The 72,089-nt window shown below is 40.1% G+C and overlaps 1 protein-coding gene across 1 annotated transcript; it reads left to right on the top strand.

Moving 5' to 3' along the window:
- Positions 1-34,938: 34,938 nt before the first annotated feature.
- On the top strand, positions 34,939-66,805 carry oprl1 (opioid related nociceptin receptor 1). Its single transcript, XM_003220715.3, has 4 exons — positions 34,939-35,677; positions 36,313-36,569; positions 59,328-59,683; positions 61,813-66,805. Exons 2-4 carry the CDS (start codon positions 36,349-36,351, stop codon positions 62,334-62,336), a joined length of 1,101 nt encoding a protein of 366 aa, XP_003220763.1. The 5' UTR covers positions 34,939-35,677; positions 36,313-36,348; the 3' UTR covers positions 62,337-66,805.
- The last annotated feature ends 5,284 nt before the right edge of the window (positions 66,806-72,089 follow it).

Below are 72,089 nucleotides of genomic sequence, written 5' to 3'. Positions count from 1 at the left end.
TCTCCAAATCTGTCTATCCTTAGTCCTTTTATGTTTGTCTTGCAGGGTTTCTATTTCTTTTATTCTCTTATCCTGTTCATTCCTCCATCTTCTTCTAAGATTTACCTCTAAACTTATACAGTGACCCCTTATCACTGCCTTACTTGCATCCCAAATTATATCTTTAGTTACTTGTCCATTGTCATTGGTCTCAAAATACTTATTTATTTCTTTCCTAATTGTTTCATATTCTTCCTCTCTACTGTTTAAAACTGTGTTATATCTCCAGGTTCTTTCTTTTCTTTCTATTTCTAATTTTACTTTTACTCTTAATGGTGCATGATCCGATAAATGTATTGGAAGTGTTTTTGCTTCTAGAATCACTGATTGGTTTGTATTTTTCCCCAGAATATAATCTATTTTGCTATATGTGTCATGTCTTCCCGAGTAATATGTCCATCTATTATTCTCTGGTTCCCCTTCTAATAAATCATTCATGTTGTATTCCCTTATATTTAACTTTCTATTACTATTTTGCCTTGTTGTTACCAATTCCAGGTTATAATCTCCTGCACAATACACTTCTCCTTGTGCAAACTTATCAATTTCCCCAAATAGCTTTTTTAAATACTTTTTTTGATTTTTGTTTGGGGCATATATACACACTAAAGTGATTCTAATTTTTTCAATTTTCCCTTTAATCATTACCCATCTCCCATCTGAATCCCTTTTTACCATTTCCACTTGGAAGTCTATTGTATTTTTAATTAAAATTGCCACACCCCGTGCTCTATTTGAACCTCTCGATTCATACACCTGTCCCCAAATCCTATCATTAAATAATGGAGTATGGTCCTTTCTCTTATGACATTCTTGTAAAAGCAGAATGCCAACTTTATAATCCTTTACCATTTTCATAACTTTTGCCCTTCTTTGTGGAGTTGATAAACCATTAACATTATGAGACATTATTACTACTTCACCCATAACCAGGTATTATTTGCATTTACCCTCCTGTAGTTTCTTTCCCCTGTCTGCTTGTCTTCCCATCCTCCCCCATGCCCCCCAGAGTCCAGACCTCTCCCTCCTCCCATCAGAGGGAGACCTGAAAGAGTTTTCCCTTTGTTCTCTTCCATTCCCAGACTCCCTCCCACCGGTGACTGCGTTGCCATCCACTGCTCTCCCCTCCTGCATCATCTTTTACCCCTTTAACCCCATTTGTCCAAATTTCATTATTCCACAAATGTTAGGCTGTTCATTCTTAAGTCTCTGTACTAGATCTCGTTTCAATTCTTCTATTCTCCTCTCTAATTTTCTGTTTTTTAAGATCTCTTAATTGTTTTTCTATAGATTTAATTTGTTCTAAATCCAGGTCCTTCAAATTCCTTAAAGTTCTCTTTTCTTCCCTGTCCTTTGGATCTCCCATTGCAAATAGACTCTGAAGTAAGTCTGTCTCTGTTGGTCCGCCTCTCTCTGCATTCTCCAGCTCCCTCGATGCTTCTTGTCCAGTCGGCTTGTCCTTGGTCTTATCTGATTCCTCCTCCAGACCGTCTGTTTCTTTTCCGTCTGTATCCAGTTTTAACTGTTTAAGCATTTTCCTCCCACTTTCCAAGTCGGAAGCTTTATATAATTTATTGTCTTTATATACAATTAGGGTGGCTGGAAAAGCCCAGGTATAACGTTGTCCTTTCCTTTCCAAAGTTCCTGTAATTTCCCTCATTTCTGCTCTCTTTCCCAATGTCTCTGAAGATAAATCCAGGAGTGGCCATACTTTACTGCCAGCCAAGGTCAGGTTCTTCATTTTCCTCAATTTTCGATAAACAATGTCCCTTTCAGCCTCCCTTGTGAACCGTATCAAAATATCCTTGGGTTTCCTGCCTCCTCTGAAAGCCCAATGTATCCTCTCGATTCCTTGCGATGGGACCTGAGCATTTGTTGCAAGCCACTCAGCTATAACTCCCTTCAGATTCTCCTTTATCTGAAGACTCTCTCCTGCTGCTCTCAAACGCAGATTGGCTCTTCGGGATCTGTCCTCGAGGTCAGCAACTTTATCTAGAAGTTTTCTATTAATGTCTCTCAGAGTGATTAATTCACCTTTTTGTCTTCTGATCTCCGCTGCTGCCTCCTTAAACTTTTCTTGGCATTCTTCCACTTTATTCTCTATCAGCCCGAGTTTGCTATTAATTTGTGTGATTTGCTCTCTTGTCTGCTCATTTCCCTGTCTTAAAATCTCCATGTTTAATTTAAGATGTTCCAATGTAGTTATAATTTTGTTCAATTTTTCTTCCTCCCCTTCCTTCTCCTTTCTGTCCGCCATACTCACAGTTGTCCGAACTTCTGTTTGGATTCTGAGATTTATGGCTTCAGTCACCTTTGATTGTGACCTCCCAGCCTTCTCTCTTTTCTCCTTTGATCCGGACTCCAGTTAAGGAGAGATTTATGACCCTTTATGGGCTTTTTGAGGCTTTAATTGCCTTTATAGTTAGGAGAGCAATTAGGCACGTCTACTCTCGTTGACGCATGCGCAGCTCCCCCACATTTGCATGTTGTTGAACTGCTAGGTTGGCAGAAGCTGGAACTAACAGTGGGCACTCAGTCCGCTCCCCGGATTCGAACCTGTGACCTTTCGGTTTGCAAGTTCAGCAGTTCAGTGCTTTAACACGCCGTGCCACTGGGGGCTCAAGGGATGCTTACTCTGTATTAAAACACAGTCAATGCATGCATACAGACAAAAGATGTAAAAATCAACTAGATTAAAACAGGCAGCTGATATTTTCTAATCATTTTGCCAAACACAAAGGAATTGCATAATTGCATCCTGGAAGATTTGCAGAGTTCGTACTTTGGATGCTTCTACATCGGGCAGGTTGACCTGGCATGAATCTTCCCTTAGAGCATGCCTGGATTCAAGACTTACATATTGGATCTGTAGCCATTTGTTTGGCTCCATTGGGCTGTTATTTCCTCTATGTTGCTGCTGCTCATAGCCAAAGAGCTCCGTCTCAAGCTCCTGGCTGCAGCAGCACCTTTGATAAGGTCAGAGAGACCTGCCCACAAAACCAACAACCAGTTCCATCTCCCCTCCTTCTTGCTGTTGATGCAGGCTCCCTATTCTGAAATCAGCAGAAGTGTTCACAGTGGCCAAGCACTTGGATGGAGTTTTATGGCAAGCTGCCTAGAAGTGATGGCAGCAGCCACATGGGCACAATCCATCTTCTTTCACAGCATTGATCACCACAGGAGAAAAGTGATAGTGGCAGCATACATTTGGACAGCAGATCTGGCTGAAGTGGACCCGATTTAGCTGTCCAGACTGCCCTGAAGCTCCAGGATATTCCAGAGCTTCAAACCAATTCCAGCATATCCCTTAAATTAGCCAAATGCAGAGCAAGGGCAGTTTAAAGCAAGCAAGCAAACAAATAAACAAATCTACAAGAAAAGAGCAATACTTACTGGAAGCTGCTGTATCGTGAAGACTATCAGCAATCCATTTATGGTAAGTACAGTTTTTGGGACCACAGTAAACAAGCCCTCTGCTTTTAGCAGCTACTTTGCTCCAGGGAAAGCCCTACTGTGAGTATTACAATAGTTCACTCCCAAAATTGTGCCCTATTTCTTTTGGATATAATCAGAGGCAAAGTTAGTTCCCCACATGGGCTTACAATTGATTTTGCTTTATAGTGCCATTAAATGCAGTGCTGCTTCTGCAGCATTTTTCTCTTCTGGTACCATGCAGGAGACATTCACATGGCCCTAAATCCAATTGCTTGTCTTCGATCAGAGGAGGCTCATTAAATCAACTGGAATTAAATGAATGTTGACTTACTATTGCTGAGATCCAGTTGTGGACTCCGGGGTACTTGGAACAAGGCTTATGGACTTATAGAATGGAATGGAAGAAATAATTGTTTGGTTCTTATATAGCACACCTATTTTTTGTTGAAAGCGACAGAAGAGATTTCTCAAGTCTTTTTTGGATCCTGGAATGAGCAAAAACACAGATAAACTGTTGAAAAGGTTGACCCTACCAGACAAGGGAACAGTATGGGGAAGCGCTCAAATTCATATTTGGGATGTAAAACATATTTTTCCATGTGAAATTGCCTGCCCCACCATCCCATAGGCATTTTTGGAGATGACACAGAAGACGGCCTTCTCAGTGGCTCTCCCTTTTAAGAGAAACTTTTTTTTTCGTGTCAGGAGCAACCTGAGTTGCTTCTGGAGTGAGAGAATTGGCCGTCTGCAAGGACGTTGCCCAGGGGACGCCCGGATGTTTTGATGTTTTTACCATCCTTGTGGGAGGCTTCTCTCATGTCCCTGCATGGAGCTGGAGCTGATAGAGGGAGCTCATCCGCGCTCTCCCCGGGTGGGATTCGAACCTGGCAGCTTTCAGGTCAGCAACCCAACCTTCAAGTCACTAGGCTTTTATCCCCTAGGCCATCGGAGGCTCCTTAAGAGAAACTAAACAGGTGCTTTCTATACTGTCTTTCTGGAGGCTTCCTTTGATACAAGTATTATTCTGCTTGTATCTAGATGCACAAACTGCTGAGTCTAAAGCTTGAATTCCTGGTGGGAGATCGGTACTGAAGTCACACTGGTTACTCTGCTTAATTTCACACAATACAGAGATAATCCAACCACGCCAAGGTGTACAGTTGACCATCCGGATTCACAAATTCTGTGTTTGGTTGAATCTCTCCATGGATTCAACCAAACACAGCTCAAAAGTATTTTAAGAATTATTTTAAGAATTTTAAGAAAAGCTAGCTTGATTTTACCATGCATCAAGCATTATACTGATGTGCAGGCATGCCTTGCTCTAGCCTTCCACCATTTCAGAGATCCACAATTTTTCTCTGGCACTCCATTGAGTAGTTGGCCATTTTATATAAGGGACACTGTTTTCTTTATGTCATTCTATATGGAACTGAGCATCCATGCATTTTGATATCAACGGGAAGTCCTAGAACAAAATCCAGGTAGATACCAAGGACCCTCTATATTCTTTTTATTTTGAAGTTGAATTCTTTTGCCATGGACTGTAGGAGGAGAAGAACATGAGATATTAAATGAGAAGGGCACTTACTTCTCAGAGTGGACACTCCATTTCTCCCAGCCTCAATCTATTTCTCACCATCCTGATCATGGAGCAAGGGGAAAACAGTGCTAATGGGGACTAAAGAAGTTAGGAGGAGAATTGGGGGCCACACTGATTCTAATCATTTTTAGCAACACTCAATAGGGCTCATTTCTGACAGTTATACTCCACTTTTTCCTGTGGTGTTAATTTGCCAATCCCTATGCACAGCTCTTGTTTTTAGGTTTTAGCAGCTAAAGTATATGGATTTAGTAGGCCTTTCTCAAACGTATGTGTAGGGTGGCAACTATGCCAAGGTATCTTGGGTTCCTTTCCAACTTTTCCTTTGCCTCGTTAAACTTGCTAAACTTCATCCCGCTCTCGGCATTTTAACATTGCTAAGTACCAGTGACCTCAATAAATCCTAAATATCTCTCTGCATTACTTGGTTTTGACATCTTTGACAGCAGCTGCCTTATGGAACTTAACAGAAATAAAATACTGACAATTTCTCTGACTTTTCTTTACCATCACAAAGTGGAAGTAAGTCTGGAGTCCTCCTTCTATCCCTTCCCCATCTCTGGATGCATTTGTACAAGCATGATGGGGATTTGTTAACTTAAGTCTCAGCATTTTAACGTCCTGAATTCCATTGACTGGAATAAATCCTGCAGATCTATGTCTGTTACTGGAGTGGGCTTTGAGTGCATTTGCATTGTAAAATGAGTGCAGCTTTATGCCACTTTAACTGCCATGGCTATGGAAGCCTGGGATTTTTAGTTTGGTAAGGCATCAATTCTTTTTGGAAAATGAGGCTAAAGACCTTGTAAAACTGCAACCCTCATGATTCCATAGCACTGGACCATGGCAGCCAAAGTGGTGCCAAGCTGCATGCATTCTGCAGTATAGATGCACCCAAGGGCATTTTTGACAGGAGGGTGCAGGAACAAGGGGACCCTATGCAAGATCACTGACTTATCAGTTCTTAGATCTCTGTGATTTTGTGATTCACACAACAGAATTATAAGGCTCCTTTCCATAGTCCTTTTCCATGGAATCCTGGGATTTGTTGTGGAGCAAAAGGCATTTAGAAATCTCAGCCAAAGAGCTCTACTACTACAAGCTCTGGGATTCCACAGGTTGGAACGGTGGAATTATAGTGTTACAATTGTGTTGTGTGAATGGATTTGTAGCAGAGACCCTGAGTTCTTTTTGTATGGCAGCACTGTAATGAGAAAGTAGAACTTCCTGATGTTGTGTCTCTCACCCCCTTCCAAGGCATACGCTTGGAGGAAAAACAAAATTTCAGCAGCAAAGTACACTTTGCTTCTGTACTTTGCCTTGCAGTCTTTTCCTTACATGGTATTGCTATAAAATTCAGTCTGCTAAACTCAGCCACAGATCTCCTCTGCATAAAATCTTCCCATAAGCAGCATCGTTTCCACAGTTGCCTACATAATCCACATAGTTTCTCTGACATCCGTTCTACATAGTTTGATCCCTGGATTGTTAAAAAAATAAACAAGCAAGTGTTTGTTCATTCTCATGACTTTTGTGGGAAATATGAGAGAGAGACTACTTAATTCTATTTCCTCAACTCCTAAGTCCATTTATGTAAGTGCCTTACTGAATCCAATCTCTGCATAATCATAACAATAGCTCTCAAGATGGCTATCAAACATCACTAAAACAAAATAAACCAGATATCCATTCATATTATCACCGCTTGAAAGGATGTTTCCAGTTGCAGTAGGGTGGGAAGACCGTTCTGGCTTGTACAGTAGTCTGAAATTTAATGGAGCTCTCCAAGGTGCTGAACCTATATGGGAGACAGAGCCTAGCACCTTGGATAGCTGATTGAAATTTCAGAGTAAAGCCAGAAATAAGTTGATCATGCTATGGAAACCACCAGTTGCCTAAGGATGTGTCTTCTTCATGCACTGCTTAAAGTTGAAATTGCTCATAATTCAGGGAAGTGTAATGCATTTCATAGTCTGGCCCACACCAAAAGAGACGACCATCTCCCATGTCCCAGTGAAGTAGACTTCCACCATCAATAGAGTTCCCAACAAGGTCTTTTCTTGAGATCTTAGCAACCAAAAGAGTTCATAGCAAGATAGGTGATCCATTTAGATGAGTAGTTTGCAATCTGGAGTCCCCAAATGTTTTTGGCCTTCAACTCCCAGAAATCCTAACAGCTGGTAAACTGGCTGCGATTTCTGGGAGTTGTAGTCCAAAAACATCTGAGAACCACTGATTTAAATGGTTTGGATCTCAAGCCATGTAGAGTTTGGAGCAAAACTTTAAATGAGGTCAACATAACCAAGACATGCATTGCCAGTATTTGTTACTTCTGGATTTGTCTGTGTGGCTTAGACACATGTCCATGAGCCAAATCATTCTTTTTTAAAGGTCAAACAATGCAATGTCAGCCAATCTGGAACATTTAAAATACTAGGCTGGCAAGAAAATTGAGAGCAGACAAATCTTTAATTTATTCATTAAGCTAGGAATTTAAAACCAGAATGGAATTGGCAAGCTTTACCTAAGGCTTTTGTTCTCTATTTGATTTGAGATAAAAAAGCAAGCTTCAGGGGCTTCTTATAGAACAAAATAACAACAACGCTAGTTAAATAAACAACAACATAATAAAAAGAGCCTCTTGAAACCTAGATTATGTACAGGGTGAAAAACAGTGTTTATGAACAGAGTCATGTTGGTCATTAAAATGACCGAAGATGTTAATACTGAAAAATAATTGGCCGCACTGTCAGGACAAGAGCATCAAATGCATTTTGTTCATTTCCACAATTATCTGTGTATACTGTTGAGCACAAGGATGCTTTAATTACGGAACAAGACAAAGATGCCTTTCAAATCAAATGTAGATTATTCATTACTGAATTACTTGTTTCCATTTAGAGGATGCATGTATAGATTTTTGCTGGGCTTTGCTCGTTCTATTCACTTGATGGGCAAAAAACCCTCAACTATGATTCACTAAGCCACAAATAGACTGCAGCATAGTTCTCCCATGCTCAGTAAAATAATAAAGCAAAAAATTGCAACTTCTACTGCAATCAGGAGTGTGTGTGTGTGTTTGTGTGTGTGTGTGAGTAGTGATCAGGTGCTGCAGAGGATTTGGAGAGTCCACATTCTAGCCAACAATGAGCCATGAAATGGGTTGGATATCCATAGGGCAGTCGTGAGGATAAATAGGAGAAGGGCAACCATGGCTAGAGACACGTATCAGCAGAGTATCATCATCATCATCATCATCATCATCATCATCATCATCATCATCATTATCATCATCATCATTTCTAGATACTATTCCCCGACTGTGGAATTCACTGCCCACTGAGATCAGGCAAGCCCCCACCTTGTTAGCCTTTAAGAAAGATCTAAAAACATGGCTTTTCCGATGTGCCTTTGGGGAGTAAATGTTATATACCTCTTTGGTTATTCCCCTTGGATTCTATCCTTTAGACTGCTCCACCATTTTATATCCCTGTTCCCTTCATTCGTATGCCTCTCTCTCCCGAGTTTTTAATTAAGTGTTCATGTGGCCCGCCCTGTTTTTTACTGTTTTCTCTGATTTGTGCTGTAATGTATATGATTATTTTTGCACTGTTATATTGTGTTATGATATGTTGTTTTATTTTTTTATATTGTATGGTGTCTGGGCATGGCCCCATGTAAGCCGCCCCGAGTCCCCGTTGGGGAGATGGTGGCGGGGTATAAATAAAGTTTTTTTATTATTATTATTATTATTATTATTATTATATCCCACTTTTCTCCCCATGGGGACTCAAGGCAGCTTACCATGTCTGTTAGGCAGGGTTACACATGCTCAATATGATTCAGCTCCCTAGTTGATAATCTGGTCAAATTAAGATGGTTTTTATAAACCACAGCTATCTCAACCCCTGCCCACTTTCACTCATCTGCTCACTTATGCAGCATAATCCAGTTCAAATCAGATAATCTAGATTATCTAAGACCTTGGTGACTTCCCCTACACTCTCACTTTTTAAAAAGACCCCAATGTACCTTTTAGGGACTATGGGGGAGATGTTCATCATTTGCTTGTGTCTCCATGAATCTCCTTGTAAAAAAATGGGGTATTATTATTATTATTATTATTATTATTATTATTATTATTAAGCAGAGGCATAATACTGTTGCTCAGATAATCTACTGGAACTTGTGTCACAAATACCATCTGCCTATAACAAAGAACTGGTGGGATTACAAACCTGAAAAAGTCCAGACTACTCTGGGACTTCTGAATTCAGACTGACAGTTTTGGAGCACAATACTCCTGATCTCACAATCATGGGAAAAAAACAAAGTATGGATTGTCGATGTTGCAATTCCAGATGACAGTAGAATCAATGAGAAGCACCTAGAAAAGCTTACACGATACGAGGATTTAAAGATCAAACTGCAAAGACTCTGGCACAAGCCAGTCAAGGTGGTCCCAGTGGTGATGAGCACAGTACCTAAAGACCTTGGCCTGCACTTGAAAACCATTGGTGCTGACAAAATCACCATTTGTCAGCTGCAAAAGGCCACCCTACCCAGATCTCCACGCATTATTCACCGATACATCACATAGTCCTTAATACTTGGGAAGTGTCCAACGTGTGATCCAATCCAAAAGCCAGCATTGTGATCTTCTTTGCTGGGCACTAATCTTGTTGTGTGTCAAATAATAATAATAATAATAATAATAATAATAATAATAATAATAATAATAATAATAATAGTGTGTTGTGTGCTTTTTGGGCTGTATGGTTGTGTTCTAGCTGCATTTTCTCCTGATGTTTCACAGGCATCTGTGGCTGGCATCTTCAGAGGATAATAATAATATCATTTCAGGTTCTTTTCTCAAAGCTGGGACTGGAATTTATTCTGGTTTACTTCCAGGCCTTTTCTGGGACTAAAACAGCCCAAGGAGTCTCACAAATAATGGTTAGTGGTCATTTGGGGTCTCAAGGACTACAAAAACATCACCGTACTTCATGAGTAACACATTTTTCATCCTTGCGCTATTGGATATTTCAGAGATGCAAGAGAATAAATACTTGGCCAATGTTATCTGCTTCTGTGTTCAAGACAACGTAGCATCTGCTAAAGCAGGTTAGCAATATTTTCTCAGTCTCAGATCTTTTCCCAGTTTCAAACATCAAGGCAAGTGCAAAGTGTATCTAATAAGGTCAGATACGGTGCATCTGTGCTATAGGTTTAAAGCTGTTTGACACCATTTTAACTGCCATGGCTCCAGGCTATGGAATCATGGGAGATGTTGTTTGGAGAGGCACCAGCATTATTTAGCTAAATACCTAACTTCTCATGGTGTTTTGCACATATGACTCCAAGGTCTGCCCTCAGTGCCAGAGATTTCAAACTTGGCGGTTCTTCTGCTCTTCTGTTTGAAGGGCTGAAATGTTGGTTTGTTTGTTCCTAAAGAGAAGAATACAAAGATAGAGAAAATGTCAGTGAAATTGGAAGCAAGAAGCCTACAAATTGCCAAGATGATTGACTGAAGTGGAGAAAGGAAGGAGGGAAAGAAGGAAAGGAGTCAGTTGTGGTGTTAAGCCACTACGTTGCCCATTTGTGATAGGCTGTGGCTATCAAATAAATAGTTTGATTGTTTTCTAAGTGTCCCCATTTCAGCAGCTCCATGAGATGCTTACAAGTAGAATAAGAGCAAGGAAGTAGAAAGTGCACAAATGCACATATGTGGCAGACACATTTGAACATCTATCCGATGATTGCACACACAATCCAAAGGGAGAGATGTGAGGAAAAGCAGAAGATATATTTGGATTAGCGCTTCCCGAAGCTCAAGCCAATATGGCCAAAGAGCAGATTAGAATAATAATAGAACTGGAAGAGCTCGTAAGGCCCATTCAGACCAAGCCCATTCTAACATGCAAGAAACAACTGTTCAAGAATTCCTGACAGATGGCCATCCAGGCTCTGTTTAGAAATCTCCAGAGAAGGAGATTCCACCACACTCTGAGGCAGCAGCATATTTCACTGGTGAATAGATCTTACCATCCGGAAGTTTTCCTAAATTTCAGGTGGAATCTTTTTTTCCTATAGTTTAAATCTATTGTTACTGGAGCACCATAAAGCAAGCTGGTTCCATCTTTAATGTAACATCCTTATTTAAACATGGCTGTCATGTCCGCAGAGAGCCCTTGGTGCAAAAGTGAGTTAAACCACTGTTTGCTGAACTTGCTGATTGAAAGGTCAGCAGTTCGAATCCAGGGAGTGGGGTGAGCTCCCACTGTTAGCTCCAGCTCCTGCCAACCTAGCAGTTCGAAAACATGCAAATGTGAGTAGATCAATAGGTACCGCTCTGGTGGGAAGGCAATGGCGCTCCATGCAGTCATGCTGGCCACATGACCTTGGAGGTGTCTATGGACAATGCTGGCTCTTCAGCTTAGAAATGGAAATGAGCACCAACTCCCAGAATCGGACATGACTAGACTTAATGTCATGGAAAAACCTTTACCTATCTTATCATGTCCTCTCCCAACTTTCTTCATTTCAAGATAAACATAACCAGTTTTTAAAGACACTTCTTATAGGGCTTGATTTTCAGACCTTTGATCATTTTGGTGGTCTTTTTCTGGACACTTTCCAGCTTGTTCGTATCTTTCATGGAATTGTGCTCAGAACTAGTCATGGTATTCAAGGTGAGGTCTGACCAAAGCTGAATAGGGTGGAAGTAGTGCATACCCTGATATGGACACTATATTCCTCTTGATGCAGCTCAGAATTGTTTTTTTTTTACAGCCACATTATATGATGTATGTAGAGAAGGGGAGATAAGCTAGAGTTCCAAAGCTGATGTGAATACATATGAGCATAATGACAACAATACCTTCAGTTGCTTTCTCCCAAAACTGGGAATTAAGGAGGCTAACAAAAATAAAACACATATTCATTTAAAACCAACCCAACAACATCATTAAATCATGAAACAAGTTGTTTAAAAATGCAATCAAATGATAGAATTATAGTGATTTGATCATTCAACTGTAACTCTGAAGAAGAAGAAGAAGGTTAGAATCCTATAGCGATCATGAAACTCACTGCGTGATCTTGGGTGAGTCATAATATCTCAGACTCAAAGGAAGACACTGGGAAATCTCTTTTGAACAAATCTTGCCAAGAAAACCCTGTGATGGTATCATCTTATGGTCACAGAAGTAACATGTCTGGAAGGCACACAACAATAACAACTCCACTGCAAAATACATTTAAAATCAAGTGAACAATGTAATCTCCAAAACAACTGCAGTTAATTCTTGTGCCTTGCAGTTCATTCCTCAACCAGCTGGGGTCTCGAGATTATGTGCTTCCAAAGTGACAATAAAACAGCAGTGACATTTCACTCCCCTTAAAAATCTTCTCATAAAATCCTGCAGAGATTTCTAATCGCATATACCTTCAAGGCAGAACAGCATACAATGAAAAGAGGTTACACAGCTGCAGACATGTACGGATCCATGAAAAGGCTTGTAGAGGTTTTTTTATTGGAGATTTTGGGCTGCCCTACTTGGAGTCGAATGGAATGAGTTCAGAAATGTTAAGTTCTCCCGTCTTTAGAAGTCCAACCCCATTCTTCCATACACAATCATAAAAACCTCAAGAGACCACACCTCATGTCAAGGCAACCTGTTCAACTGTTGAACAGCTCCTGCCATCTGGATGTTCTTTCCAATATTCAAGTGGAATCACTTTTTCAATTGCTTCATGTCCTGTTCTCTGGATCTGCAGAAAACAAAGTCTGTACCATCTGCAACATGTCATCTTGTCCTTCTTTTGAGTCCTTTGTTTTTGTGTGCCACAAGTGATCTCTGACATATGGCCATAGGGTTTTCTGGGGCTGAGAGATTTGGGCCGGGCATTAGCACAGCTGGTAAATCAACAGCAGCAATAAGTTCTCCCAACTTAAAGGTTACCAGTTTGAAGCCTGGGTCTGAGTGGCCACCTGATTGTCAGCCCAGCTCACTGTTTACCTAAGCAGTTTGAAAACAGCTTAGAGCTGTAAGTAAAGAAATTAGCCACCGCTAAAAAAAACAGGGGCGGTATTTTAAAACACCATAAAAGAAAAAGACCAGAAAAATGCTGGCGACCAAAAGGAAGGAGGAAGCCCTGATGGCTCTTTGTCATGGAGGATGGAGGGACAGCACCTCCTTGTGGCTAAATTTGAGCACAACCTCCACGGCAGCAAAGGTGGATGTCAACACAACATACCCCCTTTCTGTCTGTTCTGTCCTGTCTGTCCAAACAGCATTGAATGTTTGCCATGTATATGTATTGTGATCCGCCATGAGTCCTCTTGAGGAGATAGAGCAGAATATAAATAAAGTGTTGTTGTTGTTATCACCTAAAGTCATCCGGGAATCAAATCCTGGTCTCTATAGTCATCATTCAACAGTCAAACCATTATGCCATGTTGTCTTAGGAGCAAACTTTAACTGAAGTTCATGGAGTTTAACAACAGACCAAATTTGGAAATTCATTCAGCAAAATAGCACCTGGTGGAATCTGGCTTGGAAGTGATGTAAATCAAGTAAATCAACTTTGTATAGAAGTCTTACAATATCATAAAGAGGCAGTATCTGAGTATCAACAGGCCATGCCAGTCATATGAACTCACCAATGATGAGCAAAATGTATTTCCAAACTATTGCTGAGACTTTGGGTGCATTGATGCTGAAAAATAGATGCAGGTCAAAATTAACTGCCATAGTTCATCATATGGAATCATGAGAACTGAAGTTTTACAAAGTCTTTATCCTTCTCTACCAAAGAGTGTGAATGTCTCACCAAACTACCAGAGGCCATCCAGCCTCTGTTTAAAGCCTCCAAAGAAGGAGCATCCACCACATTCTGAGGCAGAGAGTTCCACTGCTGAACAGTTCTTCTTATGGTCAGGAAGATCTTCCTAATATTCTGGTGGAAACTCCTTTCCTTTAATTTGAACCCATTGCTCTGAGTCCTAATCTCCAGGACAGCAGGAAACAAGACTGCTCCCTCTTCTTTATGACATCCTTATAAATATATAAGCATTGTTATCATGTCTCATCTCAACCTTCTCTTTTGCAGGCGAATTATACCCAGCTCTTTAAGCTGCTCCTCATAGGACATGGTTTCCAGACCTTTGATCATTTTAGTTGTCCTCCTCTGGACACTTCCTGCCTTAGAGTCAATATCTCTTTTAAACTGTGGTGCCCAGGATTGGACAGTGTCACTCCAGGTGAGTTCTGACTAAAGCAGAATAAAGGGGCACCATGACTTACCTTAATCAATAGATTCCACTTGAACATTAGGAAAGAACTTCCTGTGAGAGCTGTTCAGCAGTGGAACTCTCTGCCTAAGAGTGTGGTGGAGGCTCCTTCTTTGAAGGCTTTTAACAGAGGCTGGATGGCCATCTATCGGGGGTGCTTTGAATGTAGTTTTCCTGCTTCTTGGCAGGGGGTTGAAACTGGATGGCCCATGAGGTCTCTTCCAACTCTAGGATTCTACATACTATGACAACAGAAATTTTTAGGGTTTACTTCATTTAAATGAATGTGAACAGTAGCAAGAAGTGTGAGCCAGATGGAAGGAATGTGATATTTAAGAACAACAAACGCTGGTAAGTGCGGTTCAATATGTTGCTGCCTTGGAGTGTGATGGATTCTCACTCTTGGGAGGTTGGATGGTCATTTGTCAGGATTGCCTCAACTGTATCTTCCTGCCTGGCAGAATGGGGTTGGACTGGATGGCCCTTGTGGTCTCTTCCAAATCTAGGAAGAGGAGGAAAACTGAGAGTAGTAAAGTGAATTCAGATTTTGTTGACATGCAACATTATGAGCAAAATCTAGTGAGTGAATTTCTATTTCCCAATTTTGAGCATCAAGACATTTCAGATTAGTCTTGCTCTATATTACTTTCATTCAATAGGACTCGTTTAGCTTAATGCCTTTGGCTCACTTAGTAGATAACAGCTGGAATTCTGCTGGGGAATTATGAATGTGTAAGTGTTGTAGTTACAATCCTATGCCATGAATCTTGCCCTCAGATTCTTGTCATCATTCTGCTGCTTCACAATCAACAGGAGAACACAGTCCTATTGCTTACAGCAGCTGCAGCTTTTCAAACCTTCACAGTCCATATGTAGATACATAGGGATCATGAATATAAAACAGTCACAGGTGTGTAATCCTTGGTTTGTTATTATACATGTGCCTTCAATAGTTTTTAGTGTATGGTAACCTCAGGGTGCATTTCACATATTTCTTCAGAAAGTGTTTTTTTGTCATTGCCTTCCTCTTGAGACTGAGAGTGTGTGACTTGCCAAAGGCCACCCAGTGAGAGTCCATGGCTCAGTGGGATTTCTACCCTGGTCTCTAGAGTTATAGGCCAATCATCAAAACACAGTGCTATGCTTACACATTCATAACTGCCCACCAGTATTCTGGCCACGAGTATTTTTACTCACAAGCACGTTGCTGTGTGGATTAACAAATGATGAGTAGCCATGCATTGTTGTTGTGTGCCTTCAAGTCTTTTCTGATTCATGGCAACTCCAAGGCCACCCTATCATGTCATTTTCTAGAGCTGAGGATATGTGACTTGCCTAAGGTTATCCAGTGGGTATTTTTGGTCTTCAGAGTTGAGGTCCAACACACAAACCAGTACATTACAATGCCTTTATGTCAATTAAACTAGCTCCCTTGCTCTCAGAAATAGAAGTGGGATAGCTAGCTGCTAGCAGTTAGAATCTTCCTGTAAGTCCTTGGGGTGTTTCATCTATTTGGTGGGAGGAATAGAACTTCACCCATTTTTGCTCTATATAAGGTAAAATAAGAAAGTAGGTTAAATAAGCAGCAATAGCAACATAAGAGAAGCAATCAAGTTTCAGCCAGTTTAAAATCTTCTTTCCTTGCCAATGGTTGCGCAGGCAACCTGAAGGCGATGCTGCAGATAAATCTCACCTGAAGAGCTCTGACTGGGCGATGATAATTGTGATTAATAACACCCACTACCAAGGCACAATTAGAATGGTCCAGGTTTTTTTAATTAGGTGTCTCAACCTGGTCTGCAAAGGGATGGCACTGTGGGGGCGGTGACTTTACAGCCTGACCTTTTTTCGGAACACAATGCTGACGTCCAAGGAGCTGTTTTGATAGTTCTTCCATTGCCCTGGCTGGAAAATGACCTTACAAAATCTGTTGATTAAGTGCCCTCCTTTATCAGCCTCTTGATTCAACATCACAGCAAAGGATGCAAAAGGCAGCCAGGGAGGCTGGGGTCTGCTACATCATATTTTTTGCTTTTGCAAAGAAAAACAAAAACAAAAATAAGATTTAAAGGGGGGAAATGTTCACTTTCTTGTTCCACTGTTTCACAAAGCCTGGATGAGCTGGGCTCATTCCAAAAACAAAACACTTCTTTTAGATGGGTGAAATATTTATCTATATATATAAAAGAGTGATGGCATCATGGCGACCCACAAAACAACAAAACTACAGGCCCCCCAACCTCGAAATTTGACAACACTACCCATCATCCACGCCTCTAGGTTGATACAACAAAAAGAAAAGAAAAATAAAGTCCTAATTTGAGAGAGAGGAATAATTGCTTTTATCCAATTGCTGCCAGTTAGAAGGCTAAGCTCCTCCAACTTGGTCTCCTAGCAACCCAATTTTTTTTAATAAAAAACACTAAAAAATTAATACAATAAAATACTATAATAACAGAAAATAACTAAAAATAATACAAGAAAATAATAAAATATAATAAATAAAAATATAACTTACAATAAAATTAATTAAAAAATGCAAATGACATCAAATAAAAATTACACAACAATTTTTAACCAATACCACCACCACTTTTCCACAGCAACGCGTGGCCGGGCACAGCTAGTTCTTTATATAAGGAAAAATACAGTCTCTCTGATATTGTTCAACAGCAGTATAAATAGAGAAATTAAGCAAATATAGAATACTTTTCCTCAATGACCTTATAGTCTGAAAAGAGGGAAACCTCAGGTTCAAGGACCAAAGCCATCCCTCTTGGTTTTTCAGTCTGGCCCTTTGGACTTCTCTGGATGACATCTTTCAAACAACAGTTGCTTTGAGTGTTCTTCCAACATTTGTGCAGCTTTTATACACCAATTCACAAAGCTGGAATGCCTTCCATATGACTCAGAGCACTAAGAGCTTTGAAAAAAATCATGTTGCTAATTATGGCCCCAAACTTTCATAATAGATTGCACCCCCCCCCCATTAGGATAGGACCCTGAAATCTAGTTTGTTTTTTGGGTTAATGGTGGTTTCTCATCCTCTATTGAAAGCTGGATGGCCAAGAGGGAAACCAAAGGGAAGAAAGACAGGGAAGAAGAAAGGATAAAAGGAATGGATGTGACTGTAGTTCTGACTTTGGCATGGCTAGGGACAGAGATTAGGAAAATGGAAAGTTGAAAGACTTAGTGGAATATAGTGGTTTATATGATTGATGCCAGGTTGAGTGTGATGAAGTCCTCAGTCTTCTAAACAACCATTAATAGTACATGAGTCATCTCCAGTTTTCTTTTCTTTGGCAGTCGTGGCCCTCTGTATCCACAGGGGATTTGTTGAAGGACACTATGCATACACACTCACAGAGACCAAAATCCATGGATGTTCAAGTCCCATTATGTTGAATAGTGTAGTAGGATGGTGCCTTTCACATAAAATGACAATAAATTCATACAAGTGCTGGAGAGAGCCTGAAGATTTATGAAGTGGCAGAAAGCTACAGCAGGATAGGCATGCATGTCATTGTATTTATTTACTCTATTTATACTTCACCTTTCTCTATCCTGCAAGGAGGCATGGCACATGGCAAAAAACCCTGACATTGCTTTTGGGACTTCAAAAATATATATTGGGGCTGTGATTGGTTAAAAACCAAGTTGTAAAATTAGCTCCTCTAGTAGGTCCAGTTGAGAATGAAAGTGATTTCATTCTGCAGCCAAGTGAAATATCACTTTTTAATAAATCTCTAGAATTTGCCAGAAATACATGGTGAATATTGTTGTTGTTGCTGTTGTTGTTTGCTTTCATGTTGTTTACAACTCAAGGCAACCCTTCCATAGTATTTTCTAGGCAAGAGGGAGTTTGCCCTTGCCTTTCACTGAGGCCCAGAATGTGTGACTTGCCCTTTTCCAGAGCCTTAATCCAACACTCAAACTGCAATGCCACATTCCCATGGTGAACATCTCTAAACCCTTCTCCCCTTAAGCCAGTGCAGATCACATACATGACAGGTGCATTTCTATCTTTTTATCCACGGAACTTTGGGAAATACATTGAAAAGAACCTGTTGTCAAGCAGCACTACCCCAAGCAGCAGCATCAGAGCTAACTCAGATCCCAATAGGTAATCTCTGTTTCCATTCAGTTTACAGCATCCAGCAGAGCCACTGTTAAACACCCTTTTGTCTAGATAGCATCAAACTGGGGAAAGAAAAAAAGCTTGTGCATTTTCTCATCTTCCATAAAATAAAAGAATGTATTGACACCTTCCAGGAAAAGAAGGAATGGGATGTGATGAGTCTTCAGATTGAGGGCATTTTTCTGGAGAACTTATTTGCTTTGCAACAAATCATATTTTTACACATCAAACATGCAACATGTCTGCACAGGAATTGGTGGACTTTGTGCAAATAGTATATTGTTTCATGTTCAAAAATGTAGCCTTTTATTGTTTTATGTGCAACCCCTTATATGTTCAATTCAAACAAAGCAATAGGTACAAATGGATTTTTCAAGAAAAGTAATAGAGTGAATATAGTTGTTAAAAACTGTAGAGAAGCCATCATTTTCTTATGTAGTGGGGAGAAAACTCTTGGAATTATCCATTCTTTCATCCAAGAATGAAACAATTAGAGAAATAAATCCTTGTACTAAACAACAATATTTGATACAAGTCCTGTATCAAGGATTGCCTCTGAGAACAGATGGGACTATCAAATGAGCTCTAAAGATGCTATTGTTGGGTTTATGTGTCCTCCAGTCAATTCCAAATTACCATGATCCTATCATAGTGTTTTATTTGCAAGATTTATTCAGAGGAGGTTTGTCATTGTCTTCCTTTAAGGCTAAGAAATTATGAGTTGCCCAAAGTAACTCAGTAACTTTCCAGGTTTGAGCTTCATCTCACAGAGTCCTAGGCCCCTTCCGCACAGCTGTATAAAATCCCACATTATCTGCTTTGAACTGGGTTATATGGCAGTGTGGACTCCGATAACCCAGTTCAAAGCCGATATTGTGGATTATCTGCCTTGATGTTCTGGGTTATATGGCTGTGTGGAAGGGCCCTACATTTTTTCTTTAAAGCTGTTCTTGGTGCTGACCATTGGTATGAGGACATCTGGTTGAGCTTCATCCCTTGGCATTTCCACCTAAAAAGGATATCAAGTAACAATCTGTGGAAAGAACTCACAGCGCTGTGTGGGCAAACAAATAATGTGACTTATAGCTTTGGATAATGACTTTTTTGACTGCGTTGTCATTGTTATATGCCCTCAAGTCAGCTTTGTCTTATGACCATTTCAGGAATGTTATAGCTTTTCATGGACTCTAGTCATTACCAAACCTGCTTGTGTTTTGCATTGGTTTCCTTGACAGAGTCCATCCATTTGTGGCATGGTCCTCCTTTTTTCTTAATGGCTTCTGCTTCATGCTATATGGCAGTGCTTTTTTTGGTAATGGAATTACAATTCCCATGATGTTAGAGTTTGTATTTAGGATAGCATTGCTATTGCTGAGGTCTCCAAAGTTAGGCAGACCTTTCTACTGAAAAGTAAGACTAAAGCCGGCATGCTTTTGATTTATTCCAACTAGAAAAAGAGAACATCTTCACTGTAGAATTAATGCAGTTTGAGACCACTTTAACTGCCATGCCTCAGTGCTATGGAATCATGGGACCTGTAGTTTTACAAACTTTCTCTGACAAAGTGTGTTGGTGCGTCATCAAATTACAAATCCTAGGAGTCCATAGCATTAAGCTATAGGAGTTAAAATAATGTGAAACTGTATTAATTCTAAATTGTAGAGCCTGCTTATTCAGTGAGCTGTTGTTATAATGAATCAACATGTAGGTAAATCCTATTGACTGAATGGATCTATTCTAGTGAACACTAACAACAGGATATAGCTATAAGTGTGCCAAATAGAGGCAACAGATAACTAATCAGGACTGTCGCTGCCAAATTGGAACATTCGGAGGGTATGAGTCATAGCTGTATAAAATAAAGAATTGAAGAAAGACAGACAAACAGACAGACAGATAGACAGACAGAAAGAAAATTAATTGAGGCTGTAATCAGGTGGCCTTGGTCTGGATTTGCTTCTACTGTGTGTTCTAGCTATCTGCTTTGACACTGGGCTTCTATTTATCAGATTTAACAGCATGTCAGTCTCAAAAGATGGATGCCTTATTTTCAAAGGATGCCTATTTATGTACAGGAATATAGGGAAGTGGCATCAGTTTCCTACATCTCCTCCTACAGAGTTACATCTCCCCCATCTCTACCCCCAGTTCCAAGAAGACTTGCCTTCTATTTATTTATTTATTTACATCATTTCTATCCCGCCTTTCTCACCAGAGGGGACTCAAGATGACTTACAAATCTGGCAAGATTCAATGCCAATACAATTACAATACAGTAGAGTAAAAACATCAAGCAACCTAATTGTTTTAAATTAGGTATTAAAACACATGAAACAATATACAAAACTTAAGACATATAAAGTGCATGAATCAATTCATCCAAAAACCTTGCAAAAACCTTCTATCTTCTGGAGGTTAAAAGGCCTCGAACCTCTCCACCCTGTATCCTCTCTTTGCATGATCCATGTGCAACCTGTTGTATCTGTACAAATCAAAGCAGACCACCGACACAAAATGGATAACCTTTGTAGCTCTGGATCAACTGCATACATTTGCATAGCATACATAGCCAATGAGGTGGCAGTGTCTATCAAGCCAGGAGGAAGATGAAAAGCATGGAAAGGACACAATCAGTCCTCATTGTCCTACTTCTTCACTTAACCTCTCACTATTTCTGTGATGTTTCTTTCTCTGTTGCATCCTTGGCTGGCTGTGTCTTTCTTGGAAAGTGAACTGCTCAATACGCAAAGACATTGTCAGCCAGTCAACATAAGGATTGGACACAACTGGACTCGGGCAATGTTTTCTAATTTGGATGCAAATATATGCACTCAAATGAGGACAGAGATATGCATGCCAGGAATGGGGAAAGTGTAGCCCCAGGGCTGTTTTAATGCTTAATAAATCCCTCCTTCCATTTTCCCAATTTCTCCCCTATTTCTCAGAAGTTAGGGAGAAATTCCACATTCTTCCCTTCCCAGAATTGAACAGAAAATAGCCTTGAAGAAATCTTGTAAATGCTGACTGTTACCCACCACTAACTTAAACAATAGTGATCGGTGGAGCCCATTTTATTGGGAAGGCAAAATGACTTTGGCTGCTCAGGACAGTATAAGGATCCACATGTTGAGAAAATGTATATCAGCAATACATAGTCTTCTTGCAGAATAGCAACACATACCAGAGACTCCATGAATGTGCAGCCACAGCACGCAAAGTGTATTAAGATACACGGCTAAGTTCCTGTGGGATCGCTACTGTGTGTGTCTTAAGAGAAAAGGACTCACTCTAGTTGATTACAATCCACAGGCTGAATAATTGGAGTAATTAAGGTCAACAAGTTTGGGCCATTCCCAAAGGGGTATAACTGGGGAGAGTTTGTTGTATGTTATGGACTTACTGAATGTTTTCCTCCGAGCTTGCTTGGAGTAAGCTTCTAGCTTGCCGCCTATTTATTTCCTTGCTCGTCTCCATGAGCAAGATATAAAGATTGGGAGAAGACATATTTTCTGGTGGAAATCATTGCATGAATTCATTGCAAGGACCATATGTGCGTTTGATATTCCAGAGGAACTGTGATCATATTACTACTAAAAAGTTTGTGTTGAAGTTGCTGTTTTTTTCCATGAAATTTGCTGCATGAGAGTAAAGTTCTAGTTTTGCATTTTCTTCTACTTGTGTTACTCTTTTTTTTAATATACAAAAGACTAATCTACTGCTGGTCTGCACACACTGTCAAACCATAACAAAGTGCACCTTCTGCTATAGTGCACAAAGTTGCAATATGCATAGCCTGGCTTCAGACACTGTCTGTAAAATATGTCTGTGGCAGTGTGATAAATCATCTACCCCAGGTACATTTTCATTTTCAAATATGAAAATTAACAATAGTACCCCTCTATACAAATTTGAGAGGTAGATTTTAGCACCATGGATAGCTCCCTCAATGTTCAAGTGCATTCCTAACAGGATGCCCACCTCTTGAACATTGAGGGAGTTATCCATGGTGCTGAAATTTATCTCTCAAATTTATATAGAGTACTATTGTTAATTTTCTTATATGAAAATGAAAATGAAAGATGATTGAATAAAGATCTTGCTGCAGTGTTATAGAACTCATCAAATGATCTTTCAATACAAAAATGGACAAATAGAGGGCAGTCTATTGAAATAAATATTTAAAAAGCTAATGCATAAAATGAGATTAGCAAGAGGTGTAATCAAAGAAGATAAATTTGAAGAAATTCAGAAACTCCTTATGACTTTACTTGTGCAAACTCTAGATTTAATCAAACTCTGTTTGGAAAAATGTATTTTGAATATTAAGAACAACACTATGTATAAAATTAAAATTTCCTGTTTAATTGTGTGGAACTTACTTTGAAAGCAGTTGTTATACTCCACAAACTTTGTTTTTTTTTATGACTGAGGGTAGTACTATTATATCTGGGCACTTCGTTTATAATTTTCCTTAATGAAAATAGGCCATTTTAACCTTTCAATGTGCAGATCACAACAAAATTAGGATGTTTTTATAATATAACTAATTAGGAACAAAAATCATGTTACATAGTGTAATATGTAAGCCATTTTTATTCTATGAAGATGTTTACTGATGGACAATGTTATATATTTGGGGGGAAAGGGTAGAGGGAAGTGAATGTTATAACATTTGTATAAGGTGGAAGATTCTTGTGAATCTTCAAAGCCAACATGCAAGAGTAGCCACAATAACGATGTTCAAACTGGGGCTCCTTCTCTGGATGTTACCATTTGGATGTAAGTAAGACTGTTGCATGCACAAAAATTGAATAATTCAATACAGTATCTGTGGAACCCATATCTGCGGTTTCACTAACCCATGCCCAGGGAGTATTGGCTTCTCTAAGAATGTGCTAGATCAGGCATGGGCAAACCCGGGCCCTCCAGGTGTTTTGGACTTCAACTCCCACATTTCCTAACAGCCTACCATGCCTGATCTAGATCCTCTAGATGCTTCTCATGGAAGTTACTAGACTTGTGCAAAAAAATGGGTAGAGTTGGAAATCGTAAGAAAATCAGAAGCCATATTCGAAGTGTTTGCATGGCCCACACCAAATATTTTAGAATCAAAACTTACTCCATACTTTTTTGTTTTAGTTTTGTAAATCTCAGAAGGCTCCCAAAGTCAGGTGCATATTCAATGAAAGACAAGGAAGCAAAGCCAAAGGCTGTCTTAATACCTTTCCATTCCTCTGTGAAATTAATGCAGTATCTGCATTAGCAGTGGGCAAAAGAAGGAGGAGTGCATTTTGGGAACAGCAAAAAACTCTGGGAAATATAGTTTGGGAAGGGAAGAGCTCTATGCCAGAGAATTCAAAAGGCCGTGCCCTAAACTACATTTCCCAGGCTAGATCAGAAAACACCAATCAGGATAGCTGAGAGAGAGGTCTGTCCCTCCCTAAAACTTTGAAATTCACCAAAAATCCATGGATAAGTGAAACATTATGAAATTTGGTGTGCAATGTGTTCTACCATTTTAGCGAGTTTCACCCCACTAGCTTTAAAAATGAGGAAGATAGGAGCCCCTGAAGTTTCTCCAATTATAGTAATTTAGTTATGCACATGTACAATTACTGTAACAAAATAGTCATGAAATTTTGTGACTCTTGTTATAGTAACAACATTTTCACTAAGTATACTTTAGAAACACTTTAGAAACAAAGTGCCAGCTCCCCCCAGTTTTGTAATGACTTTTGAACCATTTTTAAATGAATCTCACATCTCTAGATGTTGCCATAGAGTTGTTTTGGAGGACCTGGCAAATTCCTGGAGAAGAAACCCGCATTTGCATTGTAAGATACAGAAATTCCCAGAAAGGATAAATTTCTCAGAATCCTAAGGTTCTCCAACATCTGGACCAGAGATAAGCTAATTTAATGGTGTTAGGTTAGACCTTTGGTTTCATATAACATGATCTGATTGGGAATGTATACTGGAGCCTTACTGTACTACCTACTAGGCTTGCTCAAATAATTCGTTTTCCCCGTTACCCGTTATTAATTCGTTATTTTCGTTAGTTTTGAAGCAATATTGAACCTTGGTTGTCCACACGCCTGGATATCGCGGTTTCGAACCGCGATTGGCCGTTTTCCGTAATGGCACCTTTTTTTCGTTTTTAAAAAATGCTTTTGCAAATCACCCAAACTTGTTTAATGGCACTGGGGCAACCTAGCGTGTTGTTGCCCTTTCATTGCTCAAATAGGGCAGTCTCTCCGTGGAAGGGTCGCTTCCTGTGTTTCAAAAGCCAACTTTGCCAAAAACAACTGCAGCTCCCATTAGTCCTTGGCAGAACTCAAAAAAATCCTTTTTGGGAAACAAGGGACCCACTTTTGCCCTTTCATTGCTCAAATAGGAAAGTCTCTCCGTGAAAGGGTCGCTTCCTGTGTTTCAAAAGCCAACTTTGCCAAAAAGAACTGCAGCTCCCATTAGTCCTTGGCAGAACTCAAAAAACTCCTTTTTGGGAAAAAAGGGACCCACTTTTGCCCTTTCATTGCTCAAATAGGGCAGTCTCTCCGTGAAAGGGTCGCTTCCTGTGTTTCAAAAGCCAACTTTGCCAAAAACAACTGCAGCTCCCATTAGTCCTTTTCGGGAAGCGTGCCGGCCAACGGTGGCCGGCCCCCCTGGGCAATATTTCAAGGTATGGGCCTTGCCGGCTGTGGCTTTTTCTTTCTTTTCTTTTCTTGCCTCCAGTAAGTTACAACACAATCACACAATAAACACAATCACAACACCAAAAAAAGGCCAAAACCCACAACAGGCAATGTGCCATGCTTTCTATATTTAGTAATATATATAATACAAAATAATAAATACAGCCAGACTTTTGAGCTGCAAGGATATTCAGTGCAATTCAACCAGACCAATAAAAGATTAACCTTCGAAAAAGGCGACCAGGCTTTGAAACAGTGATACTACTCTGAATCTGACCAACCAAAGAATTCCCCTAGATAGCAAGCACCCAGGCTTTGAACCACCGAGGCTATTCATTACAATTCTACCCCCCTAAAAGGCAACTACCTAACCTTCCAAGCAGCAAGCCTATTCCTTTCTATTCCACCTCACCAAACAAGGATTCCCATAAGAAAATGGCCAGGCTTTCAGGCTACAAAGCTATTATTCACTGTTATTCCACCTACCTAACAAAGAATTCCCATACACCACAGCAACGCGTGGCCGGGCACAGTAAACTATAAAATTGTGCAATAAATCTTAGGAAAGGGCAAACGCTCTGCAATTTAGCAAACAAGCAGGGTGGATTGTGTTCTCCCACTGTACCAAATTTGATCAGTATAGCTGAAAAAATGAGAGCAGGAGAGCCCCCGACCCCCCCCCCCCGGGCTGTTTTTGGGCGACCGCGCATGCGCGTCCGCCATTAACGAATTAATTTCGAAAATAACGAATTTTCGTTAATTTCGAAAAATTTTGGGGACAAAATTCGTAAATAGCAACAAAAACGAAAAACTGCCCCCTCTAGTTTTGAAACGAGTTTAGAATCAAATTTTTCATGGATCGATCAAGCCTCCTACCTACTATGAGGAAATGGTTGTTGAAATTGATGGATTCACCAGAAATGGATAAATTATCAATTACATTTATTAAAGACTGAAAATGCCTAATAGACTGTTTGTGAAAAAAAAATACTGGATATCTCTTATTTTGGCAATTTGTAAGACCTTTATTGGAAGAAGACTGAGAAATATGATAATATTTGATGAAACGAAAGTTGGAAGCTACTTTTTTTTCCGTCTGTATTCTTTTCTGTGCCACAGTTCTCTCTTTTTCTCTTTTTCTTTTTTTTAAACATTCTTTTTTTTTTGCATTTTGAAAAACGCTTCATAAAGAGTTTATATAAAAATGAAAGCGTGATCCTGTTTCTTTTTCTCTTACGTAATTGCTTACTTGCTGTCAAGGCTGAAAAGGCACAGTTTGTTTCCTTTTTAAAAAGAAAAGAAAAGGTACTTAGAAAGAAACTCTATCTTGATTGATTTCAGAAATTGCCAGCTCAGAAATTGGAAATGCATTTTCTTTGTGGTATTTGACATTCTGTTGACCAAGAAAGACAAATATTTGGCCTCCGAAGGGCAGACACCTTTCCATCAGTTTGACAGCTGGAAGGGGGAACCTCCCTTATCTTTCCTTTCCTTTCTCTCTGCCTCTGGCGCTTTCTGTCTTTGGAGTGAAAAGGAAGCAGTCCTGGGGCTGTTTGGTGCCATTTTCCAGCCCTTGACATCTCAAAACTCTGCAAACTGCTATTTTATTTGTCAAAAAAGTGGGCATATTGGGTATGTGTGCCAAGTTTGGTCCAGGTCCATTGTTGGTGGGGTCCAGCGTACTCTTTAATTGCAGGTAAATTATAAATCCCAAATGTCGAGGACAATTCCCCCCCAAAACCTACCAGTATTCAAATTGGGCATATCAACTATGCATGCTAAATTTGGTCCAGATCCATTGTTGTTTGGGTTGCTCTCTGGATGTATGCAAATTACAACTCCTAAAAATCAAAGTGAATTCCCCCAAAGCCCTCTATTATATTTTGTTGGCCATGAGGGTTCCTTGCTAAGTTTCTCCATACCTCATAACCTCTGAGGATGCCTGCCATAGATGTGGGTGAAACATCAGGAGAGAATACTTCTAGAACATGGCCATACAGCCCGGAAAACATACAACAACCCCATGAGGGTTCTGTTTGCCAAGTTAGGTCCACGTCCATCATTGGTGGGAATCAGAGTGCTCTTTGATTGCAGATGACCTATACATCCCAGTACTTACAACTCCCATAAATCAAGGTAATTTCCCCCCAAATCTCTCCAGTATGTTCTGTTCATCATGGTGGTTCTGTGTGACAAATGGGGTTCAGGTCCATTGTCAGTGGGGGTCACAGTGCTGTGTCCTGATGCAGGTTGAACTACAACTTCCATCATTTTGAGTCAGTCCTCCAAACTCGTCCAGTATGTTTAGTTGCTGCTCAGTTCTGCTCTTTTTGTTATGCAGACAGAGTTGAAAAGAGTAGGAAAGGGTTAAGGGAGAGGCAGTGGGCGGGATCATGCAAATTATACACCAATGGAGAGAGTAAGGAACTCTGGGATGCCTGTTGTGGAGGAAAAACAGGAAATGTAGGATTAAATTGTCCCCATATGAAAGTCTTCACTTGGGTGGGAGTAATATGTTGTTTGTGGAGGACATTGGCAGAGTTTGAGCTACATGTTAATGGCACTCGCTATAACCTGCAATGTCCTTGGAGAAGGCTTTTGGTGGCTTCTCAGCACTGTGGGTTATAGCTGTTTGTAGAGGCGGGAGCCTGTCTGTGTAAGTGGACACCTCTGCCACATACACACATACAGATTTTTACTTTTATTATGTGTATAGATTTACTATATTTCTATCCCACTCTATCAGAGTGGCTTGATATCACTGCCAGGACAGGACACCAGAAGTCTAATACCAGATGGACCAAGCTATCATTGATTTTAGATGTTCATGGGAACATGAAATGAAATACATCACACTTGGTACCAAGTGTTTTTCTTGCCGATGCTGACAACTTTAATGGTCTCAAGGCTTCTTGCCAGTATAACTTTAAAATGCTTGTGAGGTAGGCAAGTGCTAGAAAGAAAAGCCACTCAATGCAGGACTGGATAGATTCCAAGCTTCTACAATCACAACACAGATATATAGAAATGTGATACGAAATGTAGAGGTCAGCTTTTTAATTCGAGGGAAAACATTCTTTGATCTGCATTCTCCAAAACAATGAAAACCACTAATGGGTTATGATGGAACATAATTGTCTAGAAAAGTGGGAGGAAAGAAAATTATTCTAGACCAGAACTGAGTTCCACCATCACCCATTAGTGGTTTTCTATCTTTAGGATCCTGGAGACCAACACTCCCTCTAACTGCAAAGCTTATCTCTATACCTGATTATCACAGTTCTACATATCTATGTTGTGAGCACTTTTGGTGATAGCAAAAACACATAAAGCAACCCCCTAAATATCCCACGAATAGAAGAAATAATTCCCAGTTGCATGGTAAAGATTTGAATGTTAGATTCGGGTCTTAATGTTCACACTTTTGGGTAGAGAAATAACCAAAGTGCCATTTCAGGGCCTGGCTGTGGTGCAGGCTGGTAAACAGCTGCTGCAATAAATCACTCTGACCATGAGGTCATGAGTTCGAGGCCAGCCCGTGGCGGGGTGAGCACCCGTCAATTAAAAATAAAATATAGCCCCTGCTCGTTGCTGACCTAGCAACCCGAAAGTTAGTTGCATCTATCAAGTAGGAAATAAGGTACCACTTATAAAAAGTGGGGAGGCAAGTTTAACTAATTTACAACATTGGAATGAGGAAGTGCCATCAGAGTGGATGATGAAGCAGCTGCTCCCCCTGTGGCCAGAATCGAACATCCCCTCAGGAGAAGGTTAAATTGCCTCTGCGTCTGTCTGTCTGTTGTCTCTGTCTCTGTCTCGGTTCGATGTGTTCATGGGCATTGAATGTTTGCCCTATATGTATATAATGTGATCCGCCCTGAGTCCCGTTCGGGGTGAGAAGGGCGGAATATAAATACTGTAAATAAAATAAATACATAAATAAATTTCTATCTGTTGGAAGCCTCCTCAGATGCGGAAGGAGAAGATGGGAGCCAAGATAGCAGGCTTGAGACAGAGAAATTGGCAGCCTGGAAGCAGAGTCCAGCCCATCTCATGTAGACCTCAAAGAACAGGAGCCTGAGCTACTTCATACTCCAAACCAGTGGTTCTCCAACTCTGCTCCTTCAGATGTTTTGGGGCCCTTCCACACAGCCCTATATCCCAGATCATCCAGGCACAAAATCACACAATATCTGCTTTGAACGGGACTATTTGAGTCCATACTGCCATATATTCCAGTTCAAAGCAGATGATGTTGGATTTTCTGCCTTGATATTATGGGATATAGGCCTGTGTGGAAGGGCCCTTGGATTTCAGTTATCACAGTCCTTAACAGCTAGTAAACTGGCTGGTATTTCTGGGAGCTGAAGTCCAAAACACCAGGAGCAGCATAGTTTGAGAAACACTGCTTCGGGCCATTGCAGGCTGAAATGGAACAACATAAGTACAGATAGATCTGCCTGGAAGGGAAACACAGAGCTACTTAGGACAGCTGTGTTGAACTACAACTACAGTAGAGTCTCACTTATCCAACATAAATGGGCCAGTACCAGATGAAGTATACAGTACCAGATGAAGGGTTAACTGAAACTGGAGTAAACCTGGGAACCAGTAGTAAACGGATTATGTAAACAGCTTACTTCGGCTCACAGCCAACTACTCTAAAATAACATCTATTTGACCATTTATTGTCAACAAACTGAAGCTACGGCTAATTGACTGCATTTACATCATGAGAAGTCCTACAGAACTGCTCCAAGACTACAGAGACTTTGATTTGTTTTGACTCCAAGCCAGGTTTGAGCCAATTGATTTGCACATTGATATATTTAGTTTTACAGCATATTACATGCATTTGGAGAGACTGAATGTACACATACTGTGTCACTAACAAACTTTGGTTGGAGTCTTGTTGATATATGTTTGATATATGTTTTATACTGAAAACTGCTCTGTGTAGCATTTAAATCTGGATGATTGCAGTCTATAAATCTTTGTAAGTTACGACTGTGTGCCACTACAGCTGACAGAATTTGGTTATCAGTTGTATTATTGTTTGTATTATTGTTAACATTATTATGTATATGATGTTCTAATATACATATTGTGTTCTGTGTTTTGAACCTTTATCGTGGTGTATATTTTTCAGATATGGCTTATATTTGGGTCAGCTTATACTCGAGAATATATGGTATATTTTGTTTCTATTATTATTGGTATTATTACATTTATTATTTTTCTCTATTATTGTTGCTACTATTACATTTATTTTACTCTATTTTTATTATTATTAATAATACATTTATTATTTCACTCTGATATTATTATTATTGCATTTATTATTTTACTCTATTTATTATTACGTGTATTATTTTCCTGTATTTATTATTATTATTACATGTATTATTTTACTCTATTATTATTAAAAGGATACATAAGCACATTTACATTGAAGAAGATGAGAATAAGGATTTGACCAGAGTTGGACAGTCTTATCTTAAATTTGAATTTTATGTAAATATTCAAAAACATTTAACCTACTGATGTCTCAATTAATGTAATTTTATTGGTATCTATTTTTATTTCTGAAATTTACCACTCTCGGCTTATACTGGAGTCAATGTTTTCCTAGTTTTTTGTGGTAAAATTAGGTGTCTCAGCTTATATTCGGGTCAACTTATACTTGAGTATATATGGTAATTACTGCATTTACGAATTTAGCACCAAAACATTGCAATGTATTGAAAACATTGACTACAAAAACATTGGCAAAGCCACTATATATTGTGACCACCAACTTGGTAGTCACAATTCCAACATAGTGAAGACTCTCACTATATTGGAACTCAAGCAACTGGAACTCTCAAACAACCAGAAATCCATTTATAGAATCATAGAATCATAGAGTTGGAAGAGACCTCATTGGCCATCCAGTCCAACCCCCTGCCAAGAAGCAGGAAATCGCATGAAATATTACACTAAGTTTGACTTTTTGTCTTTATTTGCTTTGAATGGCTGTATTTCAATATTAATATTAAGTCAACGCAGAGCTGATGGTATGGTCTGGGCATAGTACTCGTTAGACCTCTTTGTAATAGTAAATGGTAACAGGCTTAGCACACCGGGCAAAACTGCTGCAGAAACATTCTGCCGATTGAAAGATCGACAGTTCAAGTAAAGGTGAGCACCTGCCATTAGCACCAGCTCACCTGTCCATTTAGCAGGTTGAAAGCAGAAATGCGAGTAGATAAATAGGTACCACTTTTAACAGGGAGGTAATAAAAGACATTGATTGGAGGAAAGCTCCTCTGCATGGAAGATGGAGTGACAGCACCACCCATGGTTGGAGTCAAGCACAGCCTCCAAGAAATAAAATGGGAAAAACTTCATTTACCTCTGTTTGTGTCATCTGTCCTTGTTGATTGTATAATTGGCATTGAATGTTTGCCGTATGTGTGTTCTGTAAGCTGCTCTGAGTCCCCTTCGGGGTGAGAAAGGTGCGGTATCAATACTGCAAATAAATAAATTTCAAGCGATCAGAAACTACATTTATCTAGCATTTACCCATCCCCATGGATGCCAGTTAACTGGATGTGTATTGAAACCCATTTATGAAGGTTGGCCACTTTTTCTGGAGTAAAATATCAGCACAGCAATACATTATTTTAATTTTTCCCTCCTTAGAATAATAAAATAATATGAATTTCAATCACTTTCATTCACTTACCCTCGTTCCATAAAAAATACTGACCCCACTTTATTGTACATCCTTTAGCTTGTTGCTTCTTAAACAAACAATGTATAAAAGGTAAAGGTAAAGGTTCCCCCTGATGTTAAGTCCAGTCATGTCTGACTCTGGGGGTTGGTGCTCATCTCCATTTCTATGCCGAAGAGCCGGCATTGTCCGTAGACACCTCCAAGGTCATGTGGCTGGCATGACTGCATGGAGCGCCATTACCTTCCCGTCGGAGCGGTACCTATTGATCTACTCACATTTGCATGTTTTCAAACTGCTAGGTTGGCAGGAGCTGGAGCTAACAGCGGGCGCTCATTCCGCTTCGGGATTTGAACCTGGGACCTTTCGTCTGCAAGTTCAGCAGCTCAGCGTATTTAATGCACTTCGGATGTATACATTTTGTTTATCAAACGTTTATCATCCACACGTCACTGCATCTCAAATTCAGATTTTCTCTTATCAAAATCATATTTTTTCATTTGAAATATTTTTCTATGGGGATACTATTGAAAACTATAATTCTTTACCTTAAACTTATGAGCAAATACCTTTTTAAAATTCTGACAGGCTTTAGAAAACCAGAGTTTAATTAAAGGGTTATTTAAAGGATGCTATAACCTTTTAATTGGTTGTTGTTGTGCCTTTGAATATTGTCTGATTTATTATGATCCTAAGGCAAACCTATCAGAAGGTTTATGAGGCTGAGAGTGTGTGACTCACCCAAAGTCACTTAGTGGATTTCCATGGCTGAACTGAAATTGAACTCCAATGCTATACTACTCTGCCTGTCTTTTAATTGTACTATACTGTTCTAAAAACTGCTTTTAAACATTTTTATGTGCATGGTTAAAACTCCTTTTAATACTTTTAATAGTTCAATTCAATTTTAATGTTGCTGTTTCCCATAAGATGCAGCTATCGCTATTAAATTGGAGTCACAGTGCAATAACTGTGTATAATGAAAGGGCCACTCATCTCATGTGATTTCATAATCCGGTCAAGCTTTACCCAGTTAGTGCTTACAGAGTGTCAAGAGGTAATTTCTTAGCATCTAAACCTGGAGCAGTTTGGAAACCATTCAGATTAATGCACAACCAGGTTGAAAAGGAGGCAATAACATTGCTAGATGTAACTCTGTTGACAGAGCTCCATTGCCCTAATCATGTCTGATGATGCACGATCTGGATTGTATTTATGGGATTGAGGTTATTGACATTAGTTGAAGCTGGAAAAATAGATAAGTCACTTGTAGTGATGGACAAAGAGTATAGTAGGAACCAAAGTAGAACCCATGGGTCTATAGCAGGCTGTTAGGAATTGTGGAAGTTGAAGTCCAAAACACCTGGAGGGCCAAAGTTTGCCCAAGCCTGGACTATAGCCAGGAATTCCTAAATTTCAATCCCAGCATCTCAGATATAAATGTGAAAAACTCTTTTCTGGCACCCAATAAAGTTGCAGCCAGCCTCTCACATTCAACTGCATTTGGAACAATTACAATTGGTACTACATTTCCCATGATTCTTCCCTCTTGCAATGGGGCTCCTGAACAAGACAGCTAGAAAATTCTGGAAGCTTTCATTGTGGAACTTTTCCCATGCTCTAATGTAAGGTAATGTAATGTAAGACTACCTACAGACCTTAAATCAACTTTAATTACCATGGTTCCATCCTGTGGAGTCCTGGCATTTGTACTTTAGAGAGAAATACAAAGAATTCTGAATCAGAGTGTCCTAAAAACTACAAATCCCTGAAATCCCTAACACAAAGCCATGGCAATCAAAGTAGAATCATAATTGTGTGGAGTGAAAAGGTTTCTGGAACCAGAAAGTTTGGGTTGGCATGGCCTGGATATAAAGAGATATAAAGATATTGGCAGGATAAACTATAAGAATGTCAACGACAGCCCCATAACAAGTTAATGATGTGTTCAGGCAAAACAGTCACAGCTTTGGTAGGCTAATGGCTCATTTCCCTTTACTCTAGAAGAGACTACTGAGGTAGTAGGTAAAGATAAAAGTTTTCCCCTGACATTAACTCCAGTTGTGTCCAACTCTGGGTCTTGGTGCTCATCTCCATTTCTAAGTTGAAGAGCCGGCATTATCCATAGTCATCTCCAAGGTCATGTAGCCGGCATAACTGCATGGATTGCTGTTACCTTCCCACTGGTGTGATACCTATTGATCTATTCACATTTGCATGTTTTTGAACTGCTAGGTTGGCAGAAGCTGGGGCTAACAGTGGGAGCTCACCCCACTCCCCAGATTCAAACCACCGACCTTTTGGTTAGCAAGTTCAGAAGCTCAGTGGTTTAACCTGCTGTGCCACTAGGGGCTCCTGAGGTAGTTGACATGACATATCATTCCACCCATCACTCACTCCACTGCCCATGGGTTGGATTTTCTATGTTATTTAATAGCGTTACACTCAGCAGATTATCGGTTCCTTCTGTTTACATTTACATTTATCAGATAACATAGTTATCAGTTTAGTTTGCCCAAATTAGTGATTCTTCCAATGTTTCTGCTGAAATACCAGGATTTTACAAGAACAATAGTGTCTTCCATGGGTTAGTCCACACTACTTGGTGATAGCACTATGATCTCAGTTTAACTGCCTTGGCAACATCCTGCAGAAACCTGTGATGTGTACTTTGCTAACGCTGGCTGTGAATTTTAAATCCCATTCCGTAACCTGCAAATGCCACATTCCATAGGATGATTATAGAGTGATGAAACTTTACCTTAAAAGAGCTAGTGGATAAGAATCAGCACCTTGGAGAACATCTTTATAGTTCAGGTGTGCACTCTCCCGCTGATGTAGATGTCTGGACTAAAGCCAAGTTAAGGTTGTGTTAAAAAATTAAATGAGCGATTTCAACCCATCTACTTGTCGTTGAACTGTTCAGTGAACATGTCTATACAGTTCTGGCTTGAAGGTCTCTGGCTTCCTGGAACAAAGAAGCATTGGCATGCTGCAAAAGAAGAGCATGTGTTTGTGAGCATGGCACCATTACAAGTATTGCAGAGGCTGACTAGTCAATAAGAGATTACATCTTCTCTCCAGCTCCTCCTCTTCTATCCCACCCAAGAAATACTTCCCCAACTTTGCTCTGCTGTGTAAACTGTTCAAAGATGATGTCATAGCTACTCCACTTCTCAAAGGGGCCAGGGCACGGAAACCAAGGCGCAGGAGGGGAAGAGAGCAACAGAAAAGCTCTCCCCTTTGTCACAATTCTTGCCTTCCCATTCCCCACAGGTGTTTGATGCTTCAGACAAATTGGGCTGGCTTGGAACGGCAGTTCAAACTACCTGCGCCGAAAGAGCACTTTGCATTGTATCTGATTTTTTTTTATGACTAGCAAGTAGCAAGCTCAGCTTCCCTATGCTCTTCCCCCTCCTCCACTCCCACTTAGGTTAAGAGCATACGTGTGTGTGAGTGTATGCAGTGCGTGTGTTCCTCTTCTTGGCATACCCCCACCCCCTTTCTCCCCTGCAAGTTGGAATTTTCTTCTTCCGCATCACATCCAAATCTCTGCTAAAGCATTGGTTCCTCAGAGCCAGAGAAAAGCAGCCAGAGAGAGAGAGAGAGCAAGAGAGACGGAGAGAAAAAAAAACCCACTCTCCTTTTGATGTGCTTTGTCTTGGTCGGTTCTCAGCTGCTGGACATCATGCGTGGACCACGGCATTGCTGAAAAGACTGTCAGAGGACCTGCAATTTCCAACGAGAAACCTACATCCAGGTAAGGAGGTGGCACATCCTTTTTAAGTTCACCCTGAGCTCCTTTATTTGTGTGTGTGTGTGTATGATGGGGGGGATCAGACTGACTGCAGTTTTAGCAGGAAATGCATGATTCTTTCCAAGGAAGGCTGGCTATTAATATCTCCCCTCACTCTGCATTCCTTCTCCCCTCCCCATGCACACACCTCTCTCAATCCTGCATTGGAGCTAATTTACCTGCCAGCATTGAAGGGTTTGTTTGCAAAGGTCTCTTTGCAACAGGAAACAAAGATTGGTGATAGATATTCAAGTCGTGCACAGAAGGGTCTTGCTAATGAACCAGTCCAGCAAGGATCCCAGCTCCCCAGAGATATATTTGCAATCTCATTCTTTATGCAAAGGGGCGTGAAAACGACTGCATTGTGTTCAGCTTGCAAGTACCTTCAGAAAAGTCTCAGCCCATCCAAAGCTGTCCCTCTTGCCTGTCTTTCTTGAAGTGGGTGTAGAAAATGTGTATTCCCATTAGCAAGCACGTATGTTCATATGGTGTGGATGTTGCATGCCTTTTCCAAAACCTTGACCCCTGGGTGTAACTGTGCCAGAAAACTGTGTTATCTGAATTAACTCCATATCCTCTCCTCCTTCTTGCAAATCTAGACTGAGCTTGGTTACCCCAGTCTTGCCACAACTAAGATGGATCCGCTTTTCCACACCCAAGCTGGAGACCTTCTTTACATGCGGAGGCTGGTCAATGACTCATCCCTGTGGAACATCACCTTCGGCGACTGGTTTCACAATGGGACAACTGACGGCTTCTTGCCCATGGGCATCAAGGTCACCATCGTGATTGTCTACTCCATAGTGTGCATCGTGGGGCTGGTGGGCAACTGTTCCGTCATGTATGTGATCATCAGGTAAGCCAAGACCAGGATAGCAAGTTCCAAATGGTCTCTCTTGGGAAGAAGCAAGGGTTGCATTGAATGTTTGATATGAGAACATCTGGGTAAGCTTGGAAGATCTCTCAAGAATTGGGCACAGCTGGTGATCAATTAATGCAATAATGCATCTAAGTATGTGATTAATTCTTTTTTCCCAATTAGTTTGCTGTCACAGCCAATGGATGGTTGGCATGAAATGAACTGTCCAATCTGATGAACTCTACCCTGCAAAAGGTTCCTTTAAAGATCTCCTTTAAAATTTGAACTAAAGCTCAGAGTGGCTTCAGCACCCCAAAGATATCAGAGCCACACATCAGAGAGAGAAAGAAGGAAGAATCTTAGAATTATAATGGTAATAGTGATTATGATGGTGATGGTGATGATGATGATGATGATCATGGAAAAAGAAGCACTTTAAGATTCAGGATTCTTCACATAACATTGTATTGGTTAATCCCAACTGGAGTAGATCCACTGAATCAATTGTTAAACTATGAATCAGCACATAGGTCAATCCCACTGAGTCAATGGGTCTGCTATAATTAGGATTAACAATATAAATTAGGCCATAATCTCATTCTAATCCTTAGAGCATCTCTGTTAAGTAGGCCGACTTCACTGCTACAGGTTGCAGTTTAGGTGAGACAGAAAAGCCTACAAGGGACTGGTATATCTATGGTCTGAAGGGATATTTGAATGGGGGTTTGTTGGTTTAAAACTCCAGCATATACAAAACAATCCTGGAAGAGGACCAAATGTATGAATATGCCATGGAACAAATTAAATACAAGTGTCAGTTCTATGGAGCTAGCACGACCATAGAGACAAGAGTGCTTCACTTGTTTGTGGAAAACCAAGGTCAAAATCCTTGGTTGAGTCTCAAGGTGCTGATGCTGGATAAGTAGTAGCTCAGCTCAGGTGTTCTGTATAAGCTTAACCTTAATATCTGCAGAGTAGAACATACAAGCTCTTTCACTTCTTTTGGGTCCTTGAGAAGTGTTCAGTCTGAAACAGAGAACCTCTTGCATCTATGGAGATTCTTCACATGATTCAGAATCCAAGAAAACAGTAGTTCAAAATGGCGAGGAGTGTCCTCACACAAGCAAAAGGCTATTTGCTGCAGGTTTATCTCTCTCTCTTGCAATCTTTCTCTTAATCTCTCCCAGTCTTTATGTCACTAACTACACTACCTCATAGGGTTATCATACTCTGGGTAAAATAAAAGGCTACTGAAAGTGTGATCTGTTACAGGCATATATATACAGCCTAGTGACTTCCAGATGTTTGAGATGACAGCTTCGACCATTTCCAATTGCTGGCCATGCTGAGCAGAGTTAGGAGTCGTAGCTGAAACATCTGGAGAGTGTCAAGGCTGTTGTTACTGCTTTGTTCATCTGGAAACCCTTCAAACTGGTGCTAAATCAGGAAATGTGAAAGGACAGATTGAGACTTGGTTGTTTGCACCTGTCTCCATGTTTCTTGTCTTCCAACGGTTACCTTGCTGCCTTACCCATGGTGGTTATTTGTACGCAACACTGGCATAGTATGAATAGCCTGGTACAAGAAAGCTTATTGTGATTTAGTTGTGAAATTGTTATTCAAGCATGGGTTTTATGTAAATGAAAGTGGTACCCAAGCATGGGAGAATGATAGCAGAGGCATCCAGGAGGAATGCGGTGGGATCTATGGTTTGCAGAATAACAAATGTTTATAGAGAAACGAACTCTAAGGTGATGTTTGGGCCACAGATCGTCTAGCAAGGATCAAGCACACTCAATGGTCACAAAATACTCAATGCTTGTCTAGCGAAGGCTTTGATATGGTCCAGTATGGCTCTTGTTGTGTTCTTCTACTAGATGATATAGCTAATGGGCTATAATCTTGAACAGCGCTCAGTAGGGAGACATTTTGTTGCAAGGACCATTTGACTTGACTGGGGATGTGTCTTTATAACAGTGCTCTTCCTCTGTGAATTAAAACACCAACAAGACAGCCTTTCTTTCTTGTTCTTCTTGTTCAAATTGCATGCTACCTGAATTCTGCTTTGATTTAAATTTTTTAATCAGTATTTATACCAGAAGTGGTAAATTATTGGTTTGTGGATATCCCTTCCTTTGGTTTCTTGGCATTTCTCCTCAGTACATCATGAAGATCATGCCTTCATAAACTGCAGAAAATATTATTTTGATGAAATTGTATGCATGACTGCATCAAAATTCTTTTTGGATGAGTGTTTTGATTGATATAGTCCCTAAAACCCAACTCGAAATGGATCGTCACAGAACGGCACATAATCAATCAAACTAATATTGGGCCCTCTGTATTTCTGTAGAGTTTTATCAGTGTACAGGTATGGATAGGCATTCATACATCAATAATCTATAAAGGTGCATGGGCTGTGGTGGCACAAAGATGTGCACATGAACTGAAGGAAATGATTTGCTACTGAATTGATTCATTAGCAAATCAAAAGTCCTCTTCAGCTGGTTTAACAGTATGTGGAATAATGGTGTGAAGGAGGGGCACATGGTTCAATCATTGTATCTCTCACCCACCTCACGTGGGGAGGGACTTTCTGTAGAAAAGGGAGTTCATTATCTGGGAACGCTATCCACATCACTGGCCAGTTTGGAAAACCAGTGTTCCCAATTGCATGGAGAACCTCTACAGATAGAAGTCACCATCTATGTATGGAGACTGATGGGAACAGGGACAGAGAAGGATACATGCCCCATTCCTTCCATATTTATCTTACATGAGTTCAGAATGCCCCAACAAATTAATGCACAACTTCAAGAATTAATAAAGTAATGTGCACAAGCAGAATTTTAGAAGCAACTTTATGATGGCAACAGCTCATTGTCCAGAGTATCTTTACATTTAATACTAGAATAGGAAGACTGGAAGGGAAAACAAGAGGCAAGATAAAATTAGGAATGGTGCTGGCCAAATGAAAGTATTCTTCAATGTTGGGCATCGCCAATTTCGTGGTTGTGACACCAGTATATTAGCCATGCTTTCACATCCTGTTTACGATGTTTAGCCTTTATTCTAACACACACACACACACATATATATATATCCACACACGCACACACAATTTACCATTGATTCTGTCTCCATGGATTCCACCATCCATAACTTGAAAATATTTCCCTCCCCTCAAAAACTATTCCATGAAATAATACAGTGTATTATGCACAGAATAAATCTGCCAAGCAAAGAAATAAAGAATCCTTTAGAACAATAATAAAATTGTCTCTAGGAAATCCACTGCTACTTGATACAAATATATTTATGCAGACATCATACACTGGCTTTGATGAGTATTCAGGGAACAGGCCCAAGGAAAAAAGAAGATGAAAATGACATTGTTGTTCATGATGAGCCATGGATATATTTTCAGCACACAAAAGTTCAAAGAGGTTTGCAAAAGGAGGTAAATGCATACAAACTACAGTAGAGTCTCGCTTATCCAACATTGGATAAGCGAATATGTTGGATAATAAGGAGAGATTAAGGAAAAGCCTATTAAACATCAAATTAGGTTATGATTTTACAAATTAAGCACCAAAACATCATGTTATACAACAAATTTGACAGAAAAAGTAGTTCAATACACAGTAAAGCTATGTAGTAATTACTGTATTTACAAATTTATCACCAAAATTATTTATTTATTTATTTACAGTATTTATATTCCGCCCTTCTCACCCCGAAGGGGACTCAGGGCGGATCACATTATAACACACATAGGGCAAACATTCAGTGCCCATAAACACATCAAACAGAGACAGAGACACGCAGAGGCAAGTTAACCTTCTTCTGAGGGGATGTTTGATTCTGGCCACAGGGGGGAGCAGCTGCTTCATCATCCACACTGACGGCACTTCCTCATTCCAGGTCGTAAATTAGTTAATCTTGCCTCCCCACTTTAGTGGTACCTTATCTCCTACTTGATAGATGCAACTATCTTTCGGGTTGCTAGGTCAGCAACGAGCAGGGGCTATTTTTTATTTTTAATTGACGGGTGCTCACCCCGCCACGGGCTGGCCTCGAACTCATGACCTCGTGGTCAGAGTGATTTAAGGCAGCTGCTCAACGATGTATTGAAAACATTGACTACAAAAATGCGTTGGATAATCCAGAACATTGGATAAGTGAGTGTTGGATAAGTGAGACTCTACTGTACCATCTTCCCTCCACATTCACTATAAGGTCACAGGACCTCCAAAAAGTGAAGATCCCAAATAAAAAATCTGCTTTTTTAAAATTTGAGGAACACTTCTCTAGAAATCTCTAGGCACCTCTAAGCCTTCTGGAGTGACTTTGTGGTCAATTTACAACAGAAGTTGACTATACAGTAACACTGAAGGACCCAAAGATTTCAAGAGAAAATATTTTAATCAAACCCTTGAATAATCAAATCTGCAAAAGTCAAACTCAAATATGGCGTGCTGACTGACTGTAATGAATTGATATATGGACACCCACCAATTTCCTCAAATTTGCTTTTTGATGATCCACTCCTTTGACTGTTTTGAATTATATCACAAGCCCATGTATTCAATGTGTGGTCTGCAATTTCATCCTCTTCTGGACACATTCCAGCTTGTCAACATCTCCCTTCAATTGCGGTGCCCAGAATTGGACACAGTGTGATTCCAGGTGTGGTCTGACCAAGGCAGAATAGAGGGGAGCATGACTTGGATCTAGACACTATACTCCTAGTGATGCAGGCCAAAGTCCTGTTGGCTTTTTTAGCAGCCGCATCACATTGTTGACACACGTTTAACTTGTTGTCCATGAGGACTCCAAGATCTTTTTCACACGTACTGCTGTCGAGCCAGGCATCATCCCCCATTCTGTATCTTTGCATTCCATTTTTTCCTGCCGAAATGAAGTTATGTGCTTCTTCTTAGACACAAAGTATCAGAAGCAAGGACAACAGCAAGGAAATAAATTGGAAGACAAACCCAAGGTGTAGGAAAAAAATTGTAGTCCAGTCTTGGTCCCAAGTGTGTGTGTAGCTAGCTCCCACATATGGCACTCTGTTACTGACATACATACATGTAAGTCATAGTATGGATGTAAGATTAACTATTATCATAGCGCAAAATATGCATTCAGCTGCCAATGGCAGAAGGAGAGTTGTGCATAGCACAATTTTGTACGTGATGCATAGTGGATTGTAGCTACAGATCGTACATTGTAGTTGTAGAATTTGCATTGGTTTCCAGTCATTGGCATATGTGCACACAGTGTTGATGTTTTACATGGGGGTTGCATAAAGCTGGTCTAACCAATCGACATGTAAAGATATTTGCACTTAGGCTGAAGGGTTTGTTGCCCTTGTGTATTTTCAACATTCATTTTCCTCTCTACATGTTCTTGTTTGCCACCAGCTCTGAGAAATATAAGAACAAGAATAGCATGGTATTGGTACAGCAGGAGAAATCAATGCATCATTGAGTGAAGAGAAGTTCTTGGAACACCTTGGCCTCTTCTTCACCACAATGGCTAAAGGTGAATTCTTTCTCCCTTCCACTTTTTCTGACTAGATGATTAAAGACATGGGTCACCGGTGAACAGTCCCTTGGTACATCATAAAGGAAAGGAAATTAATCCAGAGGATGAACGGAAAGGGACACCTGTACAAAAAATGTATCAGGAGGGGATGGTGGAATGTCTTGACTTGAGAACAAATATGGAAAGGGCTCTGTGAGGTGTAGCCACCATGCTGTGAATACACAACAAAACACAGAGACAGGTGCTGTGAATTGGCTCAGAAATGCAGAAGTACATTTGTGTACAGTTAATTATTTTGCATTGGTGGGGAAAAAATTGAGGGAAAAAAGGACAGTACTCCAAATGAGAGAAATATCTGTCTGTGTATAAGAGGCATTTGGAACAAAACCTATTGGTTTAAATGGGAAAAAAGGAAGTTTCTAGATCTCAGCTACATTCCACGGGAAAACTGAGGCCTGACAAATTTTTGCTAAAAGAAAGGATCTGCTAATACATGGCTCGGAAATGGCTGAGGTTGTGCTTCCAGTATGATTCTCCCTAACCTCATCTGTCAAAATATTTATTCCAGCGAAATACCAGCGAAAGGCCTCTGGTTAGAGAAGCTCGACGAAATTTTTGATATGGACAGATTAACATATTTATTGAAAGAAAACAGAGGCAAACCAATAAAAAATACAGACTGGAATAAATACGATAAATATAGAAAACAAGCAATGGACCAGAAGGAATGAAAAGGAGGATCCTTGGAATCCAAATAAAATGGAGACCAACAAACAAGAAAAGCCAATATAAATATTTGAATATATCCATGAAGAGTAGAAAATGGAAGACAAAAACTTTTACCCCTTTCCCCTCCTTCTTCTTTCTTTATTTCTCTTTTCTTTCTCCTTTTCACTCACTTTCTTTTCCCCATAAATCTCTCTATATCTTTACTTACTATTATCCTTTGTTCTTTTCTTTCTCCATTTCCCCCGCTTTCCCTTTTTCCCTATATATATCTTTTATGTAAAGTGTTTAAAATCTGAATAAAAATTATATATATATATATATATATATATATATATATATATATATATATATGTTTTTAAATTTAAAAAAATTCCTTTCTGAGGAAGGCACATTTCACAGACGAAAACAGGGAGATTTGTGGCCAAATATTATTGATGAGAAAAGCACACAAGCCAAGAGAGGCTGTGTCAGTTTGCTTCATCCTCTCCTTCTTTTCTTCCTACTGGATCAATTGTGGAGAAAAAGACATATTCTTCTGTGCAACAAACTTTTTTTCTGTACAGAAAATGAGTTTCTTGTGTGGAAAACAATGGGGCTTTGGGCAGAAGAAAATGGGTGTGTTTTTTCCTGCATAATAATTCCTGTGCAACACTTGGGGATGTTCAAATACAGGGAGACTGCTATGAAGGAACTTTCATTTTTCTCCTGAAGTGGGGATAAAACTACTTTAATGCTTGCATGCAATGATGAAAGAGCTGAGGATTTACATTCTTTCATGTACCTTGATACGTGTAGGTTGCGTCTGTACCCAGAGGGAAATAAGCAGAGGTGGCGAAATTGGGAATTGCTCCCGCAAAGCAGTTGGGGAGATGAAGAAATATTTACCCCAAAGCCCTGGTTGTGCCTCACCTTTCCTCTTAGGAATTACCAGGAATGAGTCATGAATGGCTTTGATGATGTTCCTCGATGTACTCTGGCTCATCGTGCCTGTATGTGTGTGAAGATTTCCATATCTCAGGGGTTAGGCTGATTTCAGTAGTCTTCAGGGGGGTGAGGAGGAATCTCAGTGTGAGAGCACTGCTTTGATATGCATATGAATGTTTATGGACATTAAAAGGAGTGTATCACTCCACCCACTGTACAGTCAAATAAGTGTTTCCCTTGAGTTGATGCAACCCCCAGATCCTAAAGATTTACCCAACCCTGGGATCACTATCGAGAGTTGTTGCATTGGGAGGGTCCACAAGTGCTATGGTCTAGTAGTTCTCAAACTCTGGCCTCCAGGTCTTTTGAACTTGATGGCAAGAGCTGTATGACAATGAAATGCCATTTCAGAGTGTTGTAGATTCTTCTTCTCTGGAGGCTTTTAATAAAGATTGGATGGCCATCTTTCAGGAGGGCTTTGATTGTGTGCCCCTGCATGGCAGAATGGGGTTGGACTGGATGGACTTTGTAGTCTCTCCCAACTCTATGATTCTGTGATTCTAACTCTCAGAAGCCACCACCAGCTTTTCCAATGGCTAGATAGATATTCTGGAGATGAAGCTGAAACCCTTTGGAGAACCAAAGGTTGAGAATTGGTTCTGTCAATTGAAATGGAATATGGGAGAGCTAGATACTATTCAGTTTAAACTTTATTGTGTGCTGATAATGTTTCAGGTTATACCCAAGGTTGTCCCTGTATCTTCTGAATGCTGTGTTGAAAAATTTGATCAATGCATGTAATAAGTGAACCTGACCAGAGAGGTGATGCAGATAGAAGATCAGGTGGACCCTATTCATTGTTTCCTGCATTTTAACTTTTTGTGCAATATGTAGATTGCTACTTACTTACAGCCTTGGCTTCCTTTCTTCCATTTCCTCACCATCAACTATAATGGAACCAAGAGAGTCTTTTAAAAACATATAATAATATGAAAGGCATTCTGAGCCAGGTGTCTTCCTTGTTACAATCTTATTTATAACAACACAAATTTATGTATTTGTAATAAGTACACTTACAAACCTCTTCTATAATCCTAGGCAAATTGTGTTTAGGCATATATTCTTCTAATTTTCCTTTGAGATATCTTGTTATCTATTAATTCATTGTGCAGAAAATGTTGCTTTCAGGAAATGTATTCTGCAGGAAAGTCCATGCACACTGTTCACATACAATGACGCAGAAACTCCATAGGTTATATCTGTCATTTTCAACCATGTTTGGAATAGTTTTAATCTGCTTTACATCCCCTCTGTTGTATAATTATTTAGACAAAACAACAACTATATGACTTGCTCCTGGTAAATGTTGAAAAGCTAAGTTTTGGCCAAATACTGTTACCCAGAAACCATCTAGAGCCATAATGCCATTTCTGACTGGCAGCCAGGATTCTCTGATGTTTCAGGCAGAATTCTTCCCTATTCTTTCTAGAGTATTCCTATGATGCATCTGCACTGTAGAATTGATGCAGTTTGACATCACTTTAACTGACAGGCTATTGAATAATGGCAATTATAGTTTTGCAAAGTCTTCAGTCTAACCAAACTATAACTTCCATGATTCCATAGCACTATGCTATGGCAGTTAAAGTGCTGTCAAACTGCATTCATTCTAAAGTGCAGAAGTCGTGCGTCCAGGTGGACACAGGCTCAAACGTGTCAACATTATGAAACCAAGTGAGAATGTCTTCACAGTGGTATTGGTTGGTTACAGCACCTAAAAATGCCAGTGCAGTTCTGGGATAGATCAAAAAGAGCACAGTGCCCAGATTGAGGGACAGAATAGCCTCACTCTATTCTGTGCTCACTAAACTTCACTTTGAATGCTTTGTCCTGTTCTGGGTACCACAGTTCAAGAAGGATATCCACAAGCTGGAAAGTGTCCAGAGGAATTGTCAAAACCTTATGAGGACTGTTTGGAGGAGAGAAGATGGAAAGGTGACATGATAGGTCTCTTAAATATCTGATGGGATGTCATGTGAAAGGTAGAGGAAGTTTGCTTTCTGTGTTGTCAAAGGCTTTCATGGCCGGGATCACAGGGTTGTTGTATGCTTTCCAGGCTGTACTTCACAACCTCTGAGGATGCCTGCCATAGATGTGGGCAAAACGTCAGGAGAGAATACTTCTGGAACATGGCCATACATCCCGGAAAGCATACAACAACCCAGTTTGCTTTCTGCTTCTCCAAAAACCAGAGCACAGTCCAATGGATTCAAAATTGCAGGAAAGGATATCCCATCTAAATGTTAGGAAGATGTTTTTAAAATCATAGGAGCTCATTTAACAGATTACCGCTTAAAATGGTGGATTATCTTTCTTTGGAAGTCTAAACTGAGGTTGGGTGGGCATCTTTGAGAAGTGCGTAAGTTCTGTCTTTCTGCATAGCCCGATGCTGGACGAGGTGGCCTTTCTCCCTTCCAAGCCTGTGCTTCTAATGCTTCAGAGGCCTCCCTTTTATAAGCTGCCCAGTAAATAATTATGAGAATTCATGCTTATTAGCTGTAATTAAGTGGAAGCACTGGGGAAATGATTTGGATGAAGTTGCATCAACCTGAATGGGCTGGAAGCCCAGTCTCCTGAATGTCTTTGTTAATCTTGCTCTGACAGCAGGCAACTCATACTTTCCTTCTTGCACCTTCAAAAGCTTTGCTTCTTACCATTTGGGCCTATTTATGTATGGACATGTTTAATTATTCTTTTCTGAGACACATATGTAGTTGTTATGCATTTGGGGATTGTCTTCTCTTGGAAACTGACATGTTTTCTCATCCTGGGAGGGTTAAATTCCTATCATTAATAAATGGATCTAGAACTGAAGGGAACAGAGTCAAGGAATTTCTTCTCCTGACCTCTCCTCTCCCTTCCCCTTCCTGTTTGCTTTTTCCTTTTCCTCTTCCTCTTTCCCTTCCTTCTTTTTCACCCAGAGAGATAAGGAGTTAGGTTGCTGTGAGTTTTCTGGGTTGTATGGCCATGTTCCAGAAACATTACCTCCTGACGTTTCACCCACATCTGTGGCTGACATCCTCAGAGGTCTGGTGGAATTGAGGCAAGTGGAGTGGCAACATGTGGGTGAAACTTCAAAAGATAATGCTTCTGGAACACGGCCATACAGCCTAGAAAACTCACAGCAACCCAGTGATTCTGGCCATGAAAGCCTTCAACAACAGATAAGGAGTTGTTCACATTACTATTTTGAACTACAGTTTCCAGATTCTTCCAGCTAACTTAGCCGCTAGTTTCTTGATGGAAGATTGTTATTAGACCAGTAGTGTGCACTGCACAACATATCCAAAATGTTGCACTTATGGGAAAACTAACAGCATGGGTAAAAGCCTTTTATTAGACACTTTCTATGATACTTGATTTCCATACTTTGCCTTTGCCAGCAATAATGCTAATGTTGGAATGCTGTGAGTTTTTCGAGCTGTATGGCCATGTTCCAGTAGCATTATCTCCTGAATTCACCTGCATCTGTAGGAGCCCCTGGTAGTGCAATGGGTTAAACCCTTGTGCCAGCAGAACTGCTGACAGGCAGGTTCAAGTCTGGCAAGGGCTGATGAGCTCCCTCTGTCAGCTCCAGTTCCCCATGCAGGGACATGAGAGAAGCCTCCCACAAGGATGGTAAAACATCAAACATCTGTGTGTCCCATGGGCAACGTCCTTACAGATGGCCAATTCTCTCACACCAGAAGCAACTTGCAGTTTCTCAAGTTGCTCCTGACACAGAAAAAAAAACCCTGAATCTGTGGCAAGCATTTTCAAAGATTTGTTCAGTGGTCTGCTGGAAATGAGGCAAGTGGAGTAGCAACATGAGGCAACAACAATTCTGACGTTGTTTATCTTCTAAAGTCCCATGCAAAAGTGTACCATCTAGCACCAGATTAAAAAAAAAACAGGTCATATTGTGGCTGGTACATTGGTTTAGGTCACTTTTTAGAATGTGGTTACAGTTCCACAAATCCATATTTGTGGATTAAGCATTCATGGATAGACATGTGCTGGAGGAGCCACAAATGCCTACCAGAGAAGTGTTCTGAGAACTTTATTTTCTGAGCTGAGAATGTCCTCCATGCCTTGTACTTGATACCTAATACTGGCCATGGAGGGCATTCTGCAAATACTCTCTTCAGTTGGTAGAAATTTTCCATACTCCCCTGTTGCCCTGCCATCATCTCAAGCTACATGACCAAACTCAACATTGTAAATGTTTTAAACAGCAACTATAGCAGGCATGGGCAAACTTGGGCCAAAACACCTGGAGGGCCCAAGTTTGCCCATGCCTGTACTATACCCTGGTCTATGTTCTGGTTACACCAGACCTGGAAGTACATTCTGTCAACGTCTGGCATAATAGAGCCGCAAATATAGTGGTGACGAGAAAGGATTGTTGGCAGAGATGGAATAATGCTCCCAACTCACAAAACGTTCTGTCTATTTTATACCAGTCTTTTTCCCCTCATTATTCATTGACCCCAGAAACCGAATGTACAGAGAAACCATGCTCAGAAAGAGAGGGAAATGAAATTAATACTCTTTCAATAATTTGACGGTTCAATAAGAGTCTTCTAATTTTTTTAAAAAAGGTCTACCTTATTTGCCTGCTGTAGGGATAGAATGAAATTGAACTTAAGCTGCCGGCATAGCAAATATTTTATGACAACCTCGAAGCAATCTAAGCTGCTTCCATATGATCTGTTTTGCTTTGCTTTTTGCCTCCTGCAACAGTCAGTGGGAGCAAATCAGATAGAAATGTAATTAACATTGAGGGGACATCTTTATGCAGTGTGATCACGACCTGTAATGAGGAGAGCGGCCAGAATCATGCCACATGCCCTGTCCCTGCCAACCTAGCCCACACTTCGATGGAAAGACTAGCAAACAATTTTTGCAGAAGGTATTTTAAATAAGAATTCAGGAGCTCTTTCAACTTACACAATTACATCCCAATGATTTTTACCTGATCTCCTATGATTCTATCTCATGGAATCCTTGCTGTTTGAGTCGCACTAAAATGTAAACCCTAGGATTCTGTGTTGCCATGGCAGTTAAACCAGACTCATACTGCTATAGTGATAAAATGTGAGAGATGTTTATAATTTCGAAAACTATTTGTATTAGGTTCATGGGAGCTGTGTATGTTTATCTTGGAGAAGAGAAAGTTGAGAGAGGACATGATAGCCATGTCTGAATATTTGAGTATATGGTTGTTTTACACTTTCAGATAAGTTTCAATTGCATTATATGGCCAGCGTAGAACAGGCATGGGCTAATGTTGGCTCTCCAGGTGTTTTGGACTTCAACTCCCACAATTCCCAACAGCCAGGAGGGCCGAAGCACCTGGAGGGCCGAAGGTTGACCATGCCTAGTGTAGAACCATATAATGCAGTTCAATGCAGTTCAAACTGCATTATATGGGAATGTAAAACAAGCCTTTGATGCTTACGATGCTTGACAGTTCTGACAATACCAGGACGTAGTAGGTTGACCCTGTTGTCTTAAAGCTTTACTACCTTGGTGATATTATTTGCTGAACTGAGAGTGTCTGTGTCTGATACGTCAAGATGGCAAAAATTATTAATGAGGAAGAACATTTTTTTTTCATGTCAGAAGCGACTTGAGAAACTGCAAGTCACTTCTGGTGTGAGAGAATTGGCCATCTGCAAAGAAAAGGACGTTTCCCAGGGGATGATGTTTTGACCATCCTTGTGGGAGGCTTCTCTCATGTCCCCGCATAGAGCTGGAGCTGATAAAGGGAGCTCATCCGTGTTCTCCCCAGGTTGGATTTGAACCGGCAACCTTCAGGTCAGCAACCCAACCTTCAAGTCATTAGTCCTACCGGCACAAGGGTTGAACCCACTGCGCCACCGGGGGAAAGAACAAATAAGCTAGAACAATCTGCAACAGTTTGCTTTTGCCGGAGCTGATTGGGAAGAGCAAACACCGAGTTAATTGCATGCACTTTGAACTGAGTTTGCAGCGGTTCAGATATGCTGAAGACAAAGGGGGAAAAGGAGGAGAGAGAAACTGGGACATTTCAAATGCAACTGAAAAAATGATGTGACAGAGGATTCATTAAGACATATGATATACACATTGTCACATGCATTTTAATACACATTGGAAATGTCTAGTTTTCATAATTAATAAGTGAGTCCTGTTGGGAAAAACAAAGTGCTGAACCACTGGATTACACATGTACATTTTAAAACCTCCCATTGTTAGCGAATCCAAAATGACCTCTCTAGGCAGAAAGAGACATTCTTGTTTTATCTCTGGCAATTAACAGAGTTTGGTATTAACAGCATCAAAATCAATAATGAGAAATGGTCAGACAGGTTTGCTCTCAGATGTTTTACAGATCAGCCTGTAAAGTATTCAATGGCACAGTGACAGATGGTGATAGATGACAAAATCCTACATTAGCGTTCCCCTCATACTGTTGGATTTATGCAAAAAAACTCTGCTTATTTATCAAGACCAAGGTCAGGAGACATGGCTGATATGGAGTTATGAGTCTGGAGCTGGATCATCTGACTAATTGGCGCATTCTAGTTACATGTAGTTGACAGAATTTGCATCTCAATTACGTGAAGACAGCCGGTGCCAAAAGACAGATGCTGGATGCAAGTTGAACATTTGTATTGTGGTCTTGTGGGAGTAGGATGTGACAATATTAAGTCGTAAAGCAATGATCCCCCATAACCTATTTTCTGGATTTATCTGGGAGACATGCTTTTCAAGAAGCAGCGTGTACGTCAGCACCAACGTCAGGAGCAGAACGATGAGAGATTTGGGACAGATAAAGGAAAGCACTTCTTTGCCTGGCACAGAGTTAAAACTATGGCATATGTTGTTACGCTATGCGGCAAGAGACACTAACTTGGATCATTGTTAAGGGGCTGGAAAAATTTATAGCTACAAGAAGATTCTGAATAGTCATTGGCAAGGGATAATGAAAGGCTATTGTTCAATTTCTCCTTTTATGGGCCTTCTGGGAACATTTAGTGGGACTCTGCCATGATTCCAGATCAGCTTCTTAATCAGGTAACTAACTCAGTTACATAAGTAGTGTTTCTCAGTTGTTCCTCCCTCCCAATCTAGATGGATGGGAAGCAGCTCCTGTGAGTGATAGAGGTCCACTCTCCTTTTGATCAGAGTGCAGCAGTTTGACATTTCTAATCCCAGTTACATACACCAGCAATTTCCAGTATGACAATCAGAAGCATTGTCCTTGTTGCAATCCCGCTTCACTGTGGAAATGTCTATTGGAATTGATGTGAGGAAATGTCAGCCTGTAGCATGCCAATTAACAGACTCCTGTCATTCACAGAAAGTTTGGATGGTAATAATAATAATAATAATAATAATAATAATAATAATAATAATAATAATTATTATTATTATTATTATTATTATTATTATTATTATTATTTTACTTTTATACCCCGCCCCATCTCCCTGAAGGGACTCAGGGCAGCTTACATGGGACCAAGCCCGAACATCAACAATATAAAAACAAAGCAATAAAACAAATGAATCACCAACAACAATAAAACAATAAAACAGGTCATAAAATCACATACAAATATAATGATAAAATCTTGGGTTGGCTCCAAAAGATACTGGGCTGAAAGTGAAAATAATATCAGTATCAACCGGGGGGGGGGGGGGGGTACCCAAGCAATGGTAATTCCAAATTGGGATTTTTTTTTCATGAGTCCATATATATCCCCTGCTCCGTTAAATGAATAGGGATTGTGAATACATACCAGATGCAAATGTGTCACTCTTGTTTAAATATTTGTAAGCATGATTCTGAATTTCATCCATAATTTTCTTTGAAGAAAATGTTGTTTCCTGCATAGAAAGCATTATAATCTGCATTGCAGTATATATGCTCGTATAAATCACTGCCATTAGGTGCAGTGCCAGAATAATTTAAATAGTAGATCTAGCCCAGATTGCAGATTTGTGCTAGGGACAGAATACTTCTGAAAGGGACTATGAAACAGCCTAATAGTGGTAGTGATATAGGTGCATATGTACATTGTTGAATTAATGCAGTTTGACAACACTTTCAGTACCATGGTTTAGTGCTATGGAATTGTGAGAGTTGTAGTTTAACAAGATGTTTATCTTTCTCTGCCAAAGAATGTTGTTGGCAAACTACGAATCCAAGGATTCCATTGCATTGCTCCATGGCAATTTGTGGTGTCAAACTGCATAAATTCTACAGCACAGGTGAACCTATGGACCATTGGTTCTCAGTCTTTGGTCCTTCTGCCCCAACCGGTTTGGCCAACTGTTAGGAATTCTGGGAACTAAAACGCTAGGAGGACCAAAGGTTGGGAACCACTAACCTGGCTCATGCATAAACATGCCACATCAGAGCATATGAAGAGACTCTGAAATCAAAGGTGCACAACCAGTGTTGTGTAACTGACAAGTGGGAGGCACTACTGTCCCCTGTTCAGTCATTTGTACAAAAATGTGATCCATCAGGGTTCTAGCAGAGTATAATTCTGGTATTGCGACATTGTGCAGTATAAACTCTGCAAAAAAAAAAAAATCCCAGCTGACGTATGTACCTTACGAGTGAGGCCAGTATTATTAACATGCCATGACTTGCAAGCCTGGGTAAATGGCTTGGCGTGCCAATCAGGACCTCCCTTCCCAGTGTGTGCCAGCTGCCACCAATGAAATCTTTGCAATAGAAACTCTATTAAAATGGAGCTGGGTCTTGAATTTGGTATCTTCTACGTGCAGAGCATGTACTGCGCAACAGAGCTATATATACACCCTTTCCATGGACCAACTGATGACTCATCCTATTCTCTTTATTTTAAAGAAACATTGAAATGGCTTACCTCCATTTTGAAGGAAGTGAGTTCATTTGTCCAACGGGTTTGTTTTTTTGTTTTCCTTTTAAAAAAAATATTCTCTCCTTGCCATTCCGGTTGCGTATCCCTTGTCCAAAATGTTTGGGACAAGAAGTGTTTAAGATTTTGGATTTTTTACCCATTCATTTTGAAATACTTGCATATTTGCAAATGCATGCATCATGAGGAATCTTGAAGACAGGACCCAAGTATAAACAAAAAATAATAATTTATCTTTCATAAACATCATATACACAGCCTGAAGATAATTTTATAGACATTATTTTAAATAATTTTGTGCATAACACTAATGGTGAATCTACATTGCAGAATTAAGGCAGTTTGACATCTCTTGAACTACCATGGAATCATAGGAATTGTAGTTTGGTGACGCAGTAGCACTATTTAGCAGAGAAGGATGCACACTTTCTAATACAGTAGAATCTCACTTATCCAACACTCGCTTATCCAAAGTTCTGGATTATCCAACGCATTTTTGTAGTCAATGTTTTCAATACATCGTGATATTTTGGTGCTAAATTCATAAATACAGTAATTACTACATAGCATTACTGCGTATTGAACTACTTTTTCTGTCAAATTTGTTGCATAACATGATGTTTTGGTGCTTAATTTGTAAAATCATAACCTAATTTGATGTTTAATAGGCTTTTCCTTAATCCCTCCTTATTATCCAACATATTCGCTTATCCAACATTCTGCCGGCCCGTTTATGTTGGATAAGTGAGACTCTACTGTACTCTGAACCCCTATTTAAATTATATTTAGCACCTTGGTGAGTTCCTTCACACTTCAGACTAAAACCCAGCATAGATTTACTTCCTAGCTGACACTGAGAAGGACTGAGCATCAACAACAGAAATCATCAACATCATTGTAATCTGAAATGGACTGACAAAACAGTCGGATGAAGTCACTACAGATAGGAGTGGAAGAGCACAATTAGAAAAATTGACATTACTGGCAACATAGAATGAATTATAACATTAGCAATAAATAAACACACCTCTCAAAGTAAGACTGGTAATTGATATTTTGCTAATATATTATAAAGCCTATGCAACGAACAAAAGAGGGAGGATACAAATATACAGATCCAAAAGGAATTACAGTAACTTTCAACACAGAGAATAATAAAATGTAAGGGGGGAGGGGGAATCCAGAATGAGTCATAATCAGATAAAAGGCGGCCCTGACAGCAGGCAACTCTGAATAAATGCAATCTCCAACCCCTTGCAATAAATACAGTCTCTAAACACTGGAAAGATTATCACTCCCTGGAACTATGCAGTCGTCTTCAGTGAGATATTTTTCAATAGTTTTAAACTCTTGTAAATATTGAAAAATTGTCAACAAATAAAGATAATGCCTGAAAAAAAACCCTAAGCAGGTATTTTTCCTGTGGCTTATTTGAAATATAGTGCAGTGTAGTAGTTTGAGTGTTGGACCATGGTTTGAGTCCCAGCTTGGCTATAGAAAGCTACTGGCCACGGAAAGTTATCACACTCTCTCAGCCTCAGAAATCAGTTGACGGCATACAACAACCAATGGTATCCATAGAATACTCTTTCAGCACCATATTTCAAATGAGCCAATTCTCTTCCTGTCAGCTTTCTTCACTATCCAGCTTTCACAACCATGTAAAGAAACTGCAAACATGATGACATGGATAATCATAATTTTAGCACTCAATGATAGATCTTTATACTTCAGGATCTAGTCTATTTGTTCCATATCTTTGATATTTTCTGGTTGGATGTCTAGCATTTTTCTCTTTATTTTTTTGTTGTAGTACTGCTGCTTTATCTTCAGCAATGGCTGTATTTTATTGTTTTTGCCAGGAGGTTCTGTGAATTTATGATGTTGTGTTTGACTGTTCATTGTGTATGTTTTGTTTTGCAATTGTTGTATTTTGTATGTCGCACCCTGAGTGTTCTGTGAGCCATTCCGAGTCCCTCTGATAGATGATGGCAGGATATAAATAAAGTTTTATTATTTATTATTATTTTTCCCTTTTGCTATACCCCAGTAGTTTGTTGAAGGCCTTCCAACCTGGGAATGTCATGCTCTGTCACAATCCCATATTTCATTGGGAATTATCAAATCATAGGGTTTTCATGATATGGGATAATAATCAGCATAGTCTTTTTCTGGCCATGAGCACACAATCCCATCACCATGGAAAGGCAGTATAAGGAATGGTGTTTAGCAGGACAATGTGATGATGATGATGATGATGATGATGATGCCATCCCAGGTGACAGTCACATTGACGAAAAACAACAGGAAAAACTCAGCCGCTATCAGGATCTCCAGATTGAACTTCAAAGACTCTGGCAGAAACCAGTGCAGGTGGTCCCGGTGGTGATGGGCACACTGGGTGCCATGCCAAAAGATCTCAGCCGGCATTTGGAAACAATAGACATTGACAAAATTACGATCTGTCAACGGCAAAAGGCCACCCTGCTGGGATCTGCACACATCATCCGAAAATACATCACACAGTCCTAGACACTTGGGAAGTGTTCGACTTGTGATTTTGTGAAACAAAATCCAGCATATCTATCTTGTTTGCTGTGTCATACAATAAAATAAAATAATAATAATAATAATAATAATAATAATAATAATAATAATAATAATACTACACTTTATTTATATTCTGCTTTATCTCCCCGGGGAGCCTCCAGTGGCTCAGTGTGTTAAAGCGCTGAGCTGCTGAACTTGCAGACCGAAAGGTGCCAGGTTCAAATCCGGGAAGCTGAGTGAGCGCCTTCTGTTAGCTCCAGCTTCTGCCAATCTAGCAGTTCAAAAACATGCCAATGTGAGTAGATCAATAGGTACCGCTCCAGCAGGAAGGTAACAGCATTCCATGCAGTCATGCCAGCCACATGACCTTGGAGGTGTCTATGGACAACGCCGGCTCTTTGGCTTAGAAATGGAGATGAGCACCAACCCCCAGCGTCGGACATGACTGGACTTAACATCAGGGGAAACCTTTACCTTTATCTACCCGGAGGAACTCAGAGAAGATTACAATACACATATAAGCCAAACCTTCAGTGCCTTTTTACACAATGACATACAATACAATACACAGACAAGGTAAAGGCCTTCCACTTTTCATCTCCGGCATCTGGAGGCGATGCTCAATTCCGGCCATGGGGAGGTGCTCTTGTTCAATTTTTCCATGCCGAGGAGTCTGTTGTCCATAGACATCTCCAATCATGTTTTGCCGGTATGTCTGTATAGGGTGCTCATTTCCTTCCTGCCAAGGTGATACCTATCAATCTACTCGCATTGCATGCTTTCAAACTGCTAGGTTGGCAGTTTGTAATCAATGTAGTCGAATCCTGAAGCCAGTTGGGCCAGTTCAGACTGATTTGTTCCAGCTTTCCAGTGTGAAGTCTCGAGATATTTCGTTCAATCTAGAGATACAAAGGGACTACACAGGGATAGAGGAACAAGGTGATGTGATGTGAAAAGGAAGGTGGGAATGGTAACAGTGAGTAAACTTCAATCTTGGGCAAGAATTTTGCAATTCCTCAGTCATAGTACTTATATGAAAAGATTTTGAGATGCCATTGGATTTATAATAAATTATCTACTATAATTCTTCCCCCCTCCCCCAGGTTTATCAGGTACTTGATCATACAAAAAGATGTAGTAAGTTTGAGCAGTTGCTGATTCAAATTTTATGTTTGATCTCTCCAAATCTTTTTCTCTTAATTTCTCACCCTTTTTTCTGTGGAACAGCTTGATTTAATCTTCTTTTAATCCACCCTTGGCTTGCAAAAAGAGCCACACTGGCAGCAGAAAATGCAAGGGGAGCTCATTTGTGTGTGGTGAGAGCTTCCATATCAGTGGGGCATTGGATTGGTTCCAGGTTTTAGTCTGCAACTTTAAAAGAGATATCCAAGGTGGGAAAACTAATCCCTAAAATATATTCAGAACCTCGGAATTCTCTTTTGCACTTAATGTTTAAACATAAAGTAGATTCATTATCCTATTTAAATTAGAGTCTCCAAATACTGCTGTTCCTGTGTTACATTATGGTATTCTTCTAGGAGTGTTGAGACCTGTGATTGTGATATTTTTCTGCATGCATCTCCTTCCTCTAAAAATAATACTGTATATACTCGAATATAAACCGACCCGAATATAAGCCGAGGCACCTAATTTTACCACAAAAAAACTGGGAAAATTTATGACTCAAGTATAAGCTTAGGGTGAGAAATGCAGCAGCTACTAGTAAAGGTTCAAAATAAAAATAGATATCAGTGCAATTATATTAAGACATTAGTAGGTTAAATGTTTTTGAATATTTACCGTATTTCAAAGAAAAATAATAAACTAGCTCTGTAAGTGGAAAAGTAGGGTCAACAAAAACAATGTGGTATCAACAATAACTTTATAATAATAACAACAATAATAAAACTTTATTTGTCCTATCTCCCCATGGGGACTCTGGCCGGTTTCCAAAAGTAACAGGCAAACATTCAATGCTCATATAAACAATGCAGAGCTAGATATAGATCTATAATTATATATACTAATTTCACATATGCATTTTCCCCTGAAACATTTGTAAATCCTTTCTCTATGTGCATTTCCTTCCTGCAATATTTGCAAGACCTATATATCTATATTCATATCTAACTAGACATATCTATATATATTTGTGTGCATTTCCCCTCTGTAATATTTGCAAGCCCTATATATCTATATTCATATCTATCTATCTAGACATCTCCCTTTATATAGATAATTATAGCTATATAGGATTTGCAGAGACTTACAAACATGTGAGGGGAAAATTCATATAAAAATAATGTATACATATATAGATATACAGGTACATGGAAATCTCTAGATATCTATATGTGTATAGGATTCGCAAAGGCCTGCAAACATATGAGGGGAAAATTCATATACAAAATTAATGTATATAGATAGATACAGGTACATAGGTACATAGGGATTGCAAAGGCTTGCAGGGGGAAATATCTATATATCTGTAGGAGAGATTGACAAATATTTCAAGGGAAAATGCTTTTATAAGATTAACGGATATATATATATATATATATATATATATATATATATATATATATCCTTCTTCCTGACTTGCAAGGGCTTCTCTCCTCCTCCTTTCCCTTTTCGAAACATTCCCTTGGTTAAGAGCGAAGGAGGCTTTGGAAAAGAAAACACACTGATAAGGAAGAAAAATATATCATATATTGCAAGCAATGGCCTCCAGGTTCCTGTCAGCTTGACCGTGGCCCCATTATAAGCTGAAGGAGGCTTTTTCAGCTCAAAAAAGGGCTGAAAAATTCAGCTTATCTTTGAGTATATATGGTAACTTTATGGGTTCATTTTCAGGCAGAATCCAAAGTACTGGTTTAGACCTATAAAGACCTGTATTGCTTGAATCACAGTTTGTGAGCCAAATAGAGCTCCAATCCTCTGGGGAGAATCTTAATTTTGTCCCAACACCCACGAAAGCTTGTTTAGTGGGAACAAAAGAGACAGACTTCTTGGTGGCTGCTCCCAGACTTTAAAACTCCCTTCCTAGAAAGGCCAGATAAAAACATTTCTCTACAAACTGATAGAATCATAAAATGATGATGATTCCTTGTAAGTTGCCTTAAGCCACTTTGTCAGTAGAAAGATGGGATAAACATAAAGTAAATACTAACTTAGAACATACAGTCATCTGGTGAAGGTGAATGGTAGGAGAGTTGGAATAAGCAAAATAAAAACATTATTTCACACAACTCACTTTTCCGAAGACGACCCCGGGCAAGTCACACTCTCTGAGAGGAAGGCAATGGCAAACCTCATCTGAAAAAACCTTGCATTAAAAAGCCTCATGATAAGTTGGCCATAAATTGGAAATGGCTTGAAGGCACACAACAATATCTCTATTTTAGAAATAAATATAACATGGACTTCCATTCATTTCCAAATTTAGTTTGTAAAAACCCCTTTTCTTATATACTGTAAAGTAGTTGTCATCACAAACCACGCAAACCACACAAACTGAGTCCTATCAAGAATTTCTTCTTACTGCCATTATTTCCATGTACAACAATCTATAGTACGTACATTTACCGATCCTGCATGCTCTGGTGTTCTGTTTGGCGGGCATGCTTCCAAACAAAAACTTTGCTAGGTCTTACTTTTGGGGGAGGCCTTATATTTAGTAATTCAGCAAAACCTCTACTAGGTCTTATTTTCTGGGGATGTCTTATTTTAGGGAAAACAGGGTAAGTAACTATATGTTTTAAGCTTGATTAATGTATTTTATGGATTATTGTTAATGGTTTTAAATGTGTTGCTGTTTTTACCGATCCGTTTGGCATTGAATTTTGCCGGTTGTTGTAAGCCGCCCTGAGTCCACTCAAGTGAGAAGGGCGGGGTAGAAATGTTGTAAATAAATAAATAAATAAAAATGTCATTGTTCAAGGTGCTTTTGGGGGGAAAATGAAACAATACAGAAATGTTCATCAGTAACTGATGGAGAATACTGTCCCAGTTTTGTGCTACATTGAGTTTGAATTCCATCATTGTGTGTCTTCATTGCTCTGTCTAGATTCACCAAGATGAAGACAGCAACCAACATCTACATCTTTAACCTGGCTCTGGCTGATACCTTGTGCCTAATGACCTTACCTTTCCAAGGCACCGATACCTTCTTGGGCTCCTGGCCATTTGGAAATGCCCTCTGCAAGATTGCCATCTCCATTGACTACTACAACATGTTCACCAGTACTTTCACACTGACCATGATGAGTGTGGATCGCTATATTGCCATCTGCCACCCCATCAAAGCCTTGGACATCCGTACGCCCCACAAAGCTAAACTTGTCAACATTTGCATTTGGGCCTTGGCCTCGGTCTTTGGGATCCCTGTGATGGTAATGGGATCGACTGAGAATGAAAATGATGGTGAGTACAATGAAATTAACTATAAATGCTGTCTAGTGAAAAATCTCATACCTTCCAACATTTCTCAGATGTTGCAAAAAAAAGATGGGAAAGGCGATTAATGAGGAACTGCACACAAACTGGCAGAAATCCAGATTCAAGAAATGCAAATGAGCCCTTTGAACACAGCAGCCATCCCTGTCTTTTGGGATAGGGTTGAAGGCCCCATTGGCAAAGCCTATCCCAGTCCAATGATAACTAGGCACATAGCTGGAATTGAGGAACAGTGATCTCAAAGCAATGGCAATATTTCCCCTTGTGGAATTCTTGCTGCTGAAAATGAGATGTAAATCAAAGCACATTGAAAAATATTAATCCCCTGCTAGGCAAGGCAGGAAAAAATAGCTAGCAAAGAAGCGCATATGCGTAATACTAGCCTAGACAGCATCAATTGATGCTTGTCATGACAAGAAGAGAAAAAAGCTAAACATAAAACCTGAAGAAAAAAAACTCTGGAATTGTCTTTGGAACTTGCTTGTAGACTCAAGAGACTTGTGCATTCCTTCTTGAGTACTTGCCAAGTGCAAAATAACTCTGATTAATCTTGAGCTTGCATGCATTTGAGTTGGGACTTGAATGCCACTCTTGACATATCATTTGCGCTCCCAGAACAATTTGGATGGAATTAAGGAGAAAAGGAAGACTTGTTGCCAATGTGCTTGCCAAGCTGAAATACAGTATTGCATGAGCAGCTAGATGGTGGATCACAGCTTGGAAAAGTCATTGCATAAGGATTGCACATCCCATTGGCCATGCTAGCATGGGATTTAGAGAGCTGTGGTCCAAAGACAGAGAGATTTCCCTAATCTCTGCTATGCCTTAGAACTTGTGGAGCTCATCAGTAAAAGAAAAGAAAAATCCAACAAAGCAAGTCTGCTATGTCTTCTTGGAGTAAGACTTATTTTCTGCTAAGTGTATACATTATTTTCTTTGCAAAACATGTTTTTTTCTATGTAAAAATGCTGTTCTCTACACAAAAATACCACTTCATTTAATATATCACCTACTTACGTATGTGCATGCATAAGCTAGTTATGTATCTGTTTCCTGGTCCAACTGCCCCAAATATATCCTACCAGGCAGCAGCCACACTGAGCAGAAGAAGAAGTTTCCAGCAGTAAGAATGGTTGTGACAAGGATTTGTGACAGCGTCCTACTTCTCTGGCATGGAAATGTCCCAGTTATCACACTTCCATTTCTCAGTGAGACTGCTCTGAGCAAAATGAATTTGAGGAAGTTGGGCCAGGAGACATGACATACTCACACATATATAACTAACATATAAACTCAGGTATAAGTTGACATCAAGCATAAGTTACAGGTGGATTTTGGGGGCCAAACTTATTGCTTTTGGTATGACCTATGAATACATTACTGATATTGACCCATGGGTAAGTAATCCTACTTGTTTGGGGTCAATCTTTGATTAAACTTTCTAGACTTATACATGAGTATATACAATAAACATGATTCAATGTTTTTTAGTTTCTGGAGCATCTGAATGTGATTTACTTAAGTGTTGACTCACCACTCAACAATTTAATTAGAGGGTCAACTTCAAGTGGGACTAAATAATAGGATTCAACCCACAAAAAGACTTATATTTCCTTCTCTGACTCCTATACAGTGGTCTCTCTTTTTTTTTTTCGTGTCAGGAGCAACCAGAGTTGCTTCTGGAGTGAGGGAATTGGCTGTCTGCAAGGACGTTGCCCAGGGGATGCCCGGATGTTTTGATGTTTTACCATCCTTGTGGGAGGCTTCTCTCATGTCCCAGCATGGAGCTGGAGTTGATAGAGGGAGCTCATCCGTGCTCTCCCCGGGTGGGATTCGAACCTGGCAGCCTTCAGGTCAGCAAACCAACCTTCAAGTCAGAAGGCTTTTTATCCCCTAGGTCACTGGAGGCTCCTACAGTGGTCTCTGAAAGAAATGAATAAGAGTACAGGGAGCCTCCAGCCTTCCTTTGGGATTCAAAAATGTCTCTTAAAATGAGCTAGTGATATGCAAATGCCTGGAGTTGGAGGTATGTTGCTGAAGATTAAATGACCCACTTTTCTGAGGCCAAGCCCTTCCATTCTTTCTTGTCTTTGCAGAGATTGACTGCCTGATCAGACTCCCTGAACCAGTGGAATATTGGGATCCCATCTTTGGAATCTGCATATTTCTCTTCTCCTTTATGATCCCTGTCATGGTCATCACAATTTGCTACAGCCTCATGATCAGGCGCTTGAAGAATGTCCGTGTTCTTTCTGGATCCAAGGAGAAGGACCGAAATCTCCGGCGCATTGCTCGCCTAGTCCTGGTGGTGGTGGCCGTCTTTGTCATCTGCTGGACCCCCGTCCACATCTTTGTCCTGGTCCGGTGCCTGGGAGCCAAGGCAGACAATGAGGTCAAGTTAGCCATCTTGTACTTCTGCACTGCCCTGGGTTACACCAACAGCTGCCTGAACCCCGTGCTCTATGCTTTCTTAGATGAGAACTTTAAGACCTGCTTCAAGAAGTTCTGCTTCCCATCTGCCTTTAGGAAAGAGCTCCAGATGTCCAACCGGATGTGCAGCATTGCCAAGGATGTGGCTTATGCTTGCAAGAATTCAGATGGGACTAACAATCCGGCATGACTAGGCGTGGAAATTCCGATGGTGCCGGTCAGCCAACAGAGCCCAACGACGCCCACGTCGGAGCTAACTCAGATAACAGCCCTTTAAAGTACAAATATTTTTGATCCAGGGCTAGAGACTCACCATGAGTTGGGAGGAGGAACATATTGGAACATTCCTCCCCCCGAGATAATAAAGAAGTGAGGCATTTTGAATATCAGAATGTAATACCTCTTTCTCTTTAAGGGCCGAATTTTCAATTGACTCTTGGATTCCACAAGGCCACGATCATGTTGGCTTTGAGCATGCCACATAAATACAAAGGATTTTGGAATGAAAGAGGTTTAATGTGCATCCTGGCTATTGTAGGTTTCTTTGTTGCTGCCACAGCAGTTGGAAAGTGAAAGACACAGAGAGACAGTATTCTTTGCTACTGCAACTTGAATTGCTTCAATGGCTCATCAGACAATTGTATACTGAGAAAGCTTTGTAGTGAGATTTTCAATGAGTTCAAGGTTCGAGTTTATGGGAGCTGAAGTCCAGAATGGCATGAAGAGCATAACAGAAAAGATTATTTACAACTAAATGAGCTATTCAATTCTGTGCATTTCAGTGTCTGAATACTGGGAGCTTAGAAGGATGTCTTCATGCTTTGTTTTAATGCTTTGAACCTTTGGTGGATGAGTGCAGCAGAATGGAATCGAGACCTATGGTGATGAAGCAGAGTTGTGGAAATGTAATACATATTTCCAATTATACCAATTTCTTCATTTTACCTAAGAACACTCTAAAGTGGGCTGCCAAATACAGAGATAATGATGACAAATATGTACCATCTTGAGCAACGCACATCTGAAAGGGTTTTTTTTTTACTCTTAATAATGCAACATAGCAGCTATTGTAGCCACAGGTAAGAATGGACAAGGATAACAATCAAGAGGCAAAATTCAAGCATATGAAAAGTCAGTTCAAGTAATGACTTAAAAAGCAGGTTTTAATAATAATAATGATAATAATGATAATAATAATAATATGAATTCCCTGCCCACTTCTGAATTCCCTTTACACACATATATATATATATATATACCGTATATCTAAGCCCAATTGCCCTCTCCTGTTGCATTGTGAATTCTGGCCTGGTCTCCTGATGGAAACTAGAAATGAAGCATATTGTCAGTTAAGACAATTCCAGTGTCCATTGCATATCTACAAGGGTATTTCAGATCCATTATAGCAGGGGGTGGGAAGTCTAAAACTGCTGAGTTGACTTACGAGAACTCATCCTTGGTGGTGACTTTTCCCTATGGCCAAACTCCAATGGTTGATATGTCCCAGTGTGTAAGGATTCCATGTAGCTAAAATCACAGCCTCCTTGTATAAAAGAATACACTCTTTAGCTTCGTTTTAATGGCATTGCAGTAGAAATGGAAGGAAGGCGATTGACCTTCACCCAAAAGGGACAGGATGAAACTTGTCTTACTGATCAATGCAGTTTCCAGCACTCTATACATGTGTAATTTCTCCCTCCATATGGTCCTGCCAACAGAGTTTGGAAAATGCAGACAGTGGCCATGCTTGCCGAGGAATTGTAGTCCATTCCTTTTGTTCCAAGCTCTGCCTCATGAATATATGAATTAATGGCATCTCAGAGAAACCTCTAGTGGGGTCAGCCAAATCACTTTTGTTTTTTTTATTGTTATTAATAACTTAAATGATTCATGATGGACTTCTGCCAAGAAAGGAGCCCAATTAGTGGGGAGTTCCATGAGGACAGGCTGTTGGCCAACTATATCCTTCACATAAGAGTGGGTTGGTGTTTCCATTCCCAAGAAAGCATCTATGTTGCGTGTTATAAAAAGGCTTTGTGCCTTGACTATGCCCAACATATCATTGACTGATAAATGCACAGAGATATTATCATTCCTTCGTGTTGTTCAGAGGTTGACCACTTACAATCCAACCTCAGCAGCCACCACTGTATCTGCTTAACCGTTCTTCACCAAAATACACATTTCTGCTCCGAATGACTTGCTCCAATCCTGTTGAAACCCAGCCTTGTTTCTCCTAAGAAGACCTAGTAATTTTTTTTGCATGGTAAAACATGTGCCTCTGGAACTCTACAGGAGAATTAGAGCTGGAGGAAGCTCAAAATGGAAAGCAGCGGCCAGAGAAAGGATGAAGCAGACCCCTTTCACGTCTCTGCTTCTCTGCTCAAACCTAGTGTTTGCCATTGCTGCTTTTCATTCAAAAAGGAGGCCATTGGAGCCTTGTTAAATGTTTTGTTGTGTAATATACAGCTCGGTCTTTAGTGTGCCTGAAAAAACATTGAATATTTCCTTTCTGTGCCTGCAAGAACAAAACAAAAAAGGATTTTAAAAACAGAAAAATGAGAAACTGGGCTCAAACTACAAGAACACTGATCTCGCAGAACTGAATCCAAACAGAAAGAAGGAACTGTGCCTACTCCTTCTTACTGCTGATTGTACAGAACTCCTTATGGAAGTATTTCTTGTAAGCGGTTTGATGAAATTGTGTATTTTTTCATGTGTTGATCTGCTGGATGTCGGAATGCTTCCTATCCACTGTATGACTATAAGCTGCCGTGTTTCTATGTTTTGTAGGTTTTGTCTCTTATAGTAGGGCTTTGGGAACTATGGACTGCACCACAAGTTTGAATACTTGCTGTTCACAGGGGCTTTTGCGTCAAAGCTACATTTTCTTAGCCCTTGTTTTGAAAATAGCTGGGGGGGGGGCTGCGGAGGGGGGGATTTTTGCCAGATGGCTGGGAAGCTGCTAATGTTTCTTTTTAAGTAGGAAAACAAAAGGAAGATGTAACAAGTATGTTGTATTGATGAGTTATTCCCAATCCATTTCATGACCACATAGTAGGATACTGCTCCCCCGCCCCGGCCTGGCACCATTGATGTGTCCATCAGTGAGATGGACACATTCAAATGAAGTTAGTTGAACATAGGCCCGTTATTAAATCAACAGGATGAGGGCAAGTCAAGGCATCAATCCCATAGAATTCCACCCACACTAACCTGAATCACTTTGCTCAATCCCAACTAATGGAGCACCATTGAATCAACTCATGAATAATGAGTTAACGCATAGGGGAAAGTCATTGGTTTAAATCTAATTGGCTTAACTTTGCAACATAATTTAGATCCTTTATGAGATAAAGGCATCCTCTGTCATCATCATTATTATGGTCCCCCATACCCACTGAACATACTGTAGAAATAGGAATAATGAAATCTGTTGAAATAAATTACTTCTTCTAGAAGTTATAATAAAGTCTCACTGGAGGACCTAGGAAATTAAATAGTTGAGCTCTAAAATAGAAAACACATACCTAAAAAACGATCAGTTCTGAGACAGCTCCTGGTCTAGAAAGATCTCCACCTGACAATGTAAGTTTCGGGAGGAGGAAACCAGCCTTGGAGAAGCAACCTCAGACAAAGCCTACTCCAGAATTCCCACCAAATGTTCCCATGAAGGTGGTCTAGATGCAGTCTTGCACTGCTATTTGAACCCTCTTGTGTGTCCACAGTATCTGGTGCCTCCTGTTTAGCCAAGTTGCTGTTGGCTTTGGATGAAAGAGTGTCTAAGGGTTTAACCCTATCCACTAAACAGGCTCACACCCTTGGAGAGCTCAGAATAAAAATTCAGAATAAATTTGGGCACAGATCCAATGCTGCACTGATGTGGAAATCTCAAGTTCCACTCCAGAGAGTTCAGAAGGTCTTTGAATGTTTTCATAAATTTTAAACCCATTTCCCCCAAAGAAGTTAAGGTAAAATGCCTACATAATTATCCAGTCACATTTCTCAACCCAGAATTTCTAAAGTTTTAAGAAGTTTGTGTGCTGATAGATGGAAGGCTGGATCTGCAGATTGTTCTTTTAAGAGCCCAATTTCTCAGTAGTGACACGAGACTCTAATTGTCTCGAAGCAGACAGAACAAAGCACCCAAATCATAATCCACCCACCAGCTGACTTGGGTGGATCGTTGCAGAAATTAGGTATTATGCATGGGATTGCTCTATCCATCAGACACCCGCCCACCAGCCTAACAGCACCCTCTTGAGATTCATACACACACATACATTTCCTGTACATTCAACTCATTTTTTATTTAAGAAACTGCTATAATTCTTCAGTTTAGATACAGCTTTAAGCAGACTCCCTTTTCCTTTCCCATCCCCATCCCCTTCACCTTCTCTCTCCTTCCTTCCATCCATCTTTTCTAGGGCAGCAGGTTCAAGAAGAAAGAGAAATATATAGCTTTATTGCTCTGTGCCTATGGAATTAAATGGCCCATGATTGGCTGGCTGGTTGAAACACAATCTTCTTAATTATCTACTGAAATGTCTGTGATGATAGTATACTATGATTGAGCTTTATGACTCTTGCTGTGCAAAACAGCTATTTTGCTAGGCAGCTATTTGTGCTTTAGGAAGAATAAAGTTCTGCACTTGGCAATTGTGGTGTTACTACTATAACTGCATCATCAGCATTGCAACATTATTATTAGCCAAGGTTCTACACCAGGGATATGTACCATATCTCTCTGCATGTATATGTTGTGCCAAGCAAACCTCGTGCCGAATAACAACATACTGCAATTGAGTGTATATCCAAATGTTCAATTGAATGCATGCAGAACTCCACTTCTCCACTTTTGAATGTCAGCCCCCAAAAGTCCCAGCCAACAAATCCAATGGCCAGAAATATTGTGACTTGAAACAACAGGAGTTCATTTTGAGGATCTGCAAATAAGGAGAGTGGGGCTCTTCAGCATAGCTGATCCCCTCCTGTTTGAAGCTGTGATGCTACAATCCACTTCCTATCACAAAGGCACCATATAACAATTTCCCTTCCACCACCAGAAGAATACAGAACATATCTGCATTATAGAATCTTAGAGTTGAAAGAGATCACATGGGGCATTTAGTCCAACCCCCTGCCAAGAAGCAGGAAAATCACATTCAAAGTACCCCCAACAGATGGCCATCTAGCCACTGTTTAAAAGCCCCCAAAGAAGGAGCTTCCACCACACTCTGAGGCAGAGAGTCCCACTGTTGAACACCTCTTACAGTCAGGAAGTTTTTCTTCATCTACATGTGGAATCTCCGCTCCTGTCATTTAAACACATTGCTCCAAGTCCTAAGCTCCAGGGCAGCAGAAAGCAAGCCTCCTCCCTCCTTTATTTATTTATTTTCAATATTTCTACCCCGCCCTTCTCCCCGAGGGGACTCAGGGTGGCTTCTTATGAATCCTTTCACATCTTTATACATGGTGATCATGTCTCCTCTCAAACTTCTCTTCTGCAAGCTAAACATAACCAGCTCTTTAAGATGCTCCTCAGGCCTTTGATCATTTTAGTTGCCTGCCTCTAGACACATTCCAACTTGTCAAAATTTCTTTTAAATTGTGGTGTTCAGAATTGAACACAATATTCCTGGTGAGGTCTTATTCTTCTTCTTTCTGTCATTATTTGCAGTTATGCCTTCAGTATCCCTCTTCTAAGAAACTCCCATTCATCATTAACTCCCTTCTCTTTCAGTATTCCTGTCCCCATTACTACTATATCTCTTCTTTTTGCATGTTTGGTCATCTGGTCAAGGAAGACTTCATCAAGTTTTTCTGTCTGGCTTAAAGGTCTGTAGTAGGCCCCCTCAACTACACCTTTTTCAGTCCCTGTTCCCTTAATTCTTACCCAGATGCTCTCAACTTGGGTTCTAGGATTGAAGCCTTGCATCTCTTCACATGGGTAGATATTTTTGACATATAATGCTACTCAACCCCCTCTTCTGTTTGATCTATTTCTCTGAAATAGGTTATACCCCTCAATTGCTACATTCCAATTATAGGACTTGTCCAAGTTTCAGGTTTCAGTTATACCTATTACATCATAACTGTTTTGTTGTGCTAGGAGTTCCAGCTCATCTTGTTTATTTTTCATGCTCTGGGCATTAGTATAAATACATCTAAGCCCATGGGACATTCCCCTTTATTTGAGATTATTGTCCTTTCGTTACTTGGTACTTGTGTCTTTTTAGCTTTTTAGCTTTTTGGTTGTTCACTCCAGGCCTTAATAAACCACTGCTGCCAAGGATAATGTCACACTCCCCCACACTAACTAGTTTAAAGTCCGCAGGATCAGGATTGCCAATCTCTGAGCAAAAAACATTCCTTTTTTACTTCTGTGAGATGAAATACATCCCATGCCAGTAGCCCATCTTCCTGGGAAAGCAGACCATAGTCCAAGAAGCCAAATTGTTCTTCCTTACATCATCTGCAGAACCAGTTACAGATTAAAGTAAAGGTTTCCCCTTGACATTGAAGCCTAGTCGTGTCTGACTCTGGGGGGTGGTGCTCATCTCTATTTCTAAGCCGAAGAGCTGGCGTTGTCCGTAGACACCTGCATGGAGAGCTGTTACCTTCCCTCTGAAGCAGTACCTACTGATCTACTCACATTTGCATGTTTTCAAACTAGGTTGGCAGAAGCTGGAGCTAACAGCAGGAGTTCACCCTGCTCCCCAGATTCAAACTGCTGACTTTTGGGTCAGCAAGTTCAGCAGCTCAGCGGTTTAACCTGCTGTGCCACCGAGGGCTCCAGTTACAGTTAGTTGATCAGTATTCAATTAGTAGAATCCAGATTAGTTGCTCAGTAAACCCAGGAGTGAATCTGCAGTGTAGAATTAATGCTGCCTGATACCACTTTAGCTGCCATGGCTCAATTCTATAGAATCATGGGAGTTGATTCCCTTACTAAATGATAATTCCTACATTTTAACTGCCAGTGCATGACAGATGCAGAGCTTCCATCTAATCCTCCAAATCTGCAGGTGTTGCCTGGAATGGAGCAGGTTCTGTACCTTTCACAATTGGGCTGACGGACTCCTCTGGCTCAGTCCCATTGATACAATTCTTTTCCTCATCCAAGGAAGTCTCCTCCAAATATGGCATGACACCCAAACATTAGCCATGCATTCAGTTCCACATTTGGTTTCTTGGAATTGTTGCCCAATATTGTCATTCAACATTCAGAGCGGACAGCAGAATGAATGCATGACTCTACATGTCGAAATTGAAGCAGACGTAAGTACAAAGCAGACGTAAGTACAAAGTAAGTACTTCTGGAACATGGCCACACAGCCCGAAAGACATACAACAACCCTGTGATCCCGGCCATGAAAACCTTCGACAACACAAAAAAGTTTATGCTATCCTTTCATTTTTCCTCAAAGATGCTACAAGATCCCTTTGCAATTCTGATGCTGGTTTCATCTATAGCCTCCCTCTCTCCCTCTATTATCTATATAGCTATTAAGCTATCTTGCAGTCTGTCATCAAACATTACACTGAAATCTGTTTGTCTTAAAAGAGCAAAATCAATTGCTCAATCCATAATTAAAAAGGAACATTAGTTATATATCCAACACATGAAGACTCTGGTGTTCCAAAGCAAAGCAAAGACATTCAAGCAGACCAAGTATGGCAATTCTTGCCAATAGATAAAAGTCAAACTCAAACTGCTCTGTGTAGGATAGATACTTTCATAGCCTCCTTCTTGCCTTTGTAGAAGTCTATAAAGGAACTCAATGTGCTTCGCTCTGACAAGGGGCAATGAACTTACTCCGAAGTGTTTCAAGGAGTTACTGCTTCTTCATCAGAGCAGCCAGTACAAAAGTGAAGTTCAAAGCACAACAATGACACAGAATCCACAGAGGGAAGAGTATTGCTCATCTGTCATTATGATGCTATGTTTACAGCCCTCACTGCCCCTGATAACTATTGCGAGATTATCTGCCTGAAATCCATTAAATCACAACAGGGCTCCAGCAGCAATCTTACCCTCCTCCCTCTGGTGTGGAAACAGAGGCTTTTAAGAAAGCATCATACTATTATTTGCTTGGTGACACATAAGCTTCAAGAGGATCTTTCTGCAAAAGCCAGGGAGGCCAACAACAGACACATTTAAAGCAGTTTTTCATAGCAACAAATTCAGCAGGCTTCCTGATGGTCTTCCTTTGCAACCGGAAAGCAATTATCCTCCTGCATAGTTATGCATTGTTGTTTTTCTGCTTGAACACAACACAGACTGCAAGGCAGGTGGGGGGAGGGAGAGAATTTGGAAAGAAAGTGCATTGGTGTCAAAGAGGACAGCTGGACTGCGTTGTCACAAACTATATCATGAGTCTATGTTGGGACTCCCAGTTCAGGACTATTTCAGAAAATTACATGAGATCTAGGACCTTATCATTTGAATCCATTATTCCAGTACAGCTACATTATTGTTGATGGATACCATGTTGAGACCCCTCACATCACACCTTTCTTCATTAATGCAATTTCACTGATTCAGCAATCAATGTGTGATGAGGCTACTAGTCCCACATACAACCATATTTCCATATAGCATCATAACCCCACCTTCCCACATTACTGTCATTCCTTAATTTTTTAATGTTTATTTGTAGCATTCTTGTTGTATCCCAGAGCAGGAACAGCTCTGACCTTAAACACCACACCAGTTGAGTATAATCAGCAAGCAGTTTATTGAAGAGTATATGAGAGCCAAGCAATAAAAAAGATGCAAACAGTAAAAATGATGCAAATAGTATAGTCCAAAAACAGGATCTTCAATCGGTAACAAATTGTCCATGAACTTCAAGGTATAAAGACAAAAACACAGGAAACAAGGTTGCAAAATCCAAAATACTAGGCAGCATGGAAATCCAAAACCCAGAAGAAGAACTTGGCAATCCTGGAATCATAAAACTAGAAATCCACTTGGAAACAAGACTTGGGAACAAGACTGCTATGAGTATTCAGTGTTAACCAAACTGAGCTATGGTCATTCCCTTGTCTCTTATAAAGCCTTTCCTGTCTCATGCAATGAAAAGAACACATTTTGTTGCACTTTGCAGCCAGATAAGGATTTGTTCCTTTTTTTCCCCCCATAGAAGGGTTGATGGTTGAGGAACCTGGAAACTTCCTTTGTTTACAAAAGTCTTGTTTTTTATCTTCAAGCTCATTAATGTCTGCACCTGACGAATCATCCTCAGAAGACAGATTCTCAGAGAAAGACTGTTGTTGGCCTCTTTCAGGAATTTGACCTTGAGCATCCACACTCTGTTTGAGAGAAACCTCAGGCCTCTCAGAGCCAGACCTTTCAGCCAGAACAAGAAGAACATCATTCCCATTGCCATCAGGCCCAGAAACCGCAGCATCTCCATTGACCATCACTGGCTGAACTACAATAGTTCTGCACAATTACATAATTCCAGCATTTAATAACAAAAGGCAATTACAAGTACAAAAGGAAAAGAAAATGCCCCATTTGTAAACAGTGAGGGGGAAACAGAAGAGTTGGGGAATCCCATCCCTCGATGTCACTTTGCAGAAAGGACCCATCACATCAAAGTAGGTGATGGGAACCTTGTGGGGTTGTGAGTTAATGATGAGTTTGAACCATTAATAGCTAGGAACAGGAGTATCACCAATTGGTGGGAGACCAACAGCAGAATGCACACAGTGTCGTGTGATCAAGACTTTCACCAAAGGTAACAGCCCAGCTGGAATTCTGGTTTCCCTACCTCAAACAATAAAGTTCCAAGTGATGGTCCCCCCTGATGCCACTGGAGGCAGACTCTGGTGATGTTACAAGGGCAGCTCCTGGTGATGCTATTAAGCATGACCTACTAAGCATCAGGTGCAGTATTAGAAATTATCTCACACTTTCAAGGCAGTTCTCTTG

Source organism: Anolis carolinensis, chromosome 4, assembly GCF_035594765.1.
Source record: "Anolis carolinensis isolate JA03-04 chromosome 4, rAnoCar3.1.pri, whole genome shotgun sequence".
Classification (NCBI taxonomy): domain Eukaryota; kingdom Metazoa; phylum Chordata; class Lepidosauria; order Squamata; family Dactyloidae; genus Anolis; species Anolis carolinensis.
The sequence above is the reverse complement of the archived record's forward strand: the minus strand, read 5'-3'. Positions and strand labels throughout refer to the sequence as shown.

Coding starts and splice junctions, on each gene's coding strand:
- oprl1 (XM_003220715.3), top strand. CDS start 36,349: ATGGATCCGCTTTTCCACACCCAAGCTGGAGACCTTCTTTACATGCGG. Junction 36,570..59,327: donor GTCATGTATGTGATCATCAG/GTAAGCCAAGAC, acceptor TGCTCTGTCTAG/ATTCACCAAGATGAAGACAG. Junction 59,684..61,812: donor GACTGAGAATGAAAATGATG/GTGAGTACAATG, acceptor TTGTCTTTGCAG/AGATTGACTGCCTGATCAGA.